Source organism: Polistes fuscatus, unplaced genomic scaffold (genome assembly GCF_010416935.1).
Source record: "Polistes fuscatus isolate 324 unplaced genomic scaffold, CU_Pfus_HIC Scaffold1, whole genome shotgun sequence".
Lineage (NCBI taxonomy): Eukaryota > Metazoa > Arthropoda > Insecta > Hymenoptera > Vespidae > Polistes > Polistes fuscatus.
The window spans coordinates 4757502-4818449 of record NW_025112997.1 but is presented as its reverse complement, the minus strand read 5'-3'; the positions used below and the strand labels follow the sequence as shown (position 1 = coordinate 4818449).

General features: G+C 30.7%; 5 protein-coding genes and 1 long non-coding RNA gene across 7 annotated transcripts; 2 read left to right on the top strand and 4 right to left on the bottom strand.

Moving 5' to 3' along the window:
- Positions 1-207: 207 nt before the first annotated feature.
- LOC122513597 (ras-related protein Rab-8A) lies at positions 208-4131 on the bottom strand. 2 transcript variants are annotated; one of them, XM_043630018.1, is made up of 5 exons: positions 3584-4129; positions 3020-3080; positions 2584-2929; positions 2145-2147; positions 208-1712 (listed from the first exon to the last, which is right to left on the bottom strand). In XM_043630018.1, the coding sequence occupies exons 1-5, from the start codon at positions 3705-3707 to the stop codon at positions 1614-1616; spliced, it is 633 nt and encodes a 210-aa protein (XP_043485953.1). In that variant the 5' UTR covers positions 3708-4129; the 3' UTR covers positions 208-1613. The 2 variants fall into 2 exon arrangements, with proteins under 2 accessions (XP_043485953.1, XP_043485961.1); XM_043630026.1 differs by lacking the exon at positions 2145-2147 and having other exon boundaries at positions 3584-4131.
- A 638-nt stretch (positions 4132-4769) lies between these two features.
- Positions 4770-8771, bottom strand: LOC122513569 (ribosome biogenesis protein BMS1 homolog; the record flags this gene model as incomplete). The annotated part of the gene is made up of 2 exons (XM_043629983.1): positions 7691-8771; positions 4770-7605 (listed from the first exon to the last, which is right to left on the bottom strand). Coding segments are annotated over exons 1-2 (3687 nt in total), but the record flags the coding sequence as incomplete, so codon positions are not given.
- Positions 8772-14702: 5931 nt separating this feature from the next.
- Positions 14703-15651, bottom strand: LOC122517826. Its single transcript, XR_006303934.1, has 2 exons — positions 15380-15651; positions 14703-15308 (listed from the first exon to the last, which is right to left on the bottom strand). It is a non-coding gene; the product is annotated as an uncharacterized LOC122517826 (long non-coding RNA).
- On the top strand, positions 15631-20251 carry LOC122517819 (hairy/enhancer-of-split related with YRPW motif protein-like). The gene is given in 5 exon segments (XM_043636400.1): positions 15631-16149; positions 16151-16411; positions 16413-16534; positions 16859-17073; positions 19587-20251. Coding segments are annotated over 5 exon segments (1269 nt in total). The 5' UTR covers positions 15631-15897; the 3' UTR covers positions 20006-20251.
- Positions 20252-22328: 2077 nt separating this feature from the next.
- Positions 22329-25121, bottom strand: LOC122515583. The gene is made up of 2 exons (XM_043632985.1): positions 24641-25121; positions 22329-23883 (listed from the first exon to the last, which is right to left on the bottom strand). The coding sequence occupies exons 1-2, from the start codon at positions 24683-24685 to the stop codon at positions 23602-23604; spliced, it is 327 nt and encodes a 108-aa protein (XP_043488920.1). The 5' UTR covers positions 24686-25121; the 3' UTR covers positions 22329-23601.
- Positions 25122-31247: 6126 nt separating this feature from the next.
- Positions 31248-32355, top strand: LOC122516262 (p53 and DNA damage-regulated protein 1). The gene is made up of 2 exons (XM_043633940.1): positions 31248-31850; positions 31916-32355. Exons 1-2 carry the CDS (start codon positions 31622-31624, stop codon positions 32083-32085), a joined length of 399 nt encoding a protein of 132 aa, XP_043489875.1. The 5' UTR covers positions 31248-31621; the 3' UTR covers positions 32086-32355.
- Positions 32356-60948: the final 28593 nt, after the last annotated feature.

Sequence of the window (60948 nt, the reverse complement as noted above, 5' to 3'; positions counted from 1 at the left end):
GTGAATGCATATGCATGACACGTGAATATAGTAGAATATATAAACATAATATACAATTAGTATCAACTATACATATATTATAAAATGTATTCTTACTTGTCAGTTACAGGCATTGATTCAAGAATTAAAATAATTCATGTAATAAATATAGTTTTGGTAGGAGACGAAGGAGGATAAGTTAATTTAATAAATGCTCCTGGATGTATATAGGATTAATATAAAATGTATTATATAATAATTGTCTGTATATTTCAGTATATGCCAAACAAGTTAAGTGATTAAAATGCAAATTTTAAAAGATGCAAGACTATGAGACAACAAGCAAATAAAGATATTGCCTGTAGATCCACCGCATACACACGAATCCACTACTATATGCAATACAAAATATATCTAGAAAATAAGCATTTTTTTCTTACATGTTCTGGTTTTTTCGGGATTTTCAATGAAAATAAGTTCCATGGCTAATAATAATAACGCTTTGAATTGTCTATTGAAATTTTTTCTTTTACTTTTTCTCTTCAGTCATCATATGATGCAGTTACTATTTTAGCTGTTTATTATTATTATTATTAATTAATTAATTAATTATATAATATAATATCATATAATAATTAATTAATTAATTAATGCGCTAATAATTATAACATGCTTGTGTGATGTATTCTTATTAATTCCGTGAAAAAGCTAATCGCTTATTAACAATATATAAAAAATGATTGTGATTTTTATACCGGTTAAACCTTACTTTATTAATCATTATATGTGATTTTGCACAGTGATCCTTCCTTCTAAATATATAGATATATATTTTTTGTTTTTGTTTTTCCTTTTTTTTCTCTTTTTTTGTTTTGTTTTATTTAAATAACAGGAACAGAAAATTATTTGACGTAATAAAAGAATGCATTTTAGTGCGTCTTATAAAAAATGATATTTCCCCCAATATTAAAGCGAAGTAATTTTATACTTGTATTTCACATTTAGTATTGGTTCTTTAATATTGATTTCATAGTATTCCCTTCTTTACATAACAACACCAGAGGAGAAACAATCACAGAAGCGCAATGAAAGAGAGAATGAGTTTTTTTTTTCTTTTTTAAATAAGATGAAACTTGTTACTTTGCATGCCAACGTCTTCGCTGTAAATATCACAATTTTCACAACAATTTTGTTATTTCACAAAACGATTACTTATCGATAAGATTTTATAATGAAAAATGATATAAAACTGCAGTTTAAAAAATATTTCCATTTCTCAAATACATATTACACATGCCTTTCTATTTTTCTTTATTAAAAAATAAAAACAAAAAGAGAAGAACAAAAAAAAATATATATATATATGTAATTATAATAATGACACAGAAAAGAACCAACTTAAATAGTTTAGACAATTTCTCCTCTAATGATTTTTTTCTCAGTAAGAAATTATTTAAAGTTAATGATTATAAAAACACAGTCAATGTCCATTGTCAAGGTGTAAAGTCACAGAGCCCAATTGATGGACCATATGAAGCCTCGTAGAACGTTAAATTTGTTCGACGAAATGTATGTAAGTAATTAATAATAATAGACAAGTTGGCCTCATTCAAAGGTCGGAAATATTTAAGGGGTCAGAGTATAGAACAGCGAGCTAACCAACTTGGCGGTTTCCTTTGTGGTTCTGATGCTTTCAACTGGTGACCACCACCTTTGGGTGGATTTGATGCTTCCTAAATAAAAATAAGATGAATGTGTTAATAAGATATTAACCGTTTAATGTACTATAAATACGTTAATGTTTTTTAATTTAAGAAAACACGTTAAAGCGTTAGTTATTGTTAGTATATCTGGTTAAACTATTATTAACGTCTAACGAATGAAAAAGAATAAAAATTATGCAAATATGCAAGATTAATTAAATATTAGGTGTAGTTAAACAAAATGTAAATATTAATAATGTTATGTTATTACAATATTGACACATAGATAGAAACTAGAAAAAATTAATTATATTAATACACGTAGCATTAATAATAGATGCAAATATTATAGATAATCTTGCACATTAAGTAATAATGGATATGTAACATGGTTTAATGGTGTTACATAAGAAAAGAAAAAATATACATTCAAGTAAGAACAGTGTCGAAAGAAACAGTTACCTTCTGCCAAGATAGACCCGCACCAAACACAGAGAAACAGACATAGGAAACAAAGAAAATGAAGTTATTCGATATAAAAAATTACAGGCGATTGAGTATACCTATAGCGCTTTTGACATTGCTTAGTATAAAGTGTGTGTTAGAAATATTAATTATTAAAGAAGTACATTTATATATAACTTATAACGTATAATAAAAAATATATGTTTTTTGAATCATATTGATTATTTACACGCTATATTTAAAAATTCTATAATATGTAATATTATAAAAATAGTGCAAGCTGTATATTATATGATTTCTCAAGAATGATATTTTTATAATTATTTGTAGACGTACAAATTTTTAAATATAGCTGGATATATTTAAGTATGGCTCAGACAACTTGTATATGCAATTCTTATACGTTAAATAATTAACAAATATTACTAATACTTACCAATTTCTTTTCCATTTTAGCTTTAATATCGCGCGCCAAAGTATAAAATGCTTCTTCAACGTTGATACTGGATTTCGCAGAGGTTTCCATAAATTTAATACCGTATTCAACTGCAAGTTGTTCGCCTCGTTCCTTAGATACTTGTCTCTTGTCTGTAAGTTCACACTTATTGCCTAATAACATCTTCTCTACCTCAGCGGATGCATTTTCTTCTATATTACGGATCCAATTCTTAATATTTTCAAAGCTTTTTTCATTTGTAACGTCATACACTAACATTATTCCCATAGCACCACGATAATATGCCGTTGTTATTGTACGAAACCTTTCTTGTCCAGCGGTATCCCTTTTTTGTATATAAAAACAAAATAATTATTAAGAAAATGTTTAACAATAATAAAAAATAGTTTTCAAACGAATTGGTAAGAATTCTTACCATATTTGCAATTTAATCTTCTTGCCATCTAACTCAATTGTACGAATTTTAAAATCAATTCCTGAAATATAAAAATGCAACAATTTAATTTACACAAACTGGTAAAAACTACTCTCGTATTATCACCAAATATGGATTAGTATTAAAATCAAATGAGAACAAAAAGTGTATCAATGGTATATTGATAGGATTAATATAATGTATTTTTAATAAATATTTCTTGTTGAAAACATTCTTATAAGATAATATGTTACTCGACAATTATATCATATGCAACCTGTTTTATGTTATTAAATTAAAATGATATAAAACACAACGTATATTTATTTAAAACGATAATGTTAGTAATGTGAAAAAAAGGATGTAGAATGACGCATAGAAATTTAACAAGTATACCTAAACAAGAGTTTCTTTGTCTATAGACTAAATAACATTTGTCTACTGATCAGACGTATTTATAGATCTATGTGTCGTATTACGCATGTGGCAAGAATAATAGCGAGAAAGAAAAATGCTATGAATAATAATAACGATGATTATTAATAATAGGAGAGTAATACATACCAATAGTAGAGATGAAGGTCGTATTGAAAGCATCTTCGGAAAATCTGAATAATACACAGGTTTTGCCGACGCCCGAATCTCCGATAAGTAGTAATTTAAATAAATAATCATAGGTCTTTGCCATTTTTCACTAACAATCGACCTTTATCACGAGTTGTTTAAATATTATTATTCAACCACCACTACACTATCAAATACCTTGAAGCCCGGATGTTTCGTATTCGCGGTCCGTTGTGATGGTGAAAGACAGCTGGCTCCGGAATCTTGACTTCAAAATATTTTCGGATTTATTATGGACTTATTCGATCGTTAGTCATTTGACGAAAACTAATCACTTTAATTGTGTTACTCAATTCTTAACAAATAATTCTCGAAAGTCTTTATTTATTTTTTTTTTAACTCGCGATAATATTATTCATTACAATTAACAAAGCAAATTTATCGTGCATAACATCTGTCATAAAAAGCGATGACAGCCATTCGACACCGCGATTTTTCTCCCGTGTTGTGGCTATCTTGCGGCTAGTTTAATTAACTATCGATTCTTACTAACAATCATTCTCGATTATCGATTATTCCTTACATCGAGATATATCGATTTGTATAAGTGTATTAACTAATCAAAATATTTGTCCAAAATTTACGTCAGAAATTTCCAATTTTTTATACTAGCATTAATGACGTCATTTTTAGATAAAATTAATTTAGATAAAATTAATTTAGATTTTTAGATAAAAATAACTAAAATGTTTTTATTTTTCAAATATTTATGCAATTAATGCAGAATCAAATATCTTGGCGGCCATGATGGTTAATCGAAAACCTTGTGGACTACTAAAGTCAATTATTAAACGCGCACGTCTATTTTTTAATTTAATATTTTTAAAGTTCAATTATATATATAATAACGTCAATATAATATTAACTTTTTGAATGAAAATATTAATTTGATATTACTTATTACTTATTAATAATCCATGATAATTTTTATAAACATTTTTTTAATTCATCGAAACACCTAAATGTATGTAACATTGTATATACTTTTAAATACATAAATATGCATATATTTACTTTTTCTTCATATTATAAAATATAAATGACATAAAAAATAAATAAATTAAAATTACAAGGAGCTATTTATTAAAAGCGTACGTAAGTTTATATTTTAAAATTACATCTTTTTACTTTTATTTTCTAATTTACTAAGATCTCTAAAGATTTCTTTTTTACTTTCCTTTTGTCTCTTTAATTTTCTAGCTTCTTCTACTCTAACTCGCGCTTTGAGAGCTTTTATCCTATCTGTCGTAGCTTTTTTAAGTTTTTGTTGCTTATCCGCGTATGCCGTTCTAATCATTTTCATAAGACGCGCAACATTTTCTTCTTTAGCATCTCGCACCACTGCAACTCTATTTTCTGCAAATTTAGTCTTACGCGTGTGAGGATCAGGTCCAAATTTAGGTTTGTCTTTGTAGGGAAGTTCTTTTTGTAAATTACGTGGTATAACCAATGGTTTAAATACTTTCACTTTTCTTTCAATAGGAGTGTAAAGTGAATCAGTATTAACAGTTGCATGAATATTCCTTTCTCGTTTTAATTGACCAGTAGTTTTCATACCACGCCATTGATTCTTTTCCGCGGGAGGTAACAAAAGCGACGTTACAGGATTATAGAATTTAGGTACATCGATTTTGTACCAAGTACGACAGAAAACTATATCACTCAATAATATTTTATCTTCAAACGTAGCACGAAAACAACCTGGCGGTTTAGAAACTGCTTTCTTTATTTGACCACGAATACCAGAAACTGTTCTAATCTTGGCACCCTCAAATTTAGCTACTTCTAAAGTGCTGTTAAACATATCCTTGATAAATGCAGTTTTTTTGTAAATTTTCATTGGTACACCAGTGAGTTTTAATTTTTTCATTATTTGAGTACTCTTATCCATTTCTACAATGGATCCAGTAGCTACTATTCTAAAACCGGGTTCTCTTGTAGCAATATTTTGAACAGCAAGAACTCCAGTACCTTGTGGTGTTATAGGTCCCCAAAAATGTGCCATACAAGCGATATGTTCAGGAGTATATTTTAACATTCTACTACGTAGATTATCTTCCAATTTGGCATAAATTGGTAACGTTTGGAATCTTCTCCAGCCTACAGAAAGTATTATAGGATCTTTGCTTTTCAATATTCTCGGATACCATCTGTGTTTCTTAATTCGTGTTTGCACATAACCGATATTCTCTTCTCCGTGCAATAATCCTCCAATAATGAGCGGATATGATGGATCTAAGTTTATAATCATTTCACAAGGAACACCTTGTATTTCTACACGTACATACATTCCTGGACGATAACCTTCTAACTGAACTCTAACATCGTCATCTATCCCTTCAAATTCTGACTTGTTTATTTCTGCTTGTTTGTCAACTTCTTGTCTCAATTCATCATAATATGTCTTTGTTTCTCCATTATCATACTCAGCATTGAACTGTTCTTTGAGTTTCCTTTTTTTCTCAAGAAGCTGTTTCTTTTCGTCTAATTCATTTTCTTTTGATGGTTGCGAATCATCTGCCTTATGTTTCTCTCCAGTTTCTAAATCCTCAAAATCTCCGTATATTTCATTGTCATCCATATCATCTAATTTTAAAAGTTCCTCCGCATCTTCCGATTCTTTCCATTTGCCAGTAACAAAACAATTAACTAACAATACTTTATTGTCCTCTTCCAACCAATCACGAGAAGGTTCTTTGGAAAAGAAAATATTTTCTTCTAAATTTTGTAATTCGCGTTCTTGTAATTTTTGTTTTTGTTTTTCTTGTACAACTTTAAATATTCCGCCTACAGATTTACTATCATTTTCTTCTTCTTCTTGTTCATCTTCTTTATTATTACTTTGTATACCTTTGTCAAATACTCCATAAACAATTTTCATTAAACTTTTATTATTTTCTTGACGATTTCTAAATGCTTCTTTGGCTTTATCGATTAAATTAGACTTCCATTTAAATTCATCTGCAACTTCTTCCTCGCTTTCATCACCATCGTTATCTTCTTTCATTGGTTCTTCTTGAAAATCATTGTTATCATTATCAGAATGATCCATTTCTAAATCTCCACGAGAATCATCGTCACTAAGCTCGTCAAAACTTTCATTCTCGCTTTCATTTTTACTTATATCTACGTCCTTTTTACTCGAACTTTTGTCGAAAAGACTGAGAACTTCTGTAATTTTATTCTTTACTCGAATATCAGATTCTTTACTTAAAGAATGGTAGACTTCTACTTCAGTTTTATTTTTTACTTCCTCGTTATTATCATTTTTAAAATCATCTACATCTTTATCTTTGTTATTAATATTAGAAAAATTAATAGTTTTCTTTTTCTTTGTGGAGGATAAAAGTAAATCCTGATTTTTTCTTTTGATACCTTTTTTAATTGTATTCTCTTCTGCGTTGTCTTCATCGTCTTCATCATCATCATCATTTTCATCATCATTCAATTCTTCGTTATCATCATCATCTTCTTCTTCGCTATTATCTGAATCCGTATCCATAGATGCTGCGGTTTCTTTTGAATCAGAAAAAATAACTTTCCTTCTTATTCTTCCATCCTCCTCTACATTCTCCCCAATATAATGAGATTGAAAATCTTCATTAACATCCTGAGATTTAATAGGTGCAGTATCACTAAATAATTGTAGTTCACTGTGTTGTAACTTTTGATCTAAAGTTTCTTGAGTCTCCATCAATGCTCCAGTTAAACCGGTATCCTCATCTTTATGCGAATGACTACCCGCTAATTCAACATAAACTGCATCCTTATCATAAACAATCCCACCAATACCAGAAAATGGTGCATATATTAATCTTTCCTTTTCTACTAATGCACGTTTTTTTAATTGTTCGGGAAGAGGACATGGATCAGATAAAAAGCTTACATCTTTAATTCTAAGATCACCACATCCAGGAATATGAATGGAAGATTCTTTAATTAAAGGCACTCCTCTAACATAGCTGTAAAAAAATATACAAACATTTTTATACAATCTTATGAAATGACAGGCAAATATTAAATAATAAAATACAAAATTGTACATACCCATATAAACATATCGTCCTATCAACTTTAGGATTTTTTCTTATCAATTCAGGCAACGTTAAATCTTCTATTCTATCAGCAAGAATATAAGGATGCGAAGTACGCCATGTCAATGGTCTAAATTTTATCACTGATATAAATCTAGCCAAATTTTTAATTTCAGTTCGAAGATATTCCTCATGAATTAATCCAGAAAGATAAAATAATTTAGCACCTGAGTATACTTCGGTCCAAAATCTATGTTTTAATATTTTCTTCGTTTTTCTCAATTGTTTAGCGTTTTTAAATAAATCTAAATGAGTTAATACACCCATGACTCTGGGCATACCATGAACTTGACAAATATTAAGAAACTCAAAAACCTCCATTTCAAAACCAAAAGATGCATCAACTAAGAGTAAAACCAAATCGGCTACTTTTGCTATATCAATCATACAACTTATGTCGTTGTTACATTCCATAAACGTAATCCTTCTTTTTTTACCAGATACTACAGTAACAGGACCAATTATATTAGTCAACGGTTGCTTAACATAACTTTTTATTAAACATTGTATAAGCAATGATTTGCCAACTTTGGGTGGTCCAACTACTGCGACTAAGATTGGTGGTGGTTCTAACGGTGTTCTATCTACTAAAGGTATATGTTGTTTTTTAGTTTCGATATCCTGCTTACGTCGAAATCGTCGTTCAGCTTTAATTGCTGAATTAAATGTAAAAGCTTTCGGATTTTTCTGTTTATCCGTTAATTCTTGAATATGTGGATTTTTAGCTTTCTTTTTCTCAGCTTTACGACCAGCATTTCGTTCTCTATGCGTTTTATGTTTTACAGTATCTTCTTCGTTCGACATTTTGTCACACTTTCACACTTTCTAGATTTATTTCATTAATATTACAAAATATTTATCATATTTTGCACTATTTTTAATCGTTTTACTTACTTGGTAGAATCACGGGACACGAACATGTGATTCTCATCAAAATAGGTTAGGTGTAATGCTTTTAGAAAACTATATCGATAAAGAAGAATCAGGAGTGCGATCGAAGCGCCACGAATTTGAACTTACCCTATGTCGGTATTATCCTTATTGATTTACCGACACTCCGTGAACACTGTTTTACCAACAGTCTCATTCATATTTTATAACTTTCAATGAAAATATGAATGAATAATTATAATTAAAAAATATTTAATCATAAAACGTTAATAATGAATAATTAAAAACTTAAATTGATATAAATCGTGTGAAATGATTAAATAAGTTATTTAGTTATTAATTAAAAATTTAAATTCAGTCATTGATGAATTTCTTTGTAGATACTCAATAAATTACGGATTCTATAGAAAAGAATCATTGACAAATTATTCCATAGACACACTTGAATATAGAATTGTATTCCCATATGAATTTCTACTTTTCTTATGTTAAATCTGCAACGAAATATGTCGATAGATTGACCAACTGTTAAATTACGATGACGAAAAATTATCGCGTTACTTCTGAGGAGATATATTATCCATTTGAAACCGCACAATACTGCTGGTCGATTGGAAAGTCATCGATCATGTATCTTAATTCGTACAACGACGAGTGATATTGTAAAATTTGAGACGATGATCGATCGTTTTATGTTCTTTGAGCAAATCGTTTCCCTGCAGCAAGTTAGTTTATAATTCGCATATTCATCAAACGAGAAAAAAATTGTTTTATTATTTATTTATTATTTAAAAAAAATATATTTGATTATATATTTTATTAATTCATTATAATGAAATTCACGTATCATAAGTTTGCGGTACGCGTGTGCGTGTGTATGTATGTGTGTAAATGTGAACCAAAAAAAATAAAAAAATAGAATTTAATGAATCTTTCTTCGTTGTAACTTACACACGTAAGTTTATAAAACGTAAACGGTGTTCCGGTCTGTCAAACAAGGCGGACAGCTGTCACCTTTTAAAATCACGCTTAAAAAAATCGTTTTAATATACGATTCTGTGCGGTATGCACTTGTCTACAATTGACTCGCCTCTAACCGAAACGAATTGCGATGACGATTGGGGTGGATTTTTAAATGGAACATAATTTCAGGCTGCGAACATTCCCATTGCAATAAATGCTCTTAGTATGTACACACATACACAATATATATGCAACATTTATGTATATAATTATACATAAAAAGTAATTAATAATATTTTAGTTTGCTTGAAAAGTTCGCGTCAATTACTATTTGTAATATAAAATATATTTTTCTTTAAATCGACACCAATTTTCCAAACAACTCATTAGTACAGTATAATAATTCAGAATTTTAAGTTACAGTATTTTTCTTGTTAATTTTTACTATCCCAATTAATGGTATGTTAATACGTGGTAATGTTAAAATACGAAAACATTGATTGAACGTATCGTAGACCATACATAATTTCATAATTCGTAATACAAACCCAAAATTTGACCTAATGAACCACTTAATCGACTTACAATTATTAATAGTTTCCGAAGATAATTTAATCTAACGCGATAATGCAGTTTAAGCACCAATTAACGTGATATATCCACTACTACATCGTCATTCAATCGTGTCTCGTTATTCACCGACAATTTAATCGTATGGGGAATCGAATAGGAGCGCACAGATGGTACCTACGATCGAACGACCGAAGCTTGACTTTTGGAAATCTGGAAACTCGCGTGATTGTCTGGCATAGTGCCGTACTTAATTGGTATACTAAAACGTTTAGAAGAAAATCTAGATTAGTTTATTTATCCTATTAGGAATTAGGCTAACGTTTTGTTCGATTCACGTACGTTCGTAGAATTTGTCAACGAATTTTCTCTCTTAACGATCAAATAAATTATTTTTTAAAATCGTATGATTCGATGAAAACAAAACAAAAAATTAATACGAACTTACAAATCATTTCGTTTAACTCGAATTTTAATCGCACCTATTTAAATATATAAGAGATTAAAAATAATATAATATCTGGGCATAGGATTGGGGTCAATGCGAGAGACTGGCTTGATATAAGTTGAATCATGGTTAAGATTTACGATCCAAAACAAGCGAGAGATAGTTGTAATCGAAATATCAGTAACTGCCTGATGCATGTAACATAATCGGTAATAAATTCATATTTTCGTTAGTATATAGGACAAGGAAACACGAGCAACAAATCGTAAAGTATAAGAATAAGTCAGAATGACCAGAGGGCGTGAATTTGTCGATAGCGAACAAGGTGTTCAGCAGAAAACAGACAATGTCACCCAATTATCGAACGATTGTCCCACAGTCCCAACTGTCAATGCTGGTCAAGTGTTGTCCGATCGGGGGAGTGACTGACCATCCTTCGAATCTAACTTTTACACCCTCCAAAACCTAAGTATTCTTGACAACAAGATAAATATATACAGGATATCCTGTAACCATAGGTTACACTAGTTAAGATTTTGCTATCACTGTGGTTGTATGGGTTTGATTGATTCAAAATCTTTCAATTTTAAATTGTATCTTCGAAGAAGTTAATCAATGCAAGTATATCTAAAAATAAGAAGTAAAGTTAAAAATCAACGATTGTCGAATTATTATTCTATATATATAGAAACAATCTTATAAAATAATTAATTCAAATTAAAAGAAATTTAAATCAATGATTTTCATTCGATTTAAATTGATTAAAAAAATATTCTGCGACTAAGACAAAATTTGTCAATGACTCATTGACTAAATTAGACTCTTAGATACAAAATTTTGTTTCATCGTTTTATTACTAAGTAAAATAATTGATAAATGAATCGACATAATTTTTGTGGAATTATACTCAACGTGATAAGTAAAATGATATGAACGATATCGAATAATATTATATATATATTTGTCAGAAGTGTCCACCCTCCGATCGACTGTTTTTGCAAGCAGAATAGAATATATACATCTACATATATATATATATATCTTCAGAATTCATTTTCCTATCGTAGTACGTAATTTTATGCATGTTTGCTTTACGAATGGGGGGGAATGCATATATGTATATATATACCTAAGAACTATAGTAACTCCTGTATGTATATCGTGCAAGAAAAAAAAAGATTCTCCATCGATTGTTTGTCCAGAATATGGACTGACCAGTTGACCAAAAAAAGAATTGCACTCAACTTTACCATCTTCGTATGCGTACTCACAAATGTATATATAGAGAATTTCAATTAATATTATTAGAAAAATATTTGTTCAAGAGATATCATTATCACGAATGCAATGAAATTATTCTTATACGAAGGAGAGAGAGAACAAATAAATTTATAAATTTATAACAAATGTATGTTATTTGTTTTCTGGGTCATGGGTAGAAAACGGCGGGGGGTGGGGGGAGTGTTATCAGACGACTCTTCTTTTAAATATCGAGCTAGGGTTTAATAAGTACCATTCATCGGGATGTCTTTGGCTTACTTAAAACTTCACGTTGCTCTTTTTGTCTCGAATGATACACATACTTAAGCACACGCGCGAGCGCGCGCGCGCGCACGCTACACACAAAACGCGAGGAACACCTCGATTTGTGCCACGTGACTTCACGTGCAGAAGTCGCGTGCAGACCGGAAGCAAGAGCCGGATACTTTAGCCTGCCTCACGGTTCCGAGACACGGAATGATATAAGTCATCGATATTGTGACCTGCACAAATTTTAATGCTCCCGTGACTCATTTCAAACGATGGATTTCTTCTTTGTAATTTTTTATTTATATAAAAGTATTAACAAAAGAAAAAGAAAGACATTCATCGGGGGACGGGGTAAAAATGGCTGACACATCTTATTCCTGTTCGTATGTAATAAAAATAAATATAATTTTTGTATTACGAATATATATTAATTTTTTCAACGGTGATAACAAACATCTGTGATGATAAAAAGAATTTTTGGTTTTGTTGATTTTTTCTTTTTTCGATAGAAATATCTTTAAGAAAATAATAATTGATCATTACTTTTTGTTTGTCATTTTAATATATGTATAAAATAAATATGTGTTATTAAAATAATTTATAGAACAGTGTTAATGTTAACTCTCAGCAGTGGCGCGGGATAAAGATCGGTGACGATAATATTACCCGTGGGAACTCCGTACCCTTTAATAATAAGAGGGTAAACTAGTAAAGGGGTGGAAAGGGATACTACATAATACGAAGAATACGGAAGAAGAATAGAAAGGGAAAAATAAAAAGAAGAAGAAAAAAGAAAAGAAAAAGAATAAGAAGAAGAAGAAGAAGTACTCAAAAAGGTAACCAGAATCTGGACCACACGTAGCGACGAATAATGGCTGATCACGAGTCGTTCAAAAATAGTCGCGTGCCATCGCGTGATCCACATTTTTTTTTTCTTTCTTTTTTCCTTTTTTTTGCCAATTTCTCTTTCAAAGAAACACGTGGCTCGTTTGACTAATTTCGCTTAATTCAAGTTTTTATTTAAACTCGTTCTATAAAACTAGAATGATTAAACATTCATATTTAAAATATCGAGAGAATAATATGTATATATAAATAATATTACAATATTGATTATAAACTTTAATATCGTAACATTCGATCGTGGCTTCAACAATTTAGATCAAAAATCAATTGATTTACTAATCATTATATTAAACATTATTAAATGACAACAATCGTTCGTACTGTTAAATAATAAATGATATAAATGTTGTCTTACGTTTCGTTTTAACGTATCAAAGTGTTCCTCGTTCGAACAAATATCAAACCATAATTTTTTGTAAAAGAAACAATTGTCCAAATTAATGAGCAAACGTTTTAAGCAATGACGTAGTAGATAATCGACAATATATTTTATAATCACAACCGGTCGATCGTTACTGAAAAGTTAACAATACGATTAGTCAGCTTGGTTCCCAGGCACACGGTGGTAGCCAGCAATAATCGTGCGAGCGCGTGCTGCATACGATTCCTGTGTGAACTTTATCGTGATCGCACCCTCCCCACGGTTCACGATCACCTACTCTTCTCAAATCTCCCTCCTTTAACCCCCACACCCCTCACCCTCGCCCTCACCCCCGTTCTTAACGCGTTACGATGTCCAGTACTTTGCGATAGGTCGGTCGTCTGTGTATTTGTGTGTGTGTGTGTGTGTGTGTGTGTGTGTGTGTGTGTAGGTGTGTATGTGGATATTCGTCAATCCAAGACCCCAGAACTAGCTTTCGACGCGTGTATGCACGCGTCTAACTTGAAAGAAGGGTGAAGAGGAGGTAGGGGGTGGCCAGTGGGTGTGGGAGAGAGTGAGACCAATCTAGGGTGCCGTCCAAGTGATTTCATGGTGGCGCACGTATCAATTTAAGGGATCGACGAAGGGATAAAACTACTAAGATTCTCGACTTATCGCCTAGCGATATTTTGTCATTACTTAAACTTAACAAATCTTTATCTTTAACTTTAAATCATTGGTATATATCGATTAAGTATTATTCAAGGATTTCAAAAAAAAATAATTTGTATATTTTTAAATAAAATTATTGACACTTTTATCTTTTTTATTTATATATTAGGACGATCAATAAATCCGCGTGCGCGTGTGTGTGTGTGCGTGTGCACTTTTTTTTCTAAACAAATAATATAGGAAAAAATCTCACGAACTTATTTGGTCAATCTAATTTTTCCAAAAGTTATTCTTAGGTAGTTTAAATGAACAGAACAGTCGTCCGAAAAGCGAAAGGTCCTAGATTCGTGTCCTAGTTTAAGACGATCGATGTCTCCCCTTTTGGAGGAACATTTTTTTTAATAAAATACATATTAGGTCTAATATATTTGTAAATCGTCAAGAACTATTCCTATGGGTAACCCAATAAATTTGTTAGACGAATATGTCGAATGATGATAGATAAGAAAGATAAGAATTTCTAATCGAATAGAATAAGATAAAAGATAAGAAAAGATGGATTCCCGAATAAAGAAAGGAAAAAATAGGATAGGTGGAATAGAGTGGGGTGGGGGGAGGGGTATATTTTTGATAGAAAAAAGTGTGCACACCGCGAGTAGAGGAAGCGCCACAGGCGTTCCCACGAAAATCGCCCCTTCCTGATCTCTCAGCTAGTTCTCCCCCTCCCCCTTTCCCCCTCTCCCTCCTACCGAATGTTCATGTAAAGTCCCTACTTCTTGTTTTCTCTCTTTCCTCTTCCCTGTTAAGTCTCGCCTTTGATCCATGGGGTCCCAGCTAAAGCTTTCACCTTGGAGGAAGAGAAGAAACCCATAGGTCCCCCCACTCCAAAAATATATACAAGAGGAGTTCCCCCACTACTGGGCTTGAAACAGGGCACGCGGCTCGTGTGCCGTCCCTGGGTCCTCCCGCACACGACATACGTCCGCCGCCACGCGACTGATGCACACGCGTGCGGGAGCTAGCTAGTACTGGACAGCAACAGCAGCAGCAGCATCAGCACCATCAGGAGAAGAAGTAACATAACCGGCAACACGCATATTGTGCTGTACCTTCTATATTCCTTCGCGACAACGGGAATATAGTGCATCCGCGAAGAAGTTCCTCGCGGTTGCACCAACTTAACACCCAAATCCTGACACGCGACCTCAGGAAGCTGTGCCACGTGTGAACCTGATGATAAACAAGTGCTGCATTAGAAGTTTTTTTTATCGTTGTTAATCGTTTAAAACCTTGTTTCGTACTATTTTCCATCGTTTTATAACCTTTTGTTTATATTTTATTGATTTATCAATTATTAAAATAGTGTGACATTTTGTAAGTGTGATCTCATCGGTATTATCGTTGAGCATGTCGATCGAAATAAATCGAAACACGGTGCATTATGGTGGTGAATTATTAATGAAGAATTAAATCTTGTTTAAGCTCTACGTTTGATTCACAACAACGATTGGTTATCAAGGACAAGATTTAACGATCGGTGCACCCTTTGTTTGGTACCGCAATGCGACTGGTATGACACTTGATCTATTTAACAGAAGCATCGTTATGGGATCGATATTCTATACCAGATAACACCTACTAGCCTGGAAAAGTTAACTTTTCTGATAATCGTGGAAACACTTCACTGACACTGTTTGAACTTTTAACGGAACAACTGCCATCTAAGTCTTCCAATTTTCTATAGACATTATTGTTTCTTGATTATCTTCGATATAAGTTTGTCATAAATAGTTGTGTTAATAAAAAACATCGTGAGAAAATGTGGCGAGTAGTAGTAGCATGCTCAGACGAGAACAGTACGCTCTTGTCATCGGACATTACTTCTGGTGCAGTAGCGCCAACGCATTTACCGTCAGGTCATCATTGGGGTTATCCACCACCACCTCATCACCATTACCAACCGCAACATCCTGACATGCGTCATCATCACGATATGAGACCACCACCTCCTGACCTTCGTCATGCACCACCACCACCACCACCACCCACCGCCACCACCTTCAAACATTAACGATATCAGGAATCACGAAATGCAAAGACCTGATCTTAGGCATCAAGAGATGCAAAGACATCAGGAAGCACAAAGACATCAAGATATGCATAGATCGGAGATTGTCAGGCATCAAGATATCCGACACAATGATGTAAGGCATCAGGACATGTCTGGTATGAGACCTGATATTACAGAAATGAGATCTAATCACGAATATTCCGATATGAAAATGGATGAAATGAGATCTCAAGATGCTAACCAACAACAACAACAACAACACACAGCAGCAACAACAACAACAACAACAACAACAAAATCAAGCTCATCAACAAAGGAATCTTAAAAGAGCTATGAGCGACTCGGATTGCGATGACGTTTTTTCCGAAGAAAGTGGCAAAGAACCGTAAGTATATTTTAATATCTATTTCAATGCAGTAATATTATAGGAATAACCTTGACTTTAAAAAATGACTGTTCGATCGATATACGTAATACATACGTACTACTATAAACGGCTATAATTGGTCGCTATTTTCCACATACCCTATATATATCATGCATCATCTAACTTACGAGAAACTTGAAATATAATCGATAAAATAATTTAATCGATTTTCTAAACAATGGGGAAAAAAAAACCACCAAAATTCATTTCACTCAAAAAACGATCAAGGATTTATGTATATATATATATTTCTTTGTTTGTTTTCTCGTTCGTTCGTTTTAGATGCAACTCACCCGGAGGTGATTCTTGTCAGCACGCATCACGAAAACGTAGGAGAGGGATGATAGAAAAGAAACGTCGCGACAGAATAAACGCATCCCTCGGAGAACTGCGAAGATTGGTGCCTGCAGCAGCTCGAGACCCTCACAGTGCGAAATTGGAAAAGGCTGAAATACTTCAGCTTACCGTTGAACATTTGCGTACTCTTAGAAACAAGGGTAAGTATAAATATATATAAATACACAACTTTTCTTTTTAGAAATAACCCTAACCTTTCTTGACTAATCCTTAAAAATATGTAATCGTAAGCCCAGAACACACACACACACACAACTAATAACACTTGCCTCGAATATAAACGGTAAGGTTAACGGTTATCTGAAAACTATCAAAATCCGTTTGAAAATAGGATATATATGTGTATACGCAATAATGGATCTAACTGTTATTTCAAATAACGGAACTATTGAGAGCTGAGCAAGTTCTTCTACTTCCTTTTTTCTCAGTTTTCTGATTCACAGCTTGTCCTAACCCTTTTCAGAGATATTGCACCCGGGTGTCCTTTAACAGTAAACCCAAAAAAAAAAAAGAAAAAGGCAACGTACAAAAGGTGCTATGTAATGATGATAATGATGTCCAACGCAAAAAATGATTAATCTATATTTTTCTTTTCTTTTTAAAGATCGATACTTTTTAATCTAGATAACAATTCTCGTTTTATCTCGTGTTGTTCAACCAAGCGCATACTTTATTACAAACGTATTCGCGGTTGATCGGGTATAATCGATCAGTAGAAGTTTTAAAGTTACTTTCCAAGTCAAGGCCGATGCAAATCTCAACCTGCATTCTGCTGCAGTAGTATAATCGTGTTTTCTTCCGTATCCAATCACTTCCTTCTGTTTCTCTCTCTCTTTCTCTCTTTCTGTTTCTTTTTACAGCCGTCATTTGCTGATTCTTTTTAAACCGGAAGACACCTGTTGACCGCGCTCTGAGAAACGGTAACTCCATAACCGAATGACCATCTGTCGTTTCGTATAGATTTTCCTCGTTAAAATGCATTCAAACGTTTAAAACAAAACAAAACAAAATAAAAAATTGACTCGATGTTTGTTGTATTAATTAAAACACTTTTTGTTTCTCGTACGTGTGAATAATACTAAATCGTTATACCCCGTACGAGGGAGAACACAATTTATAAAACAAAACAAAATTTTACTCCTCGGAAATGCAATACTCGATAAAGAAAAAAAAAATAAAATAAAAGGGGAAGAGAGAAATAGCTAACTGCAACATCCTGCGGATTCAATAAAGTTTATATTTATAGTAACGTCGATAAAAAAAAAACAAAAAGAAAAAAAAAGAAACAAACGATCGAGTGACAAATTTCGCGAAAGAATCGTTCGATCGTGAACGGCTATTTTAAAATAAATAAATAAATAGATAAATAAATTATAGAAAACAATTTATTTAAAAAATCAAATGATCCAAATCACGTTTGGTATTTAAAAAAAATATTTTCTTTTTTATTATTATTGTATTTTTATATATCCGTATATATCTATTTATCGAACAAACTTATAGAGAGAAACAAACAAAAAGAAATTAGATCGTAAGATTCGAGGCAGGTTTCGCGATATTTCTTAACCAATCCATGAATCCTGTTGAATCCTTGTCATGAATCCCTCCTCCGAAGCAACAGCAGCAGCAGCAGGTGCTGAATCCAACTGGAAGATCCTGTGGGAAGCACAGGAAGTCAACGACTCTTCCTCGATGGCGTTCCCACGATTGGTGGCGGTACGATAAAGAGAGAAAGAAAGAGAGAGAGAGAAAAGAAGTGAGAATGTGTTAGCGTATACGTGTAGGGTGGGCTCGCACTAGCACCCCTCATGAAGAAGGCGCTGAGTTGCCAGCAGCGGACCGGGGCAGATGTCGAACTCTGTGGGAAACCAGCTACCGAGTTCTACACAAACTCACACATATACTCACAATCTTTCTATTGCAATTTGTGAACAATATTGAAAATATATCTATCTTCTCTAGGTGTTGGCCAATCTATAAAATAATATTTTTTTTCTCAAAATTTATATCAAATATGTGTTGCTATGTTCTATATCAAATAATAATTATATTATTATTAAACGTTATTATATGCATGATACAAATAATAATTAGAATAATTATAGAAAAGATTAAATATCAAATAATAATATAAGAGAATCTCATTTTTAATATATTAAAAATATTCATTTAATTTTATTGCAAATATAAATACGCGCCTATGTGTGTGTGTTTCTATAAAAGGAATAAGATTCCTATAGAAATAGTAACTATCTAACACTACTAGAACTTACAACGTCGTGGGACAGAAGCTAGTATTTCAAATTGGCGTGCAAGCTCTTTGCATGTGGCTCCTCCGGTCTATGGGGGTCTAAACGGTTCCCACGCTACCTGTCCCATTGCCCCCACCCTATTACGATACAATACCCCTCCGACTGGCAAAGCCAAGGCTTTTAGTACATCTGAACACTCTCTTTCTCTAATACACTCTTCAGTAAGAAGGCATTGTGATGTCCTGACACGAAAACTTCTACGCATCTTACCTTACAATAATAATAAACCTATCGCAAAATTTCCCATTTTCCTTTTCTATTCTTTTTCTACACATACACACACACACACACACGCACACAGACATACAAATCATTGATCATTGATCATTCTTCTGTCGCAGGACCTGACGGATACGATAGTACAAAGTTAGCTATGGATTATCATGCTGTTGGTTGGAGCGAATGTGCCGCTGAAGTTGGACGTTATCTCGTCACCATGGAAGGTTTAGATGAAAGGGATCCATTAAGGTTACGACTCCTTTCACATCTTCAAAGTTTTCATCGAGAACATCCTGCCGGACCGCCACCTTCAACCGGTGTCCCTGGTTCTGCTGTACCTTCGGCAACAACATTAACGTCAACCTCAACAGCTAGCAACTATGAACCACCTAGTAGTGTACCCACTGGTATGCCACCAGGAACTGGTACTATGCCACCACTTATTGGTGGTGGTGCATTAGGTTGGAGCCAATATCCTACGCAATACGCACAACAACAAGGTAAACCTTACAGACCATGGGGTGCTGAACTTGCCTATTGAGGATATGATTATTTAGGAGAAACTATATCTTTTGATATTAATTTATAATTTATATATTTATTTTTTATTTTTTTTTTTTTTGTTTATAGGACAGGCTCATTTTGTTCGTTTGTTAGAAAGGTCTCTTGATGAATCGCATTAATGAGCCAATTTATTAATTTCTTGTAAATAAGTCATAGTTGTGGTATATTTTGTATAAAAACGATCTCAAAATGTATCTCAGGAATTTGATAAGAATGACCAAAATGTTAGGATTGTATAGATAATACGACATCCTACAAGTGATACGATGATAGTCATAAATTTATATAGAAATATTATATATATTATATTATTTATACAAATTGCTAAAAAATAAAAAAAAAATTAAACGAACAAAAACAAAATAATAATAATAACAATAATAATAATAGTAATAATAATAATAATAGTAATAATAATAATAATAATAATAATAATATTTATACTATAGAATGAAAATTTTGTACAGTGTAAATAATTATATATTTATAAGTTTTTTTGTTTCTTTTTTTTAATAATAATAACATTTGCAATGGATTGAATCTCTTATCGATAGTTGTAACGCAGTGTGAATTTTTTAATAATAGTTTTAATATAAGTTTTTCCTTTTATTATTTTTTGTTAAAATTACATTCCAAAGAAACTTATGCGAAATTATGAAGAAGAAGAAGAAAAATAAATACGTGCCATTGTACGATTAGCCGATTTTCAAATGCGTATAAATGATAGACAACGATATTTTTGCAATACGAATACGAATTTTTTTTAATAAAGAAACAAATGCGAGAAAAAAAAACCGATGACTCCGTGTAAGAGTGTTCCTTTTTATTTTTTTATTTTTTCCTTTCATCTTTCCATCTTTTTGTATTCCTATAATATTAATTTTTACAAAGGTGGTGTAAAAATTGTACGAAGCTTATGGCGAGATGTTACAGACAGTGTATAGTCCTCTTTTCTTATGCAAACATTCTATTCGCAGCTTGCCCAACACACAAATCCATAAAATACTCGTATACATGCACACATACATTCAACACGCACATCTACATTTTATGTATGAGTCCAAAGAACAGAAGAACTCTTGACACCCTCCCTTAGGCTTCCTTCTTTATACGCGAACCAGTTTTACTACGTCTCTCTTTCTCGTTAGTTTAGTTCTCGCAACGTAAAATATATAATGTAAGATTTTTTTAAAAAAAAAAAAAACAAGGAATATAATTGCTACTAGGAATTGCATTGAACCCACCGCCACCACCACCACCACCACCCCCTGGTGATTCTTCTCGTGCGAAAGCAATTTTCGAGAATCAGGAATATCGACTAACGACACGTGCCTATTGTTCATATTAAGCTTTGCAAATTTAAGAAGGCTCGTTACCCTCCCACAGTTTTTCTATCCTCAAAGGATTGCATCCCAGACCACTACGAGTAATTGCTAAAACGTGCACGTGTTGAAACTATTATCATCGTTTCCCTTTAGTTCTTTCTTTTTTTTTTATTTGCTTTTTTCTTTTTTCTTCTTTTGAGAAACGTTGGAGAGAAATAATATGGTTTTTTATTTTAAGGAACATTTTAAAAGCGAAATTTTATTTATGAATTGAACGATCAATAAATCCGATTTATTGATTGAAATTTACTTCTTTTTTTTTATTTTATTATTATTATTATTACTATTATTTTCTATCGGATTTATCAAATGAGTTTGGAATATAAAAATTGTTGTCAAAGAAAAGGGGGATTCATTTGAAAGATTGACGGTAAAAATAAATTTTTCGATGAAATAATTCCAATAGACCAAAATGATTTTAAAACGATGTTACGATAAAAATAAATTTTAACGAAATAATGCTGACCCAAATTAAAGCGACTATTTTAAAAATAATCTAATTTGTGGGAAAGAAAAACAAATATACTATAGCAATTTGCATGAAATGTGAAATGGAATTACGTTAAAAATAATATTCGACCAAATTGTGTGTCACGGATCGATGAAACCATTCCAGAAAAAGTAATTTGAAAAAGGGAAAGAACTTTCCTAATAGAAAAAAAAAGATAAAGAAAGTAAAGAAATAAAAGATATTTATCTATAAAATAACCTTTACTCGCAAATGGCACGAACAAATAAAAAAACTTGTCCAACTACTATAGTATAGTAAACTATTGCAAGACTAGGAAAGTTCATGCATATTTGAAACACGCTAGACGAATGAAAGAAAAGTAATACACGTATACACACATATATATTTATATGTACACATATATACAATAGTGAAGAAGGTGTAAAATTTGCAACAATGTAAAATTCTGACTTCAGTGATCGCATTTTATTGATGACGCTAGTATCTTTTACAAAGTCACAGCCTTATCACGTCTATCCATTCGTATATCTTTCACACATTCAAAATATGTCACACTTATGCCAAATACGTACACATTTACATATTACGTTACATATATGTGATATATATATATATATTTTTTGTTTGTTACATCTATCCTTTTTAAATTTCAATATATGACATAGAAATCTTCATTAATCTAAACAAATATACTTCCGTTAATATCAATTTTCTTCTTTTTTGTTTAATAAATTTATTTACAATTGTAATCGTAGGAAGAATAATATATATATATATATATATTTTTTTTTTATTAATGTTGGAATATTATTTAATTAAATGGACGAAAGAGACTCGTTCGGATAGCGTTTATATGTTTATATGTGTGTGTGTGTGCGCGCGTGTGTGTATGTTTATTAGTGAAACGTTTAACACAAATTTGTGTATACACACATAATTTATCTCATTTGTTTTTTATAATTTACAATAATTAATCATTTGAATTTATTAAAGTACACATACCAACATTTATATCGATTAAAGTATTAGATGAAATAAGTAATATTTTATGATATTGCAAGTATGTTACCTTGGACGTGAAATCGACTCGAGCCAACTAGAAACGAACATTAACTTTATTACTATTCTATTCTATACTATATTCTTGCACACATAGGCATATCCAATATGCGTTTGTACTATATTTGGTATTGCTGCACGATAAAAAAAAGAAAAAAGAACTTTTATCGAATAATAGCAACAAGATCGTATCGTTTGCTAGAAAAACATTTTCTTTTTTTGTTTTTTTTTTTTTTAAATTAAAACAAATTCGATCAATCCAATAAAAGCTTATTTTCTAAAAATTTATGCTAGAAATACACACAGAGACGGAAATACAAATTATCTTAAGTTTATGCATTTGTGGACGATGATAATTACAATTAAGTTAAACGAGATCAAAATAATAATAATAATAATAATAATAATAATAGTGAGATTTGTTTAAAGATCTATTTCGGAAGACCATCATGTAAAAAATTTTCCATTGGTCTAACAACATGCGCTTCATCATATCTTTCTTTTAAATAAACTTTTCTCTTTTATTGCCAGCAATATTAGGAACGCGTGTAATAAATAATAAAAATATATGTACAACGGAGAAATAGAAAGATAGAGAGAGAAAAAAGTGTATAAATAATAAAAGAAATAAAATTAGTTATTTTACAATAACGAACGTTAGATCGTCGTCATTTCGTTTTCAATGTTCTCGTTTCTCTGATTTTCTTCGTACTCGTCGCAGCAATTACAACATCTCGATTCGCAATCGTCGATGTTCTCGATGACGTAAGTCATATAAGTGTCGATACTTTTCGCATCCAGGGATGGAAGAGACAAGGAAAGTGATACTGCATCAAAATCTCCTATACTTGATTGCCAACCATTTCCACCATCACCACCACCATTGGATTGTTGCGACCTTTTCAATTTCCGACTCCTCGTTGACAGCTTCTTGATCGCCTACGATTAAAATTAACGGTATATGTGTGTGTTTTTTTTTCTATCTATTGAAAACAATGTCAAAAAAACAATTCTCCTACTTTCCTAACTCTACCCCAATCCCTTATACATCAACCCACCACCACCTGATATCACCCCAAACCCCACCACCTCCCTCCCACTTCTAACTACTACCCCTTCCTCATCCTTCCTGACTACAAACGAAACTCTCTGACGTAAAACACGCAAGCTAACAGATTACGTTACACGATAATATTCCTATCTTCATATGTAAGTAAGTGTACGTGTGTATATACACGTATGTGTGTGCGTTATGTATTTCTAATGTTACAATAACACGTTTTCAATGCTTCCAGATAGAACAATCAAGATTTATCATTTATCTATTCCATTTATCTATCACATTCGTAATACTTCTTGCTTTTTGCTTTACTCTAAATTGGTTTCTTTTCTTTGCTTTTCATAATTGATAAAAATATTAAAAAGCTCTCGGAAGTGGAATCGAACGATCAAAAACGATGAGCAAGCCAATGCCCGGGTCACTCTCGGATGTCACGCTCGAAAATTAGGTCGTCGAGCTACGAACTTTACACACATATATACGTATGTACGTGTATGTCTCTCTCGCTCTCTGCACGTATACTTGTTTATAACTAAACTTATGCACGTATTATACGTCGTTTGACGCATAACATTACGTATGATTATTTTTTTGTATAATTAAAAAAAAAAAAACAACACCGTTGTGTTTTCTTACCCGTAAAATTCTGCGCCCTGATTTGCTCAACAATTTTTTCAACATGATCACTTAAAAATATATCCTCTTCTTCCTTCTCCCTCTTCTTTTTCTATGGGGTGATATCCTTGTTGGTGAATGATGTTGAATATTTTGAAGGATTTTCTGTGACGTCACTAAACGTAAGTGTCCAAGTTAATTGTTCCAATTTTATCGATGATGTATATTATTCTTTCCTTTTGTTTCTTTTTATACTTAATTTTCAATTTCAATTTATATACGAGAAATAAAAAGAGATAATAGAATGAAAATGCGTAATTTTCGAATGTCAGAGAATTACTTTCGTATTTTTGTCCTCTCTCTCTCTCTCTCTCACCCTCTGTATATGTATATGTATATATATATATATATATATATATATAGATATATATATGTATGAGTGTATCAGAGTAACGTAAAATACGATCGATGCGAACTGTACGCCGTCGCGAGACGAAATGCCGCTCCTGCAAGTTACCCTCTCCTATTTATTACCTCGGTCGGCCGCGACCTTATCACACATTATGAGAACCTCCCCCCAGCCCCTTCCCCCTTTCTCCCTATTCCCCCTCTCCCCCTCTACGTTTTGCTCTCTTTCCCTATCATTTTCTCTTTCTCTCTCTTTCTCTGGGGGTTGCTCGTTTACCCTCACCCCTTGTAACTTTTGGAAGAAAGATTTTACGAGACAACCCTGTGGACAATTTTCCCCTAACACGCTTAAGACGAATCTTTTTGATATCATCTCGTGACATCTTTCCATTCTCCCACCGATCGTCATATTCTCTTACTACCTCCAAGATGATCCCTTTTTTTTGTTTTTTTTTTTTTTTTTATTATAATTTGTTTTGTATATTCTTCTATTAATTATTGAAAGATTGCTGATCAAAAGTATTGAAATTATTTTTCCAATTTTCGATGAATTTTCGATTACATTCTTTTCATTCCTACACTAGGTTATAATATTTTCGTAGATAATATGTTTCCTTTTCTTTCAATTTGTTTTTTATCTTTTACTAATCGATCGAAAGATTTTGTTACAATGTTTTGCGTTTATGTATCAGGTTGCTCGGAAAAGTTTGTACCGATTTATAAATATTAAAGTGTTTTTTTTTTTTTTTTTCAAATTTTCTTTCCGGGTAATCTAATAATATGAAAAAGAATATATATGTTGTTTATTTATTTAAATGAAAAAGAAAATTTTAAACAAATTTTGTATAACATTCGGGTATTATTTTTATCATTAATGTTTTAATTATAAAATGTATCATTATAATTACGAATAATTTCATGAGTATTACATTTTATATGTATCTCGTTTATTTTTATTTTCATATTTTAACTTAATAAATTTCGAATATTTATTGATGATAATTAATATATTACTTTTGTTCGTAATAATTATTAATTACAATCCTAATAATAAAATTAAATTTTTATTGAACTAATAATTATTTAGAAATTGCAACAATAATAAATTCTTGAAATCTTTTCGATCGATATGAAACATCATAGATTTAATTTTTCTATTTGAATAGAAACAATAACACAATAATAACAGTTATGATGAATATTAATGAAAAAATAATGCAACGATCGATTCAATTCTATTTGGTGTCCAGTGGGATCATGAAAGAGTGAGAGAGAATGAAAAGAAAATCGAATTGGATTAATGGCTCGATGATTGATGGCGAATTGTCAATAGAGTATACACTATCTCTGAACCATAGATATAATAGGATAAGTTAATTGATCGTAGATTCCACTCGATTGATTTTTCGTCCTTGCATTCTATTATTATTTGCATTTCCTATATATACCGATTAGATGGAATATTTTTGTTATCCATGGTCGATAAATTTCCACCACCACCCACCTCCAACCTTAAAATAAATTATTGAAAATAAAATATTTTCATTTTCATAATAATTTTATTATCTTTTTTTCATTATTATTTAATATATCTCATATGTGATATTCAAAGAACCGCCAATGAAATATATGTATGAACACTTAAACGTAATTAAATGATCGATCCTAAGATCGAGAACCAACCTCGTTTCTGTGCACGTGCATCTCGAACGTGGACACGCGTCGATCGTACATCTCTGCGGTCAGAGAGAATCAAATCATCTACAATATTTGTAGAAAGATAAAGATAAAGATAAAAAGATTGACAAAAAAACTCTTCCTTCGTTGCTATACTTTTGTTTTTTTTCCATGGGGTACCATTTGGATGTTTTTGTTTACAATTCGAAACGAAAAAAACAAGGCACATAAATACGAATAAAAATGAATTTAATTCTCGCTGATAACAAAATATACAAAAATTCGTGGAAATGATTCGATACCTTTGGTATTTCCTTCTTCTTGTTTTTTACAAGTTAATTACAAATGAGATCAAGATGAAAAGACGATAATGTTTATAGCTCACGTTAGCGTACTTTCAATAAAATGGTCGATCATGTGTGTCTGTATATATGTGTATTAGTTACGTGTAGATGTGACGCGTGTGATCGAGGTAGTTCTCACGCGAGGGCACGTGCCATTCGTCGTACCCCTCGACGTACGACGTTCGAGCTAACAGCCACGTGCCGGCTCGATGCTTCCACGGAAAACTCATAATTGTCATAACATTCGAGCATGGACGACGACGAAGAAGACTAAAGACAAAAAAGACTAAAAAAGACAAAGAAAGAAAGAAAGAGAGAGAGAGAGAGATCCTTCCATAGAATTGAATTCATAAGTGCCCTCCTTCGTTCTATGCTAAAACCTCTTTTGTGTTTGCAAATCTCTTCTACTTTTCTTTTTTTTTATTATTTTTCTTTATTGAAATGAACTTTCTTAGCCGATTGTAAAGATCAAATTTTATGAAATGACATAAAAAGAGAGGGAAAGAAATAAAGTAAGATAGAACCCATAATCGATCATCGACATAAACGAAATTATGGATGTACGTGTGGACACACACGTACACGATACACAAACGAAAATATTAGTACAGTACAGTACTGTTATTTGATTTACTTTAATTGATTGTTAATAAATCGAAAGGAAATGTATATTGTAGTTTAAAAGTACCGAATATGAATACGATGTACCGTCATCTTTACAATTCACCGTTACACTGGACCTTGTTGTCCTCTGTGAAAGTTATTTTATTAATTGTTGTTCATATGACTTTTCGAAAATTGCGCATGTCTCTAACGGGAATAATATTCCTTATAAATAGAATTAAAGATTATAACATTATGATATAAGCATTCTTTTAATCTTTATATAATTGTTTAAACTAAAATATATTTGTTTTAACGTTACTTTGCAATGATGACTTCGTAGGTAAAATTTTCGTCTAACAGAATATAAGATCCAAATTATTTAATATTCAAAGTCATAATATGTATGTAATAATTGTTAATTAATCGAAAGGCATGTATATTGTGACATAATATATGATCGGTGCACCGTCTTCCTCGAAATCCACCGTTAGACTGGCACGTTGTCCTCTGTGAAAGTTCTTTAATTAAGTGTTGTTTATATGACTTTTCGAAAGGTATTTCGTTATATATACATATATATATTCGTCATAAATAAAATCTATTCATCTGAAAGTCATATAAATAAAAATCAATAAAAGAAATTTAATCAACTTTCATGGAGGACAATGATTCAGTTTACTGTTGGATTTCGAAGGGGACGCTACGTCAATTTAATACTCGGTGCTTTTAAACTACAATATACATTTTTTTTTATTAATTATCAATCATTTGATATATATCGAACACTCCGTGGATGTACTTTATTAATATTTTCGATTGTTCGAATTAAAATACATTTTTAGATTTTTTTCTTTTTTCAAGTAAACCATCGTTAAAAATATTCTTTTGTTCCTACAATCTCATCTTTTTCTTTCCTTCTTCTTCGTAATGTAAATTACGAAGAAGACGTTAGAGTCGAACGAGTTGAAATATTTTAACAAAAACATATTATATTTCATGAAAATAGTTTGCTAACGTTAAACAAAAACGATTCTTCCAAGAGAACGAGTTGATCTAATCCGTTTCCGTTGAAACGTAAATGAAACTTTGTATTTCAGTGATTTTCTGAACAAAACTCTGAGAGTCTCTTCTTGTGATTGATTAATCGGTACCAGGCTGTGCAAAGATAACACCAGAGACACTCCTTGATAACATTGTCAAATTTAACGATATTAAATGACGAGTTATTTGTCTCTTGTCAACGAAACCAACAAGTTTACGTTTACGATATCTTGACGTATTACATTTACTGACGTCAATTCTGACTATATTTTTATTTTATTTTATTATATTTTATTTTATTTATCTCTCTCTCTCTTTCTTTTTTTCTTTCTTTTTTTATTTCTTTTATTTTACTTTTGTTATTCTTCCTCTTTCACTTCGTTTCCTCGAATTAATAGTTCAACGATCCAATAAATAAAACGAATCGACTAGATAATTTCCTTCGATTATTCCGAAACATTGTTTCCGCTTTAGAAATAAATGACGTCATATTCTTCTTACAAATAATTTATCCTCATATATATTTTCTTTGTTATTTGTCTTTTTCCTCTTCTATAATATTCATTTTAAACGGATTAAAACTAAATCCCGTAGCACAGTGGCACGTGTCGAATGTTGCACAGATGATCCCCGATCGTTAAGAAAGTTTAATCAAGTTTTATATTTAATTGTGTACAATTGTCTTCTTTTTTATATTAAAAATATATTTGACTATTATTAGAATCTATTATTAAACTTGTTGTTTTTTATTTTTAATATTACGTAAATATTGTTGAATCGAGCAAATATTTTGTCTACGATTAGAATTCGATGACAAAAATGTTATATTTTTTTAAATTATTTTTTTAAGATACACGATTCATAAACAAGAAAATAAATTGACAAATTAAAAATTAGATCAACGATAAGGACCCAAGTTGGTAAATTTATTTACAATAGGAAATTTGAGTGACGTTAACAATTAGTTGAAAAATATTGAATGAGAATAATAAAATTAAAAAGAAAGAAAAAATTCGATAACGAAGTAAGTAAGAATGATGAAAGAAATAAGGTTCGCGGCTTGGTTGGTGCAAGCTAATCATTTTTAGGGGAAACAATTGCCATTGGCGATAGTGTAACGATCGACGCGTGCCATGTCACGTGGCTAAGAATGCACGTTCAAACATTGCATACGAGTGCACAGCAAAGGATAAAGAAAGGAAGAAAGAGAAAGAGAGAACGATAGAAAAATAAGTCTCGTCTAATTGCGACGGCCGTTCCATTAGAGATTAAACTTCAAACGGGGACCGAATGTTTCAACAAAATGTTCTTCGGTTAATTAATAATATCTCTCGTAACTCGAAGACAAAAGCATTAAACTCAAAGTATCATCTTACAGATTGTAACAAAAGAAACCAAATTAAAATATATATAATATATATATTATCAAAATTATATATCGTTTCATAATAAAAATTTGAAAAATATAATCGTAACGACCAACTATTTATCTGAAAGAAAATACAAAAGATATAATAAAAGTATAAGAAAAATAAAGATAATGAGAAAAAATTATGATAATAAAACAGAATAATACAATTTGCACAAGTCATTTCTCTTTCTCTTTTTCTTTCTTTCTTTCTTTCTTTCTTTCTTTCTTTCTTTCTTTCTTTCTTACTGTCCTCCTCTTATTAGACTTTGAATAAAGGTCATAAGTTAATGCGAGCGAACACGTTAATTATACTGATGACGTATAACTCCAGAATTTCGTAAGACAGCACGTCCTCGAAAACGTCACGAATTACGTGACTGCGTTTACGTTGATTTATCTCCAGCTGCAACTCGTAAATATTTGTAAAACCGTCGTTTACGATGTTGCAGTCACATCACACAAGATAATTGTTCATCGCAAACTTAACAAAAATCTGATAGTTTTCATTCGTGAAATACACTGATTGTGAGAGATTCTTTTTTGAAAAATATCCTTTTTAATATAAACATAGCTAAATTGAAATATATATCTTTCGCAATTGCATTAATACCTTAACGAGTTGCAGTTATCAACAGCGTTTATTGTCAAATACTACGTGGGAAGAGCATGGATTGATGCCTCTCACACGTTTGTCATATAATTAGTATGAGGCATGTAAGTAGATATATTATATAAAACGATGCATTTATTCATAAAAGTGCATCTCCTGAGTCCAAACATCTAGTGGTAAGGTAGAACAAAATAGAATCGGTTGGTAGTGTAGTACACGAGCATCAGTCGGTAAATATTATTAAAGTATCAATTAGAAAGACAATACTACATAATCTTAGTCGATAGAATAGAACGAAACAGCATCGATCGTAAAAGTAGTATCAAAGAATAAAGAACTACATAGAAGCTCCCAAGAACCCTTATTTATCAAACCAGATTCATCTTAGTTGCTACCGGAACCACCAGTGGGCGATAGTAGGTACTTAACAGTATTCTTTGATAGTATTGTACCGTCATCGCGTTATGTACCTACTATCGCCCACTGGTGGTCCCGGTAGCAACTAAAATGAATCTGGTTAGATAAAAAAGAAGACTTGTGAGCTTCTATGTTCTTCTGTATTCTTTGGTAATGTTAAAATCAGTCGTTGGTTTCAATGTTCATTCTTTTTTATAAGAATTAAAAAAACTTATATGCTAAACAGATATTAATCGTTTAAAATTGGCTTTTAGTACGGTATGAATACTCTTGTGAATGATGATACTAAATGCATATTTCTTATAAAATTCTGCAATTAGCACCATGTGAGCGCTCATAGTTTCATTATCAAGAACTTGATGTACAAGCAGAATCTAACCTAACCAAAATTTTAACCTATCTAAGAAAGAACGTTTTGTGTGTAATTTTCAACAAGTACACAAATAATTTAATAATAATATATTTGCAATTATTGAATATAACTGTGAATGATGAATCAATTTCAAGAATTATTAAATCACTTGCAACAAGTTGAAGCCAAAGCTGGAGAAATTCTTACGGATAGACAAGAAATAGTTGCACTTGATAAACGAAGGAACGATGACAGAGCTGGTATGAGAGCACTGCAAAAAACGAATTGTAATAAAACATGGATTGTGGTAGGTCCTATGCTGCTAAAAATGCCAAATGAAACTGCTGAAGAATTACTTTTGAAAGGTAAATTTTTGATTTTATAAACTATAATTTTATTCGATAAATTATAACGAAATTTTATTGTATAGATCAAAAACAATGCGATATTGAAGTAAATAAATTACGAAGCGAGTTAAAAGTTAAAGTAAATGAACTGAGAGATTTAGAATTAAGTCCACCTGTACCTGGAATAATGTTGAAACCTATGTCCAATAAAGAGATGTCTGTAATGAATCAAGTTTTAGGAAAAAATTCTTAGTACAAGTAAGATTTTAATTAAGTATTAACTGCTATACACTGATATTTAATATATACATAATTTGGATAATCACAAACTGGCTTTGTGGAAATCAAACTAGTAAAATAATCAGTAATAAATAAAAATAGTCGATAATTAATTATTATAAAAGTAGGTATATATATAACAATCAATAACAAATGAATTTTTATAAATGAAAAGATGTTACAGCAAAGTAGAACTAAAAAAGGCTAAATAAAACAAAAGACACAGATATTGTTACTCGCTCAATCGTGCCTTATCTCAAACATTTTATGTTTTGATATCCTCTCCAACTTTATTATGGTGCAATCCTCGTTCCATGGAACACTTTCCTATATTTATTAAAAAATCTTACTCATCTTCCGATTACGTTGTGAGTAATTATTGACATTCTAGACGATTATGATTTCTTATTAATTCGCTCAATCTCTTCTTTCTTTCAACAATAAATTCAAGTTTACAAAGATTGCAAAAAGCAACAAGGAACAATCTTTCATTAGTAAAATGTCAAAAATAGAGTTTACGGTAATAATCACTCCAGTTATAATTTTTGACCTATTTTGACGAACAATATATCATATTAAAGAGAAAAGTGTAAACTATAAAATACTTTGCTTTAATTGTAAAAAACAAAATGTATTTCCTATAAAAAATTTCATATAAAACATTGTTGTATTTGAGTATTTGTACGCATACATGTTGGTAGTTTGAGTATTAAAAATATCAGTATGTTTTGCTTCGTCTTAAATGGGGTTGGGGTTGGGGCTGGAAAAAATAAAGAAAGAAAGAGAGGCAAGGGAGGAAAGGGAAGGAAGAAAGAGAAAGTTAGAATTCTCTTTGTCGTTAAAAGTATTAAATTATTGCCGGAAAGTTGTTTGCATACAATGGCTTGGTGGCCTAAACGAATGTACTTCTATATTAGTATACACGTATATAAAAAAAAGAAAAAGAGAAAGAAAGAAAAGGGAAGGAAAAAGATACACAAAGGGATTGGATACCAAACCAAGTATTCCCTTATTTTCGTTCTTTTAGCTGCGAGGAGGAGTCAAACTAACAGAACTTCAATGCGACAACTTAAATTTATAATTCCATGCACAGCTCGTCTACGCCCACTTCATTCAAAGATATTGTTTTTGTTGGCACGTGTATTTCGTATAGATTAATATTTATTTACCATGGTTAATAAATATTTTCTTATATTATAAAAAATATATATACATTGGTTAATAAATAATTTCGAAATTTGCAGTAATTTTTTTGTTACATTTAAATAATTATTATTTGTGCTTAATTTCACTACAAATTTTGAAGCAACTTTTTAAATAAGTAGCATGAATATTGTTTACTGAAATTCTTTAGTATTTTATATTTAAATAAATAATATTAATTTCTACTGTTTATATAAAAATAAAATGAAGAAGGTACTGATATTTAGATATATTTTTATATAAATGTTATATTGCGTATAGTTATATTGTTAAAAAGCAAGAATAAGTTTCGCAATAAGAAGAATTTTATCGACCTTCGATCGATGCATTTCTAGAGACTCTTTCCAAGGAATCATATTCTCAGGCACGAACAACGGCTTTGTGTTTCTTAACTTTTCCTCTTAAAGTATCTAAAGCGTTTACTATATTTCTATAACAGTGCTCTTTCTTCAATCCCGTAATTAGATCCACAAAGAATTATGATATCGTTGTAAAATTTTTTATACAAGAATAAAAACAAAGAAACAACTCTTGGCCATAAATTAAACAAATTCATTACTTTTGTTATAAAATATATTCATCTTATTTTTATCACTTATATTTTCTTTTTTTTCTCTCTCTCTAAGTGGAAATAAACGTAGACGATTCTATTTATAAAACAAAATTAGATATTTAATATAAAATGATATAAAAAAGAAAAAATATAAAATAAAAAACAAAGTAGACAATTGCATTAAATTAAATCATTCTCTCATTCCTTCTCTTTCTTTTTCTTTCTCATAAAACAAATGTACAAAGAACGAGAGCTAATAAGAATCGAGTGCATTAATAAAAAAAAAAAAAAAAAAATCGTATGCATGATATCAACGGCTCGCGTATTGTCTATCCACCATTTTAACGAGCTTGCTGCAAGCAAGCAACGAGCTGAAACGCACGTGCTGTTTTCGCGCCATGTAAAAGATAGAAAAAGAAGAAAAAAAAAAGAAAGAAAAGAAATACATGAACAAGAAATAAAGAGAGAAAGAGAGGGAGAGAAAGAGACAAGAGGGAGGAAACGTTGACTCATTTCGTGCAACTTCCACTCGCGTGTTCTTGTCTCTCTTTTCGCAGCTGCGAATAAGAGCAGAGTCCAACACAACAAGGCTTCGTTCGATTTCCTTCTTCGCATTATTCGCGAATCCTGCTAGCTAGCTAGCTACCTTTTGCGTTTCACATTTCACACCAATGTGGATCCAACCCACCGACCCTTTACTTTACTTTCCATTTAGATTTTCTTTGTCTTTTCTCTCGGGAAATATTCTCACACTTAATTCAACGCAACACACGTGCTGGAACATTATCAACCATTCCCTTCTTCATCTTTCAAAATAAATAAACAAAGAAAAAATCTTTCATTTTTTTTTCTTTCTTTCTGTTTGCTTTATTTTTCAAAATGGTATGAACAATTTTTGTTATTAACAAAATTTCATCATAGAACGATAGATTTTCTATGTTTTTTGTTCACGATTAATTATCACCTATCGCGAATGATTTTTTAATACTTTATATATTGTTACAAATATAACCGATAACAGACTGCAGTAATGTTTAATGTTTTTTTATTTAAAGAACCTACGACATTGTTTTCCTACATATCTCGTATAACATAATAGCTAAAGTTACTTGACCAGATGTTTATTAAAACAATCTCTCAAAGTTTGATTTCATTTGAAACACAGCGAAATTCTAATGCGCTTTGTTGACAAAAGCGAAATTTGAGAGAGAAAAACGGCCGAGGGAGAAAGAGAGAAAAAGAGAAATAATAATAATAATTATTATTATGAATATTATTATTATTATAATGCAGTATATAGAAGCAGATTGATCAGTTTTATCTCTGTAAAACGTCATCGATAAGATACGACGAGAATCACGTTGTGTTCAGTTATTGAATGCGAATGTCATATTAAATGTGTTTTATAACTATTCCTATTTAAAAATACCATTATATAATTTTATCGTTGATTGATTTTGAAAGTAGGAACATTTTATTGTTTTTTTTAGATAGAAACATCGAAAACTGTATTATCAATTAGTAAACAAAAGCATTGATTTATTTCTTTAAATACAAAAATAAAGTATTTGCGTGTATTTCAAAAGATAGACTATAAATATATTGAAGATATATTAATTTGTAATCAAGATAAACAGATAGATAATTACGCGTTAATTTATAAATATATTATATAAATCATAGTACTTTCCGTAATTTAAACAAGCTGAAGGATAGTAGAGAAAGAAGAATCAATAAATTTTCCTATCAACTGGTAACTAAAAAATATCAATGTTATCTATATATGGGTTGAAAATGTTTTTCGATCTTTTTTAATCAATCAATAGAGCAGATAAATGTCCTAATCTTGAGACTTTTGATTTAGTTCGGTAAAGTTCGTGTTTGCTTAAGAAAAGTATGTCAATAAGAGTAGTACTGTTAAGTATCACAAATACATTTGTATTGTTAATAAGATTGTAAGGAATTTTACTTGTATTTTAAAATGAATTACCTAACAATTAATAAAAGTTTGAAAAAATTTGAAGAAAAGAAAGAGAAAGGCAGATCGTTGAATAAAAAAGTAAAAGTAAGATTCTCATCGATTTTATTGTTATCGAATTATCGATCTATGTTACAATACGATCATAAAGCACCTTCATAGATCAGAATCATCGGCTATGATAAAATAAGAAGAATAAGATAAAGAAGAAGAAGAAGAAGAAAGGTAAAGTGCGTTGTAATTGTCCTATCATGAAACGCATCGCGGATTCAATTGGATTCGAACGGCAATGACATTCCGTAACGTCGTCATTTTTCTAATCGTTAAACGCATTCAAATATGGTGATCTGAAGCCTGAGGTCCTTGGCTATATAGGCAGAAAAGTTAGCTCAAGGACAACAACCACACTTGTCTATTCGAATTTCATCATGGATGCGAAGCTGCTAACCGGGTGAATGTCACTGGTATTTGCGATTAAGATTCGTTTAATCTTACTCGTGTTCTTGCCTTTTTCACGAATCAACAGGAAAAATTCAAAATCGATGATGGCAGAGAGAGCATAGAAATAATTTTACTTCTATCGACTCTACTCGACAATATTTTTTTAAGTTGATCCTTTTTTTTTTATAAAGGTTTATCTGCGTTAAGCGGATGACATTTTAAAACTAAATTGAGTGATCCGCTTTAAAATAAGCTAAGCGACACTATAATATATACTTAAAATATTATTTTATTTTCCAGACAAGATACATGCCAGGTACTATGTTACCACCTACGAGTTCCGTTAGTAGAGAAAAGAAGGTAAAGAAAAGAAAAGAAGCGAGGGTAAAAAAGAGGGTCGGTGAGAGCATAAAAAGGTTCTAGGGACGTCATTCAGTCGTAGCCCAAGTAAAATTCTACTGGAACAAATAAAAAAGAAGCGGAGAGTGATATATAGCGGTGTTGGACACACAAAGTCTGAAGTTCAAAGATGCGCGATGTAAGCCTTTTTGTTCATGATCTCGTAAGGTTATTTTCCACGAAATATTTTTCCTTTGTTAAATCTGGATTCAACAATAATTTGTTGGTTTATATAACTAAATTTGGTAGTAGTGATGTTCATAAGTGAAATAAATATGCTGTAGCCTACCGAAAAGATCTTTGTTCGGTTCTCGTGCTAAGAGATATGTCGGGCACTCGGCTACAGGTGCCACCTGCAAGTTCCGTAAGCAGGAGGGGAACGGTAAGAAAAAAGAGAAAAGAGAAGGGAGAGAGAGAAAAGAGGATAGACGAGGGGTTGTGTGGGGAAGAGAAAAGGGAAGGCTCGAGAAACGTCGTCTAGTCGTAGCCGGTGGCGGCAGGTTAAGGCGCGAATATCCAACATATCAGATCGGTGAGTCACTATGGCTCTTGTTCGATGCGTTCCGGCTACCCCATTCGCCGCCCACGCGACAACCCAGCTCTGACTCATCCACATTTCTTGGAAACGGTGCGCGTGTCTCATTTGAAATTTTCGGCTTGCGAGAGATCCAACGATGCTGTTCCTCCTGCTGCTGCTGCTGCTGATGATGATGATGATATTACTATTGCTGATACTGCTGTTATTATTGTTGCAGGCTCCCGTTATCATCGTTACTTCTTATTTTTCTTCTTCTTCTTCTTCGATTCTCTGCATTATTCCAATTACTTGGAGAAACAAAGTTTCTTGATTAGTTTCCAAGTTAAATCGGTTCCCTTTTCGAAGAAACCATTGCATTTAAGTAACATATACACTTCCCTCTCAAATCGATAACGCTGTAGTACATTTCGTGCAACCCCTCTGGAAGAGGGTTGAGATAGGGTCACGCTCCGATGCATCTTCCCCTTCACTTGCACCCTTATTCTTTTCTTACTTAGGTGATAACATCGTTTAACAAAGTATTTACTTATTCGTGCGTTAAAATCTATATATATATGCACATAAATATATATTGCTCGCAATTAAAATAATAGCTATCATTTTATTTGAACAAATCGAATCTTTAATAACATTCGAATATTAACATAAAAATAAATAAATTGAATCTTAGGGGTAAATTTTCCATTAAAAATCTATTAGTTTCTTAATCTTACAAACTGTCCTCCTTTCGAGAAACGTTAAACGTTCCTCGTTGAAATTTGATTACGTGCGATGAGAAAGATTATCATCCAATCGACCAACGTTCTTATTCAGATAGTCACGGGATCCCCAAAATAATATCATATTCCATTCAAAAAAAACCCATGCAAACCATTCAACTCGTATTATTAATAAAAACAACTAATCCTCCATTTATCGTCGTATAATTTCTCATTTAAAAATTTGCGTATTAAGAAAAAAGCATTTGAATAAGAATAATTAGTAGCCTCTTAAAATACCCGCGCAAACTATCCAATCATACATCCCTGGCTAGCACGTTCCACAGCTTGGATGTAGCGCCATTGGTTGAGTTGGAATAGCCAATGACGTCATCTTCTCTGCGTAGCGTCGGCGTAGAGTGGTTGGACGAAGGTAGTCGAACTCGGCCGAGGATAGGTCCGAACCTAAACGAATCTTCGGAGGTATTCCCCCGCGGTATGAGTCATCGTGCTGTTAGTTTCGCACGGTTTCGAGTAAAGGAGGCCTGCTGCCGCTGCTGCACGATAGACGACGTGCGCACACCTCGGTCAGCCGCTGTTTTTTAAACGTGTTCCTAAGAAAAAAGAAATAAGAGGAGGAGGAGGAGGAGGAGAAGTAGTGGCAAGGAGGGAAGGGGAATAGAGGAAGAGAAACAAAGAGAGAGAGAGAGTGAGTGAAAAAAGAAGAAGAAGGAGAAGAATAACGGGGGAGGATTCTTTTCGAATCGAATTCTTTCGGAGCCGAACCAAGTGTACTTTCGTGTGCCTTTTGAGTGTTTCTTTCTTCCTTTCTTTCTATTTCTCTTTCTCTCTCTCTCTCTCTCTCTTTTACTTTTTAAATAGAAATATTTATATATATTTCTTTTTTCTTGTGCTTACGTGCGCGCGTATAAGAAAACAAGAACTGACGCGTGTTAATGATAATACAATAAACATTAATATCGAAGAGTAATAAGAAAATAATCAAAGATGAAGTTGGACGTGTCTGACGCATTGTACGACAGCTCGAGTATTTCCAGCGACAGTGGGACATCGCAGAGTTCACGAGTCAGCCATGATTTTCTCTTCACCATTGCTGCTAACTCTGCTACCTTACCAGGCAATGTAAGAATTAAAGAATATAATTGCTTATTCGTATGTTTTAATATTTATTTGATTTTTTTTTTTCTAAAATGTAATTTAAATTGCTTATGTTTCTTTTTTTTGGGTCAAGATTGTCAGAGTATTTTGTTTTGATTATTCTTTTTTTTACGTGTCATTTATTTCCGTACAAATGTATTGGATGTCATTGAGTTGTATGGTTTCTTCTTTCTCCCTTCCCTCTCTCCAACGGCCTCTCTCTCTCTCTTTTCCTATCCTTGTATTTAACTGTACACGTGCTTTAGAACGCACGCGTACTATTACTAATAATATTAATTCTAAAATTATAATGGTAATACTTTACTGTAAAATTCTATTGTCGAGAAAAATAATTCCTATTTCCGTTTCTTTTCAATGGGGGAATTTGTTTTCGATGCATAACCTAGGAGGTTCGGTTATGTAATCCCTAACGCAAGCGAGAACAGTATTCAACGGGTTAAACGAGTGTCGTGTTTTTTTTTTTTTCGATGTCTTTTTCTCTTCGTAGAAAAAGGTAGACGACTGTATTGTGTAGAAAAGAGAGAGCGAGTAGGAGTTTAAAAGTGTGTGAGAGAGATAGAGAGAGAGAGAGAATGGTGGGCGGAGGAGGTGAAGGGCAGAGGGAGAGGGATTACCAACTTTTCAGAAAGGGGCACCCTTCTTTTACGATACACGTTATAAAAACGAAAAGACTTGTGTTAGTTAAATTTGTATTTTTTAATCGTTGAAATTGTTTTTTTTTATACTTTTATAGGTTAGGTTTTTAAGTTTCCAACGATAGTAATTATTAAATATTTGTTTCTAATTTTTTCAAATAATAATAATTGGTATATACGAGATGAAGAACATGAAAGAAGATTACTCTTGTCGAAAGAGAGAACTCAGAAAAAAAGAGAGAGAGAAAGAGAATTAAGTGTCCCTCTCGTTGAGAGTATGCTTTCTAAGTGTTCCGTTATCCGTGAATATTGGACGCAGTAGCGATGCTAATTTTACAAACTGCCTAACGTCATCGCTATAAACCGATCTCTCTCTCTCTCTATCTTTTTTTATTTTACATTTTCTTTTTTCGTCTCCTTTTAACAGCTCTTCCGATTTAAGTATCGAATCTTTAAAAGATTTACTTTGTTTTCATTGACCTATCACTTACACCTGTTCCTAATTACGTACATAGATCAACGATTAAAAGAAGCTGATTAGATTGTGTTAAATATAATTGGACGATCATTGACTCAACGCTTCGTAGACTCACTTTTTACTTGAGTCGAATACGATAATCATTGACTATCATTCTTGTCAGATTTTTGTAGACTCTCTTCTTTAACATTGATTCAAAACATCGTAGATTCTCGTGTCTAGTATGTGAAGTAGAAAATCACATTGATTTAGCTTTTTCTTTTTTTTTTATTATATTTTTTTGTAGACCTTTTCACATATTAATTAAACATTACGTAGACTCATTTTTATTGTCATATTTGATGTATTTTTTTGATATATTCTTATTGTTAGATTCGTACGTTGAGCGTACACTTCGGTAGACTCGCGTTTAATGTCGCCTGATCGTTGACAAAATTTTTCCTAGATACGTACAAATTTTTTTAATGTTTTTTTTTTATTTATAAAAAAAACCTTGATAACTTGATAAACCATTGCATAGATTCTTTTATCGTTTATATTAATTTTGGATTTGTATTTGTAATTCAATTTTACGTGGTTTTCGTAAATTTGCATTGGGTAGTATCTTTTCGTGTGAATTTTTGTTTTTTCTTTTTTTTAAATTTTAAAAAATATAATAATTCAATTTATGAAGATTAAAATGATAACAAAAATATAATTACAAAACGTGAAACGCTTTGGTACTCTGTAGAATCAAGAGGTTTCGTCATCTAGGAAAGGTTTATTGTGTTACGAAGATAATACAATGGCGAGATCGCGTTTTATCCAACGAACGAACGCCGACTTTCATTCCGGTCACGCTCTTCTGGGTGCCCATTTAAGGTGCACACACCATGTGCACGAGTATTGCCAATAAATAGCTAAGTTACAAACGACGAGAACCAATCAGGGACATCGTTTTATTGGAAAGATTAATGCTAACTGAATATATTTTCTCGTTTCTTAGATTTTCATATCTTTACTTATTTATTTATTATTTATATTTTAATACGAATTATTGTAAGAAATCTTATACGATTATAGAATCATTTGTATGTATATATTAAAAAAGAAAAAGCAATAAAAATAAGACCATCGTTATAAGTATTTTAGGAATTGCATACAAACAAAACATTTCCTTGCATTTTCCGAGATTTTCGTTCGATTTTATGTTTACACTTTGTATTTTTTTTTTTTATTTAAACAATCTTAACAAATTGTATGCACTTTGGATTATTTTATGGTGTGCATTTACTGTAAAAGAATATTTTTTTGTTAAATAAGACCATTGATCCGTGTGCTAGAATTGTAAAAACATTACTAAAACGAGTCGTATAAATTCATTTGACTATTTCACGAACGTCGAACCGTGCTGAAATGATAAATCTTTTTCCACCAAGCTCCTCGTTTTATTTGTATGACGCAAATTGTTATTTATAGCATTGGATTACACGTTAGCAACATTTTTCCTCGAGTCATACGTATATTACGAGTACTATAATGATCCTATTCGATTAATGATAGCTTTATTATATGCCTTCTTTTTTCCTTATAGTTTTCTTTTTCTTTAATTAGATTGATCAATTTCTTCCCTCGCGTCGTTGGCTCCTTTGACTTATTTTTCTTTTTTTTTTAAACGTAAATACGAAGTAATCGGAGCAAATCGGTTTGACACTCGCAATTCATCAATATTTCATTAACTGGTATAATAGCTGATTAATTAGAGTAGCTTCTGTGTCAAAATTTGATATAAAAGAAACGTTATATGTTACGAACAGGGTTTGTTTGTTAATTTAAATAAAAATTCTACATTTAAGGTTCTCCTTGTTTTTCTTTCTTTTTTTTTTTTTTATTTTAATTTCTCCTTCGTTCAATTGTATGATAATTTTCATTTGAATTATTTAAAAGTATTTTAAATAAAATTGTTTCTAACTTCGGTTAAGTTCCACCATCCGTAATAATTAATGAATAATATATATATTTAAATTGAAATAAATGTTGAAGAAATTAACAAGGATATCGTGATAGGATCGTGAAGGATGTGTCGATAATTATAAAAGCGATCTAACAATAAGTCAAGATTTAAAAAAAAACGAGTTTATCAGTTATTTCACACCACATTATATTAAACTAAATTAATTCAATGTAATTTTCACGATATATTATTAAAAATGAACTGTTAGATAGTGTTTGTTATTTTAATATTATATAGAATTCATTTAGTATTCAAATATAATTCTTTAAATATCACGAAACAAGAAATACATGACTTACTTTAGACCACTTTAATATAATTATGGGCACATATACAAGGAAGGATATCAGTTTTATGGGTGTAAACTCCCCACGACGAAGGGTTTTCTCTTTTGGCTTCGTTTTGGGATTGGTTCACCCCCTATCTCTAGTAGTTTCTCTAACCCTCTAGTTCTACGTTTCTTCAATGTGTATTATACACGTATCTTACATGTATGTAAAAGCACGCATACACATATACATAAGCTACTAGGCAGCCGATAGTATTGATTCACTCGTTTTGGCTGGCATGGCTTCTGCTGTCCCCAACAGCTGTTTTATAAAGAACCCGTACACGGTCACCTCGTGACAGTACTACGGCCATTTAAAACAAACCGATCGAAGAATATATCTATGCATATAAGTGTACGTACATGTATGTGTGTTCATGTATATGCATGTTCAACATTTAAGCTGTTATTTTACGTATATGTATTTCATGTGTGTATATATCTCATATATGTACACGATGTAGATGTTCTGTTGTGTGTGTGTGTGGGGGTGTATGTAAAACGAGTGGAGTAAAAAAATATTAACATTGTATATATCCTGTTATGGCAGATGTCGTTTAATTATTCTTTTTACGGTGTTAATTGACTAGGGTCGAAATTGAGAGAGAGAAAGAAAAAAAGATCAAGATTAAACGTATAATAAAGTATTATTATTATTATTATTATTATATTATAGAAATCTGAAAGAAAAGAAACAAAGAATTGGTAAAATAATAATTTACTTCGTATTCGAATGCAATAGTGAAAATAAATTTTATTCATAATTATGTATTTAATCTTTTTCCAAATGGAAGTTTTCACAATTGTTTTCTTTATGCTCGGGTGTTTAATTTCGTTATCGATGTTATGACTGCTAATGTGGTGCCTGTCTTGCTTAATGTTTTTCTATCATTTTATTATAGAGGTGCATCTTTGACATTTCAAATTTTTCTAAATAGAAAATTTCCAAACCAGGTTTGTACCACTCGTATCGATAAATTGTAATTATCACGAATGTTTTTTACCAATTTGAATTGCATTCTTTAATATTTTCGTACAATGTTTTTTTTTATTTAACTCGATATTATGTATATGTTTTGTGTGGCACGAAGAGACAACGTGCTGATATTATATTTACTGCATTGAATAAACAAAGAAAAACGTTATCGGTTTCCTGTTAGTATAAATCCTTCATTTCTGTATGAATACACAATAGAAATATATATTATAATAATAATAATAGAATAATAGTATATTTTATGATATATTATATAACAGTAATAATAATTAACAACAATTAATAATACAATATTTGTATATTTTGTATTAAACATTTATTATACATAGTTTTATATATTCTTAATAATTATTATTAATCTCATAACATATTGTAATTTATGTATTATACAAAATTGTAATTATAATATTTGATATTACATTATATCAACTCGTTGGGAAAGTAATAATTATTTTATTTTTTGTTTACGATTAAAAACAGAAAGAAAAAAAAGATGATTTAACGTTCAACACCACCTGCTTGTAAATTCAATATAATTTTTTTCCTTTTCTTCCTTTACCTTTTTTTTTTTTTTTTTTATTTCCATTTGTTTTCTTCGTTTCCTTTCAATTGACCACCCCGAGGCTCGAATTTTCGTATCGATTTAAAATTCGATACACGAATTGTCGGGTGTACCTGTTACCCACAAACATTCGATTAACCCCATGAGACTTTTAAACGTATGGCTCATTAAAATGTTTCTTTGTCGCGAGAGAACAAAAGACCCGACGATCATTTCGAAACGTTCAACCTTCGATTTTTCGTCTATCTCTTTCTGTTCGTCTGTCTGTCTGCCTATCCATTTGTTTGTTTGTCTGTCTGTCTGTCATTGTTGTTGGTATTACGTTGATTATACTGTGTCCTCCTTCCAGGAGGACGATGCAATGCAAGATTTTCTTTTACGATATAACCGATACCGCACAATTAACACATTGTATTGAGAATGTAATTTTTTTTTATTTTTTTATTTTTTATTTAAATCGAAGAAGGTCGATCATGTTCATGACTACGCCGTGATCATCACGGAATTTGTATTTATGCTAATGTTAATGCATTTAAGCAAATACGCTTTTATAAACAGATGTTCCTTTTTTTTTTTCGTTTAATTATATGTAACTTCGAATAAAACATATTAGGCATAATATAGTATTCAATTTATTTAAATATTTATATTTGACATTGTAATTTATTATTTTATTCAATAATTTGTTTTGTTTTCTTTTTTTTTTTTTTAGTATAAAATCTATACGTATATCGTATCGGTAATTTATTCGGCAATTAATTGAGTTACCAAAATTATAACGTTCAAATATTATTTTAAAACAGATATGTTCAAATGCACAATCATCACGTGCATAGGATTTATTTTAATGGTACTCACCCACGGAGATCAACAATCATGGTGTTACGAATATCACCTATGTGATTCTATTACGATTCTATAAAATTGTATAATTCTTATGAAATTATTCGAACTTATTGATTTTGGATATAATAATTTATAAATCGTTTTTTAAATATTAATCGATAATTAATCGAAAAGAATGTCAACATGTTTTAATGGGCGATAGATTGTTATCGGATTCTATTAGATTCTTCTATTATGGTTGTTTCACGACCGAAAATAAATAATTAAGGTATCGTACGGAAGTAAGTTAAGTACATATATATATTTAACTACCTACGTCAATTTGACAAGCACCTGAGTTAATAAGGTCGCATTTCCAAGAAATGTAGTCTTCGCTTATCGCAATGTGTTCATTCTCGAAAACGAACATTCGTAACAGAGAAGCTTACAAAGAATAAATGTTGCAATATATTATCCTGACGGGATTAGGCTCGTTTATCTATTTCATTTTACCTTTCTTCCATTATACAGATTTTCCCTAAAACTTTCGTCATAAAAGGAAAAAAGGCATAGATTAAATGTCTATTGAAAAACTTTAATATCAAAATCCTTGCTGTCTGCCACTTTTGAGTATATTTACAGTTTAATATTTTTTTGAAATAGTATTTCTCTTTTTCTTTTTTTTTTTTTTTTTTTTTCTCCTTTAAGAGTGTAGATTTAAGAAAGTTTTTGAAACCTAAAATGGTAAAAAGTTTCGATATTATGGAAAAAAGAAATCGCTCGTAAATCATTCGACTTTTTAATGGGAATTTTTGTTGCTCTTTGTTGTATTTTTATCTTATAGATATATATTTTTTTTTTTTTTTTTTTTTTTTTGAGGGTAAACAAAATCTTTTCTTCTTTTGATGTTCTTCGAACAAAACTAATCTGTTGAAAATTTTATGGGCTTTTATACCTTGTTATCTTTTTTGTCCTGCCACCGTTGGAGATTTTCGTAGTCATTAGTAAAACCAATCCTTTTAGTATATTAGTTTTTAATGGATTTACAAAAATAAATATTTTTTTTTGTAAATTTTCCATTACAACAGTTAGGATCATTTTAAAATTATTTAATTTATTTTTACAGTACTATTGCAATCGTTCCTAGAATTTTTTTCATTGATTTATACGAATATTGTGTTTAATCGAGAAATTACTTGTTTTTTTTCGATGTATCGTTTTCTACTAATAAAGAAAAATAATCTAATTTTTATGATTTCTCTTACAACGTTTTAAAATACGACGAAAAATGTTTCGAAGGATTTCAACGTAAAACTCGCGCATTTGTCCTTCCTGATAAGATATCAGTTTCGTTTCGAGCGAGTAACTACGAGTAACAACGTGTGCAGTTTAAATATGTGTGTGTGTGTGTGTATATATATATATATATATATATATATGCGTGCGTAACGTAGTTTCAAATAAAAATTCAACGGGTTAGACGAGTCGGATATAAATGTTGAACTTTTATTTGTTTTTTTTTTGTCTTAAACTCTAATGCAATTTCAGGTTTTCTTTGCTCAATGCGAATTACGATGATCGTTTTTATTGTTGTTGTTGTTGTTGTTGTTGTTTGTAAGGTAACGGTGTTAATGTTTTTTGTTCTTAATTAAAAATTACAAAATTTTCCTTTGAACAAAGAAAGCCCAACATACACGCTTAGTTTTACCCTCTCTTTTCTTCTTTTTCTTGACTTCCTCGTGCGTTGCACCGAATGAACGTGCGTTCACCTCGGAGTTCGTTGCACGTTTCCGAACGTGTTGAAGAAAGAAAGAAAGAAAGAAAGAAAGAAAGAAAGAAATAATGAATGAATGAACGAAAGGAAAAAAAACATAAAATAAAGAAAACAGGGGTAGAAGAAGAAAAAAAATTAATCTCGTGATTATTATTTAGATTATTTGCAAGTTAAAAATAAAATTCGTTCTACTCCTGCGCCAAAGTTTCCTTTTTAAAAAAAAGGCAAAGTTTCAATTATATTATTCTCTACCTTTTTATATACTGTGGATGCATATGAATTTTCAGATATTCACGATAGACTATAATGATAATATTTGCTTTATTTTTTTTTTGTTTCTATACATTTCATTATCCTTGCTCTCTTTGTGTCAGCACGAAGAGAAAGGAAAAACTTTTTAGTGGGCGAAGTTCAGCGTTCCCTCCGATTCTCTCCTCCGTTTGTCCCAACTCTACTACGTCAGAGAGGAAAAAGAGTAAAAAAGAGAGAAAGAGATATATAAGTATATATATAGAGTAATATAAAATAAAAAGAAATAAAGAAATAACGCAATGTGAGAGTAGTATAGGAGAATATCGAGTTTGCGAGGAGACTCGGTCACGTGCCAAATCGGTAATGATTTTACCTTGACATTATTTGTCAACGCGATTGCCTTTATAATGCATCGCATCATCATACTTCTTCGTTTTCTTATTAGCCTAAACGTTATTCTTCTTCTTCTTCTTACCATTTCAGTTTGATTTTATTCTTTCTATCCCATTTTATTCCTATCACCGATAATCACGTTTGATGATTATGATTAATCCTAATTAATTAATTCAATAACAACAACAACAATAAAAATATCATTAAATTCGTAACAGTATCGAGAATATTGTTGCGTATTAAACGTTAAACAAAAATGAGGAGAGAGAAAAAAAAATCTCATTTTCGGTCATCTACGTAATAGCACATTAAAAAAAATATAAAAGAAATAAAAGAAAAAAAGGGTAAAATAATAAAAAAAACAAGAAAATACGAGTCGTACGAAATCGTAAACTTCCGTACTGTTCGATCGATTTAATAATCTAGTTGCATATCTCGTTCTACCTGGAAAAAAAAGCTAGGTGGTGGGAGGTGTGGCGGGGGAGGGATGGAGGGAGGTAGATCTCGTTTTCTCTTTCTCCTTCTCTTTCTCTCCGCTTCCTCCTCCTCCTCCTCCTCCTCATCCTCATCCTATTTTTCCCTCTCTCTCTCTCTCTTTCTTTCTCTGTAACCACACGTTCCCCACTCCCCCTCGATTCCCACCCATCGGTGTTCTACCAGAGAGAGGAGAGAAGAAAACAAGTTCGGTCTTTTGGTCTTGAACGTGTACGTCGATTGGTTGAGCGGTATCGCGCGAATCAGCAATCAAGATGGCGATGACGTCACGTAGCAAACACATAACCTAGCTGCTCGGTTTAACACACTCGGGTGTACTAAAAGCGAACGCGCACGAACGCGCATGACGCGCATGGACGCGCGAGTGAAACAGAGAGAGAGAAAGAGAGAGAGAGAGAGAAAGAGTGTGCTGCGCGTAAGGGTTTAGTTTGTGTGTTGCGTGCGCGCGTGGAAAAAGGGAGGGGATAGTCTCGGAGCAAGCGTGGTTTAAAAGTGGTGGTTGGGTGAGAGAGAGAGAGAAAGATAGACTCTTTCTATATAGTTTCCAAGTCACGTTGACTTACTCAGTTGAGATACGTGAGCGTGTACAATACTTTTCGTCCGGGATCTACGCGTAGTAGTACCCACGAGAACAAGTTGTTTTTAAATAGAAAACACGCTTTTTTTTCTAAGTGTTCTGTACCTTTTCTTTTTATCAATCACGCGTGTGCTTAACCATTTATTACCGATTTACTTCGATTATTATAATTATTCTAAAAAAAAAAAAGAAAAAAGAACAAACATATACATACATAAATTAATACCGAAAATTACCTTTGATTTTCGGTTCGATCAAATTTGATTATTTTTGTCCTTTCGTTCGAAACAAGTGTTTTATTAGGATATTTATTAAAAGTGTTAAATTATCGGCGACACTTATGAAGGAACTTTGTAGTATCAGAGAAATTCGTGATTTCGCTGAAATTTCTCCGTTCATTGAGAAAGATAATAGTAGAGGTCTGATAATGCAACGAGTACCTACAGTTGGTGGTTTTTATGATAACGTTGTGGAGGATCATAATTATACAATGTTTTCCATGTATCCTACTATCAACAATTATTCGACGGATTGTTTGCAACTTACCAAGGAGGAGAAAGCTATGGTAAATAAATAAATCATTTTATAATTTTCTATTTTTATTTTATAATATTATTCATTTTTTTAAATACTAATTTATATTTATCTCTTTCTATATGGTTACGTTTTCTTTTTTTTTTTTATTTGGAAATTATTTGTTACAAATGTAATTATATTATTCTTGTTTTCGTTTCGATTTTATATCGCTAATTCGATACGTCGTAAAAATCAGATAAAACGATTACAAAGTTCAATGGAATTTATTAGATATTAGAGATACTGTGTTTAATAAATTTATCCAACAAAGTATATTATACGAAACATTTATTAAAACGCAATTAAACGTCTAATCTTCGCGTTCGTTATTGTTATTTTTATTTGTCTTGTGTTCCACGTATAAAAAGAAAAACATCTTTAAAATCGTTCGATCGGGTTTTAGTTTATCTTCAAGATAAATTGATATTATGTTTTTTTATTATCTATCGAATTTCCCAGAAAAAATATTGCATTCGATACGAATCCATTTTTTCTTTTAATCGACACGAAATTTTTTTGTAAACCAATACGAACATCATTGTGTGTGTGTGTGTGTTCCATTGTTTTCTAAGTTTTTGCCGATTTGGTAAAAAAAAAACATTAATACGAACGGACGTGTATTTTTCGATTATTTTTTTTTTTTTAAATCGAATATATTTTCCGAGTAACCTCAATAATTTAGAAACATAATCGAAAAAAATTGGTCACTTTCTAATCGACGTCGCATTTATGTCATAAATTTATATTGCAAACATTTTATTCGATTATTTTCTTTTTTCTTTTTCATTTTTTTTTTTTTCATTTTTTTCTGGGTCTATACGTAACTCTACGGATAAATTAAAAAAAAAATAAGAAGAAAAAAAAGAAATTAATCATTCTTACGTTAGATGTTAGATGAAGTTAGAAAAAAGAGACTTAAAAGAAACTCAACTGTGTAAGTGTGTGTTAGTGAGCGCGAATGAGTTTGTTGGTGAATGTTTGAGTGAACGAGTGAGAGAGAAAGAGAGAGAGAGAGAGAGAGATAAAAAGATAGAACATTACATAATGATAACTTACAATTAAGCTAATAATTGAGGTCGTGCTATAGTGGATGACGTGTTTGCTTGATATTTCTCAGAAATTCGTTCCTATTGCATTTGATTTTTGAAGAATCATCATTCTCATGAACCAGTTGATCAAAATTCGGTTAAATATCTTTTCCCTCTTTTCGGTATGATTTTTCAACAATCTCAAACGTCGTCCGATAATAATTTAATCCGTAAAACAAAAACATTTTTGTGTTCGTTGAATTAAAATTTTATTTTAATTACGATTATTTAATATGATTGTTTTTCTTTGTTCGTTTATCGCATTTCGATTGTTTCCGATCGCACGTATTTTTTAATTGAAATTTTCTGACATTTTTTTGAGCAACAAAATGTTTAACATCGATACTAACGATTGCTGTATTAATTAATTCGTAAAAATATTTGTAAAATAATATTTTTAGAGTATGTGTTTTTTTCTATACGAGTACGCAAAAGAATTCGGCAATGAAAAATTGTATGGTAAAAGATAACGTAGAGTAATTTATTAGTCATTTGAAGAAAAAAATATCGTCTACTATCGGCCCGGAGTGAATGAATTGACGAAAAATTGGGTCTTAACGATATATTTACTTTGTTGATCAATATCATTAAGTTAAAAGATAAAAAAGAACTCTGACTTCAGACCCAGCATATGTGTTCGACCATTCGAACAAATAGAAAAGATTTTTTTAAAGCGATAACAATTCGAAGGTTCGATAATATTTTACGTTTAGTTTCATATAATGAAAATCTTTTGTGTTACGATCGTTAAAGTGTTGTTGTTTATAAAGAGAGAAAATTGAATTTCGATTAAATGATCTATCTATTGAGTTACATGAAAAGTTTCAATCAATCGATTGTTTCGATTAACGAACACAAATGTTTTGTTCTTTTATTAATCTACATGAATTTTTCTCGTTAAAATGTACGTGCCGATTTTTAATAAAAATAATTCATTGACTGAACCTTCTATGCAACCCGATAACGATGTTTGCCTTTACGATAAGGTAAAAAAAAAAAAAGAAACTAAAAAATATATAAACATTTTTGTGCATTTATGCTTATAATAAAAATCGCAGAAATTTATTGACATGGTCAAAAAAACGAAAGAAAACAGTTAAATCTGACAGGAAGTCGGGAGTTAACGCTCGTTAACCCGTCAATTAGAGAGTTTAGTTAAAGGGACTTAAGTTTACTGAGAGAGAGAGGGAGGGAGAGAGAGAGAGAGAGAGAGAGAGAGAGAGAGAGAAAGAAAAGAAAGAAAAAGAGAGAGTAGTATGAACGGGTCATAAGGCAAGAGGTATCATCCTGTCTTGGGTCTGTCTTTACGAACTAACCAAGAATGAGGGACGTGAGAGATAAAGAACAAACAAAACAACAATAAAAAAAAAAAATAACTTAAAGAGAAACTCAATTGAAAGGGATCCTTAAAACAACGAACATTTAATTCATCCTTCATAATTTTCAATTATATTTCATTTACATTATTATTACTTACGAATATATATTCCGAAATTATTTTTACTTATTATACTTATTATTGAAATTTGAAATTTTATTTCGTTTTGGATGAATGATTCGCGACGTTTCTTGACGAATTTTTTTTGTAGATTCCCTACTCGTTTAATATTTCTTTTTTTTTTGTAAATTTTTTATTCATTCATAAAGGGGATAAATCATCGCATCGTTTATCGACTGTGAATCATTGACGAATCTTATTCTAGATTTATTCATTTATTTTTCATTTTTTTATTAGACAAAACATAATCATTGATAAACTACTATGCGTACTCTGTTATCATTTAAATGACTCATTTTTACGTGTTATTCATTGACGGATACATTGATAAATAAAAAAACCTCTTTTCTTGGAGACTAAAAATAATTTTCTTTTTTCCTTTTTTTCATAACTCACGATGATTGTTTTATCGTTGATAAATACATAAACGTAATCGTAAAGGAAAAGAAAAGAAAAGAAAAGAAAAGAAAAAAAAATGTGAATGAAATATTATTATATGAATTATTGGAACACGCGTAAAGTGTTGGTCAAGAATTTAAAAATTTATAAGACGTATTATATACGCGTGCGAGTTACACGTAATCAAACAGAAATATTATTGAAGTTAAGTTAAGTTAACAAGAAAAAGCGGAAATAATTAACATAGACACAAGTGCACGCGACCCTAACAATAAACGTCATCGACGTGAACCAATCGATTCGTCGTCGTTGTCGTTAAAAATTACATAGACGATGACTGCACAACGGATCGGTATAACGTAATCCTCTATTTTTAATTTTTCTTTTCTATTCTTTCTTTTTCTTTTTCTTTTTTTTTGTATTTTTTCCTTTCAATTTCACTATACCTGCATACAACGAAAGATAATAAATAAAAAGAGAAAAAAAATATAAGGCACACACGTATACACCACGCAACACCTTTTACTCGTTTCATACTAACTTTACTTTTACAATCAGTTTTGACTCTGAAAGACGCGTTAGTCGTCGTCGGTTCTTCTCGTGTGAGTCATCGCGAATCATTCATCGAACGAGACAACTACTACGATTTATGAATGAAAATCTACGCACGTGTTACTTGCTCACGCTATTTCTAATACTATCAATTATACAAACGTAATGATGGAATACACATTGACGTATACAAATAATACTCGCGTATTCTTAAAAGAATAATATTCTTAGAAATGCATACGTTTAAATAACTCATAGAAAAAATAAATCACTAATATTGATTAATCATAATTAAAAATAAAACATGTATGTATACGTATCAAACTAATACAAAAATGTACACATATTATTTGTACATATGTAGAAGATAAATATACAAATGTATAGTAAATGCGATTGTACAATACGAATAATAGTAAAAAAAAAAAATATATATATATATATATAATAACATCATAGAAATAAATATTCAAACGTAGGATAATATTTCTTAATTAGGTGATTATTATTCGTTAAAACTGAGGCACGTAATCACACTTTTAGATTACTATGATGTTTTTCTACCTTTTCTTTCCTATATCTTAACTAACATATATGTAAGAAACACGTACAGTTCTACCAAGAAAATGCATTTGCGTGCCTGTTAAGTACAACGATGACGGTAGGATAATTGCTTGGCAAAGTAGTAGTTCACTCTTATTCTCCTCTTTCTTTCTTTGACCTGTTATACTGCGAAGCGGAAGCATACCAGCTACCTGGAAGAAGACAAGGTCCAAGGTCGCACCGTGACGTTAAATCTTCGATCGCTTTCCTCGAGCCTTACTTACAAAACGCACCTTTCGTAAGAATTTCTAACGTTTCAAGGAATTAAGAATTCCTAGGAATATCTTTTTCTTTATTCTGTCAAACTTTCCGGGCGATTAACAATTTATATATATATATAAAATAATAATAATAATAATAATAATAATAAAAGGAAAAAAGATCTAATCGGAATAATAAAGTGAAACTTTCATCCTAGAATATTTTTCGTTTAGTTTCCCCATTTGATTTCTTTTTATTTGATGTAGAAATTGGTTGTGTAAAAGATTCAATATTCTTATTATATTTTCTTTTTTTTTCTTTTTTAATTTGTATTTTTTTTCTTCTTCTCAATACGGACGATCAGTTTTACGAGAAAGCATAAAGAGATTGAGAAATTGATTTGTATATATATATATATATATGTAATACAATGTTAACTGGTTTTCCTTTAGAAGTAGTAGTTTTCAAGAACTGATAGTACGGTCTGCTTGATTTTCTTCTACGCTGAGTAGCAGCAAACAGAGTAGTATAATCCGGTGTGGTCGACCTCGAAAGGAGGTCGATTCCACGGAAAGATATCTTGCGTACGAGTGACGTCAATAGGTTTTAACACTTTCCCCTGGAGAATGCTTCGAGCCACTGGTGTGTGCGTGTGTGTTGTTTGTTCTCATCGAAACTCAAAATTTCCTTCGCAACTCTGTCTTTTTTCATCTCCTAATTTATTTATATTTAATTTATATATTTATATATTTATTATTTTTATTTTTATTTTTATATTATTATATATTTATTATTAATATATTTATTTTATTTAATTATTATTATTATTTTTTTTTTTTTAATTAGAAATTAATATAATGATTTAGGTGTAAATTTTGGTATAGTTAAGGATAGGATAAGTCAAACGGAAAAATTAACACGTAACTTTCAATCACTTTTTGCAATTTTTCAGAATTAAATTTGTTAAATGAGATTTGTTTGTTTATTTTCTAGGATTATTTTCGCGATTAGAAATATTGTATTATTATTATACCGATTATTTTATTCGTTATTTATGATAATAATTAATATTGAATATTATTTGGAAATAATTTAATCGTGGAAATATGAAGTAAATGTTATTTGCTTTTGTTACAATTGTTAGAATATAATATTAAATATTAAATGGATTTAATATTGATAATAACATAAAATTTAATCGAATTTAATTAAATATTATTTGCATTTAATGAAAAAAGAAATATAATATTTAAAAAGAAAACATATAGACAGTTCCAAAATTAATAAATAAAAAAATATATTATAAAAATAAACGATTTTAGAGATCTTATTGTTAGAATTTTCTTTCTTCTTATATAGCTTTCACACATCGATTGCATTTTAAAATGAAATTTTTAATTTAAAAAAAGACAAATAAAACCAGCACGAACTTTCCCAAACGTTTGTACGAATGTATGACATAATATGCGTTTATATTTAAAAAAAAGAAAAAAAAAAGAAAAAAAAAGAAAATATACTACACAGTTTGCAAGTATGTTTAAAAGAAGGAAAGGAAAAAAAGGGAGGGTAAAGGGGGAGAATAGCATACGATGAAAAACATATTTTATCAACGTGTCCTCGCGTTTGCCTTATCGATGCTCACGTAATGCAATGGGTATATTTTTTTTTCTTTCTTTTCTTTTTGTCTAGTGACCTTCTCTAATGATTCCTCTTTTGTAAAGTTTTTTTTTATCGTCGACACGGTTAGTCGTTATATATAAATAAATCTTTTTTTCTTTTTTTTTTTCTAAGTAAGCTTAGGTCTGCCAATTATTTTTCTTTCCTATAATATGAAAATATTTTACAACAATTTGTTCTTCTCTCATTTGTTAGAAATAATATGAAAATTAAATAATTGTCGAACGTATGTTTTTTTCTATTCTATTCTATCATTTATTATTATATTTAATTAATTTAATTGAAGTATATAATAGAAAAATAAAATACAATATGAGATGATGGGTCAGAAATGTTTTTCATTTATTTAATATAATATTTTCGCATTAAATTAAATCTCGCAATTAGCTGAACGTTTTGATCGTTTATCAATTATCGAATAAATAATTCTTACATTCGATACGAAGAAGAAGAAGAAGAAAAAAAAAGTAAGAAGGAAGAAGAATAATTAAGATATTCTGAAAATCGTTTTAACCGCGTATCTTTCAATTTTCCTTCTTATTAACATAATCGATACGTTAACGACTTTGTTTACGAAACTCGTGTAAAAAAAGAAAAAGAAAAAAACAAGAACTAAAGGAAAACAGAGGTAGAAACGAAGGAATCGTAAACGGAAGTTTAGTAGTTTTTACTCTTTTCTTTTTCTTTTTCTTTATTTCTTTTTTTCGACATGTATTTTTTTGTTGTGCTTTGTCTGTTCGATTTGACTAGAATTATCGTTAGTCTCGTGGCCAACGAAACTAACTTCCGTGGTAGAAGGTCATTACGAATGTTGATAATAATGAATGTTGGACTGTGTGTCGTGTGATAATTCGTATCTATAAGTCTGGTATTAAAATGATTAGATGTGTAACAAATCAGTATAGTTAAGGGTACATTACCCTTTTTTAATATTCAATTGTAATTACTTTATAATCAAAAATATAATTAATTTCAATGAACAAGTGTGTAGTATATAAAAAAAAAAATTGAATATATTTTTAGAATAATTTTATTTGATTTACGCGATATTATAATATATTCTTTTGTTTTATTTAATGCGTAGGATTGTGTAAATCTAAAAAAAAGAAGAAAAATATAAATTGAAATAAACAACGAATTGAAATATAATATATAATTGTAAATTGCAATTGTGTTAATTATTCGTTAAAAATAAAAAAAAAATGATAATTGTAATAACATTAAATTAGAATATCACATACAGCCGGTAATAAATATAAAAATAATTAATACACAAATATATATGTATATATAAAATAAAGAATAAATTTCTGACATTATATAGATAAGGAAAAATTTTATCAGTACACGGTCCACCGGATTATGGTAAACCATATTCATGCGTCATACTAGAAACGAACGGGTTAACCGCTATTGCGATCTTACGCTTACTTTTAAAACTAGTTATTAATGTCATGAATTTTTTTATCCTTAGTATAATATCTAATATGTGTATTTATTTCGATACATATGTGTATATTTATTTCGATACATATGTGTATATATCTCTATACGTATCTCTAAAAACATGCGTGATTCCATGTAATGACGTTTTCTATCTTCCTGTTTGATGAATACTAAAACTCGTTTTGGTTAGTAACACGAGTATATATATATGTGTGCGTATATATTTCTACGTGTGCGTGTTTACGCGTGTTTTGTATTAGTTCTTAACTGCATTTTCAAAGTTAAATCGTCGTAGTAGTAGTTGAACGCGATTTTTACGTAATTGTTTCTTACGCGATTTACAACTTGGATTTTGTGTAAGCAAATATATATAATACTTAAGATATCTTGATTTTCTACGAGATTAAAAGATCATCGACATATTTCATGATTTCTTGATATTCAAATTATATATCCTATTAAATTTATATATTATTTCCTTTGAATATTTACAACGAAATATCATAATCATATCATCATTTATCATAATCATAATCATATGTACATTTATCGTTGTTATTAAATGTGACAAATAATAATTATTAATAATATAACATTACGTAATAAAAAAAAAAAAGTTTATCTTTATTCATTATTATTTTTCTTTTTTTTTTTCTTTTAAATTTTTTATTCAATGTCAACGTGTTAGAACGACGAAAACATTGTACAAAGAAAAATAATTATTTGCGTATTAACATTATGTTGCATATTTGTATTCGACGCAACAATCAACCAAAAAAAGAAAAAAATTAGTTAATAGTTTTCGTTCGTTTAGAGCTAATCGATAATTAATGTTTTATCTATTGTTGTCTAATCGATCAAAATAATACTCATTGTAAAATAAAATACAGAGTTAAGAGAAAGAAAAGAAAACAGTTTTTCTGTTTTAGTTTTAATTAGACGTCTGTTCAGAATAATTATAGTCATCGAAAAATATAAAATATAAAATATATATATAGATAAAATATTATGCACATTCATTCTTGAAAAAAAAAAAAAAAACCAAAATGTAGACTCATCGAAAAGTTTCAGCAAGTCATCATGCGTGTGTGTTAACTGCTCGTATTGGTGTGTAGTAGTTCCACTTTTAATATTCTCAAGAAAAAAAAAAAAATTCAACGTTATCGTCGAACGAGGAATGAATTCCTTTGGAAACTTTTCGTGCTTCTCTTTTTTTTTTTTCTTTTTTTTTCTTTTTTAAAGGGCAAACGAGCACTTTAAGGTTCGTAAAGAAGAAAAGAATATGTATGTCACTTCATCCTAACGATGAGAAAGAAAAAAAATAAGAAGAAGAAGAAGAATAAGGCGTGCACTTATGCATTAGTGTTGCGTAGAATGAAAAAATAATAAAAAGATAAAAAAATAAATGAAATATAAAAATAAAAATAGTTTAACTGTGGGAGTGGGGGCGGGGGAGAGAGGGAATAATATGAGGGTGATTTTAATCCAAAAAGGGAAGAAACTATGCCCTTCTTTCAGAATGATAGAATGACTGATAAACTGTCCTCTAACTTATTCACGATCTTTCCCCCTCCCCTCCCCATTGCCCCCACAACCCCCGTTTTAACTTTCCTTCCACGTTGACGACTTCCTAAAAGGGAGTTTTAATTTAAGAGGTCATAGAACCCTAACTAACATCATAGTTGGTTCCTTTTAGAAATAGGCTTATGACACGTTTGTGTGTTTATGAATAGATGCACCACAGTCGTATCGAATTACTTGAAATTATTATAGTAGATTTGGTACAATGAGTTTCTTTGAACGTTCTAAAAAGAAAAAGAAACAAAAATTTGATGAGCTTAATTGGTAATTTAATACTCGAATAACAAATGTTAATTTAATACAATCATGTTATTGTTGTTGTTTTTTTTTTTTTCAATTGCATCGATCGATATTCTTAAATGAATGAATTATTTATTTATGTTATTAATGTAGGTACTTTCTTTTTATGTTTATTAAATGATTATATTTAGAAATATTGTATATAAGTATATGCTTTAAGTCAATTAGAAAAGCACAAATTATATAAAGATAATAGTTTTGTAATGAAAGGTTCATTAAACTTGTCAACGAATAATATTCCAAAGTTATTAATTATTAACTATATTATTCTATATTACTTATATAGGTATTAAAATTATAGGTATGATATTTTTGTAATGAAAGATTCATTAAATTTTTCAACGAATGATATTAGAAATTAATGTTACACGCATATTTTCATGTTCATTAATTTTTGTAAAGTATACTTTATAATGGGGGGTTGTTGCAATTATTGCATCGTGTTACAAGAAGCGTCTTGATTATAGGTTCATAGTTCAGCAATAGTTAAGCCAACCATTGAATTAGAAATTGGATTATGTAATCTTCTAGAATTAAAGGGAAAAATGGGGAATGTAATTTACAACAAACAAACAAAAAAATCCATTTAAATTCCCCCATGAATGATCAATCAATCCAAATTACGCGTATACACACTTACAATATATTTCCTGTGCTTATTAAATTAGATTAATTAAAACAAAACCAGGGTTTCACAAAAAAAAAAGCCAGTCCACTGTCTCTCATACGGTTTTTTTTTTCTTCTTTAAAACTATACGACGTCGTAAAAGAAATTATATATAAATACGTAATAATAGTATTACGAATAAGTAAGAAGAATAACTGTACCACCATCAATTATTGAATAACAATTTGGCTAAAGGGTTTTATAACGACGAGTGTGTGTTTGTGTGTCTGTGTGTGCTGTTGAGTCAGAACAAATTGGGGTTGGGGAAAAAAGAAAGGAAAAAAAAAAAGAGATCACTAAATTCTCCGACGAATTATGTACGCAATTATGCAGGTATTCCCATCTAAAAGAGCTTGTCGAAGTGCAACCAGTCGGAAATACCTTAACGGTTGCGTCACTTCTTAGGAATTCACGCACCGTTGTGCCCTCGGAGCGTTTTCTCCTTCTACGTTTCTGATCCTTTTTATTTTTTTTTTTCTTCTTTTTTTTTCTTTATCTCTTTTCCTCCTCATCCTTCCCTCTCTCTCTCTCTCTCTTTTTCTTTCTATCTTTTTCTCTCATTTTTATCTCATTTTTATCTCATTTTTATTTCATTTTTATCTCATCCCATCCTTCTTCGTCCTTAAACGTCATTGGAAATATTCTTTCGAAGGTTATTCCTTCTCAAACCTCTTTCTTTCTTTCTTAATCCTCGTCATCTTCTTCTTCTTCTTCTTCTTCTTCATTTCCCTTCAAATTAATCTCTACCAATGATGAAATCCATAAAATACGCGGAATCGTTGACATTTTTTTTATAAAAGTAGTAACAGTGGTAGTGGTGGTTGGTTGGTGGTTTATTGTTTGCCTTTTATGGTATTACAAGGAGTACAATTTATCACGGATCGTTATACAAAGAATAAAAAAAAAATATATATATATAAATACATATCCATTTAAAAAAGTAAATAATATTAGAATTTTAAATGAATAAAAATGAATTTGGTTAAGAGTAGTAGTATATAGTATTCTAATATCTTCAAAATAAACTCGGATTAACGTTTTCGAGGACACCATGAACATATCCGTACAATTATTTATTTTTTAAATTCAAATTATTTCAAAATTATAATTGAACATACACAAAAAAAAAGAATATTATTATTAAATAATTATAATTAAATATATATCGAAGAATTAATGTTCACGGAAATTCAGAAAAGTGTGTTTAAAGCAATAAAAAAAAAAGGAAAAAAAAGAAAGAAAGAAAGATGGCCGTTTGTATAAAATATATATATAATCGTACGAAAATGTCTTGAATATGAATATTGTATTACACATTCTAAAAAGATAATCAACATTGAATGTTCTTCTTTCCCACGAATGGATAACTCGAATATCTTATATTATTTAACCTTGAAGAAGTAGCGGATGAATTTTTTCGAGGTCGCACGATATATTACATATAACAATTTCCCATTGTTTGTTGTTCTGCTTCTATTACATTCCCTCCCCCCTTGCCACCACCACCCCATCCCACATTATGCAAGATAACGTAATGCAATGCAATGGAATGGAATGAAATGGAATTGAATAAATGATAATATGTCAATGTTGTTGTCTTCGCGTCATCGAAAAAAAAACCGTTCTAATAATTCTTATCTCTTGTCTAAATAATAATAATAATAATAATAAAAAAATAAAAAGATAAAACAAAAAACGGGAGTCGGTTTTTCGAACATCAAAGTTGTTTTTGAAATCTCGTCTTTTATTTCTTTTTCTTCTTTTTTTCTTTTACGAGCCTATCGATAACGATCAATTCGAAAATTAAAATAGTTTCCAAGGGATTTATAAATCTTTATTTGCAATGCAGATTACCGTCAAAACTACGTGACCGACGGTATCCCTACACGTGTTTACGGTCATTCGTGGTATTTAATATTAATTTATTAATGATTGCGTTTGTATGTAATCG

What these genes read in the sequence shown, in the direction of transcription:
- LOC122513597 (XM_043630018.1), bottom strand. Translation starts at nt 3,707, where the DNA reads ATGGCAAAGACCTATGATTATTTATTTAAATTACTACTTATCGGAGAT. An exon ending in GACCTTCATCTCTACTATTG is followed by an intron (nt 3,081 to 3,583) that starts GTATGTATTACT and finishes TTTATATTTCAG; the next exon opens with GAATTGATTTTAAAATTCGT. An exon ending in AAGATTAAATTGCAAATATG is followed by an intron (nt 2,930 to 3,019) that starts GTAAGAATTCTT and finishes TATACAAAAAAG; the next exon opens with GGATACCGCTGGACAAGAAA.
- LOC122515583 (XM_043632985.1), bottom strand. Translation starts at nt 24,685, where the DNA reads ATGTTGAAAAAATTGTTGAGCAAATCAGGGCGCAGAATTTTACGG. An exon ending in CAGGGCGCAGAATTTTACGG is followed by an intron (nt 23,884 to 24,640) that starts GTAAGAAAACAC and finishes TTTTAATCGTAG; the next exon opens with GCGATCAAGAAGCTGTCAAC.
- LOC122516262 (XM_043633940.1), top strand. Translation starts at nt 31,622, where the DNA reads ATGATGAATCAATTTCAAGAATTATTAAATCACTTGCAACAAGTTGAA. An exon ending in TGAAGAATTACTTTTGAAAG is followed by an intron (nt 31,851 to 31,915) that starts GTAAATTTTTGA and finishes TTTATTGTATAG; the next exon opens with ATCAAAAACAATGCGATATT.